A 72,089-nucleotide genomic window follows, 5' to 3' on the forward strand; every position below is an offset into this window, starting at 1 on the left:
AAAATCAATGGCCAAAATTTGCCACGGCGCGCTGTGTGCTCCGCAGAAATTGTCCCTCTTTCTGTTCTTCAAAAGTTGGGAGGTATGATTTAAGACAAAAAAAATCCAGGCTGTAATCAAGCAGTTTTATATACTATTACTTTTGGCAAATTAAATTATACACATTTGCATTATCTAGCCAACTAGCAGCATGGATATTATACACTAGTAGTCAATGGGTCGTCACCTAATCCATAAGGACCCAGTGAGTAAAATACCAATCCCAAGTGATTCAGTGAAATGTAGCCTTGTTTCTAACCAGGTAGTCTTGTGGTAATGAATCCCATGTATCTACTGTGATATTTCATCCAATCCATGTTATTTAGTAAAGATTCCACTGCTAGCAACTCAATCAGCAGAACCTTGTCTTTCTGGTCCACCAGAGCTACACCGCAGTTATAAGCGACTAACAGCAAGCTACATTCAATTAACCTACAGTAGGACAAGTTGATAGTGATGTGCCTCCTTACTCCTAGATTGTCCAGGAAAGTAAGATATGAGCAGCTGTTAGATGCCATTTCTTTCATCCTCTTTCAAGGACAGAATGTGGTTTCAACATCTTCCGCCTCCTATTTAGACTGATGTTTGCCTACGTCTTGATTCATTTCATTTACTCTTTTTTAATATATTTTTTTGATCAGATTGTTTCTTGTAATGCATTCTCAAGGTATATGAAAACATTACTTTTTAATCAAGGATACACATTTAACTGAAAAAATGCAACATTGCCTTTTCTCGGAATCATATGGAATTCTTATTTGGGAGAGAAAATCATTAACCTGTATCTGACTCATTACCGCCTGGATTTATTTGGTGCTAGTTATAGCTTCTGCAGTCTGCCATCTTCATAAAATACATTAAAATATTACAACCCAGATGGAAATTTTGTTCATGCCAGCATCAGCTACTTTCCTTCCTGGGCTGATAAAGTCATCTAATGTATATTTCTAGTCTTAATCTTCTTGACCAGAATTTTATTGTGAACTTGAAAAAGATTATTGTATCTTTGTGACTTACACAAAAGCTTAGAAGGTGTAAGTCTTAGTGTAGCATTAATTCATTTATAAGTTATCTAGTCTTATTGTAATTCTCTCATTTTACAGACAAGTTGAGGTATTGTCATCTCAGCATCTGTTATATTTTATGTAAGTAGTTTATTACTTTTCTCCAAGCAAAACTAAGTACAAATATGAATTGTAGATGTATCTCCCTCTGTCGTTTATGTGCCTTATATAATATATTGATAGTGTTGCACTGATTGGACATCACGCTACGCTCTTTTATGAGACCAATGGTAAATTAATACAACAGTAAATGAATTTAATACAAAGAGTAAAATGTTCATTAGGCACCCTAGCAATGCTTAAAATGGTCGCACATGATTCTACGCATAACTGTTTAGCAGCCCTGGTGGTGCACGGTTAGAAAATGTCCATATCGCACATATATTCATCCAATTAAGTATATAGAAAAAGCGGCGCTCACCATCTGTAAAATGATTTTATTTTATTGTAATCAATTAAAACTAATGATTATCAGGCAAATGGGAGCTTGTCGGATGCATGAAGGTGACGACATTTTTGCTTACCAATACGTTTCTGAGGACATTAATACAATAATAATATAATAGTAAATTATTTTATTAACTCTTGTACTGATAATGTAGGCAGCTGAGCAGGCTATTACTGTAAGTGGCTGGATATTATTTCCAGAACACAGAGCAGAGTCAAAGATACCATTAGGAACAAATCATACTTTTGACAGCCATAATATATGTGAGATATTGGATCTCTATTACAGATGCAATAGCTGAATCCAGCACTGCTCTACTGAACTAGGATTCTGTGGTTAGATTTAGTACTAATGCAGGGGTTGCAACTATAATGACACCCTAAAATATTTGGACCAATCAATAATCAAATAACCAAAAGTATCTGGCTGAATACGAGAGATGCACCTAAATATTACTAGATAAACCAAAAGTAAAAGAAAAATGGTGCTACAAAATATCTCACAAATATATCAACTTTATTAAATATAAAATAAACAGAGTAGCTCAATGGAGGGCTAACAGCAAACTTCCTAAGGCTTTAAACAGCATATAGTTAGTATGCCCACATATATTTACAAGCAAAAGGGTAACATTGTTTTGAACTTTTGACTTTGGGGCTCCATATCTCACCATCCACTCCTGCTTCGAACGTGAGACTTCAATCATTTTATAAACAATCATCTTGGTTATTTCATACACAAATTTGTCTTACAACTATTTAGCATATGATAAGTTATGCAGATTCTTGTCATGTTACTGCATTGTTACTGTTTGCTCCTAAAATTCTAAATTTTAATTTTTATTATTTTGTACATCCACCTTTGGCTTTCAACACTGCCTGAATCCTTCTGGGCATGCTCTCCATCAGATTCAAGCATGTCTAGACTGAAATCTGATCCGAGGTCTCTTCAACACGTTCCCAAAGTTGATGCATACTGGTCGACAAACTTGGGTCAGTATACAGCTTTTTCTTAAACTCTACCCACAAGTGTTCGAATGGGTTGAGGTCTGGGAACTGTGGAGGCCAAACCAGCACCTCTACTTCATTGTCATTGAACCAATTCTTCGCAAATCTCGACATATGCTTCAGGTCATTGTCATGCTGGAAAACGATGTTGTCTTTTTCATACCCATAGTACTAGAGTGTACAAAGTAATTCATCTTGTAGGATACTCACATATAGCTCAGCATTGAGACCACCATTGATCCTGGTCAAGTATCCAACGCCTTTGGCTGTGAAACAACCCCATACCATCAGGCTTCCTCCACCAAACTTGACAGTTCCTTCAATTTCTCCATCCGTTAGCCCTTTTTTCCCTTGTTTCTTACAGACCCATTTGCACCCATCAGAGCCTCGTCTATTGACTTTCATCTCATTGCTCCAAATCACCCATTTCCAATCTTCTACTGTCCACTTTTCTTACTTTTTTTGCAAACAGAGCCGACGCTTCTTATGACAACATTGAAGTCGAGGCTTCTTCACCTTTTTTTGGACCACCATTCCAGGCTTGTGTAGCATGCCTCGCATGGTTCTTGCATGGACATCTGCGATCTCACTATCACAAAGTATACATGCTACCAACACTGCCATGTTTGTCACGCCAGAAATGACAGACCTTGTGATGAGAGGACTTGTTCGATATTTTGCCTGGACATCCTTCTCTTGGCTTTTGAATGGATAGACAAACTTCATTTCATATTCATCCAAATGTCATTGCACTCACATGATGCAGTTTTTCAATTTTCTTCACTGAGAGACAGCTATCAATGAGCTGGATGATGCTGTTTCTATATTTTTGAGAAATCTTCTTCATGGCTGCTCCTCGATTTGAACCAGTGACCTTTCACTTGGGAATCAACCTGATAACACACTGAGCTATTATAGAATGTGAGAACAGGTTGTAATTTGTGGTATACAGGAAGAAAAAGATTTTTCCACCATCAGGAGCAGAATAGTAACAATGCAGTCACATGACAAGAATCTGCATAACTAATCATATGCTAAATAGCTGCAAGTCAAATTTATGTATGAGATAGCCAAGATGATTGTTTATAAAATGATGGCAGTCTCACGTTAGAAGCAGTAGTTGATAGTGAGATATGGAGCATGAAAGTCAAAAGTTCAAAACAGTGTTACCCTTTTGCTCGTCGGTATATATATTGCTGTACATTCCCTAGTGGATAATATATACAATAAAAGTAGAGTATAGGGTTCAAACTTACATAGTAATGATGTGAAGCCCTGTAGGTAAGTAGCCATGAGCTACAACGGATGTTTCACCCAGCTTCGTCAGGGGGGCGAACCTTGGGGGGTTTATTGTTAGCCCTCCTTTGAGCTACTCTGTTTTTTTGCTCAAAATCCATTATAATATTTTATATTTAATAAAGTTGATATATTTATGAGATATTTTGTAGCACCATTTTTCTTTTTCTTTAGGTTTATCACACCCTAAAATGGACCTATAATGCTGCCCCTGTAATGGGTCATAAGCTGTAGGCTTGCTACACTGTAAAATTATTTAGTGTACTTATAAGCTCTCTGATTAAAGTGGTGGAGATTTTATTAACTAGTTGTTGACCTTAATAGGAAAAAATATAGTTGAGCTATAGCTAGAGAGAGTTAGATGTTAGGAGACCATTAGAAATTGGTAAGTGAAAATTTTATTGTAAAGTTGTCATGGGGTTACTGAGACAGTTTGGAGCCATGAGAACTCAGAGTCGGAAGGCTCCTACTCCAGCTCCGAGAAGAAGCATTTCTCCATCATTTTAAATGTGTGTTTATTTCCCCCAGCAGAACAGGGGTTAAGCGGCCATGTTGGAATTCCCTGTGCTCACTGCTGAGCTCGGTTAGCCACTTCTTTTCCCTTTATAATCTAGGCTCTGATACAAATCCTTGTCAGAGCTAGCTTTTGCTGCATGGCTAACGGAGGGAGGGCGCCCCCAGCGTTAGGGACAGTGTAGGAGTCCCTGGTCCCTGGTCATCCGAAAGCTATGTTGTGACAAAAGTGTTCCAAAGGCTGAAACTGATAGAAAAATAACAAAATAAGCAGAAGCAGTACTTACCTGCTGAAACTCCTGCCCTTCCTGTGCCACCTATCTGTTGCTTCCTGCCAGTCTTTGTTGACAGCGCAGGTTACACCATCTACAGCACATGACCTTTGTAGCCAGTAGCTGAGCTTAGTAGTTTAATGCCTCACTACAAGTCCTCATTCAGACTTCCGTTTTTCCTGTACATGTTCTAACCACATACTCACATGTCCGTATTTTTTTGCGGACTGTGTGTCTGCAAAAAAAATCAATGAATCAATTATGTTTTTGATCTGCATCATGGACCAATATTACCCATTCAAATGAAAATGCCGGACAGTGCACGGATGCCATCACATGTTCAGTCAATGTGGCCGTGATCGACATTGTAAAGTATAGGAGAAGCTTTGTATTTTATTTTTTCATACAAGAGAAGCACTGATGAAATACTGATGGTAAAAATTGAAACATTGACCAAATACTGATAAACATTGGACAAAAAACTCTGATGGACTGTGTTATAGCAACGTGCAGGTATCAGCCTCGTGCCACAGATCAATGCAGTCGATGGAGGGAATAAGGTCACACATCAGTTTTCTGTATAACAAGATTCCCCTTTTATTAGAAGATTTTAATGCATATTTCAACAGTATTTTATTGGTCATAGAAAAGAGATAAGATACAAAAATTTGAGCATCTTCTTGGTTATATTAACATTTTACTAATGATTGATTATAATTAGAGATGAGCGAACCTTTCAAGGTTCAATTTGAATACATTTTACCAGAGTAGAAATAATATAATGGGGATTGACACACCTTCCACTACAGGAAACACACCAGATGGAGACCCAACCAGGAGTCTCCACATTTCAAAAAATTAGGGCCAGACACCACCAAAGTGGCATCAATTTCACCAGAGTATAAAAAGTATAATGGGGACAGACACCCCTTCCACTACAGGAAACACACCAGATGGAAACCCAACTTGGAGTCTCCACATTTAAAAAAAATTATTGGTAACATCAGCAGCAGTAGCAACAGCAGGCACAGAAGCCACGACAAAGATGTCACAGACTACAATAACGCGAGGTCAATGCAGCACACTAAAAACTACACCATCGCCTAGTCTGCGCAGTCTGCGATTGGGGTGCAAAAGTCCTTGGAGATCCATGACTTGTTCATCTTGATGAAAGTTAGGCGGTCTACACTTACAGGGGACAGTCGGATGTGCTTATCCATCAGGACACCACCAGCATCGCTGAAGACACGTTCTGAGAGAACGCTGGCTGCCGGGCATGATAAAACCTCCATGGCGTGACAGGCGAGCTCAAGCCACTCTTCCATTTTTGAAGACTAAAATATAAAAGGGTCCAAACCCTCCCTGATGGCATTGATATTAAGCTAGAGATACTCCTGCACCATCCTCTCCAGTCGTTCACTACGTGTCAGACTTATGCACAGGCTGGTCTATAAAAATGTGTGAAACAACTCACAGAAATTGCTTCTGCCACTTACACTGCAGCTGCTGCTAATGTTTTTGCATTGACGAATTGACGTTACCGGGGTTGGAAGTCTACAACTGTGTGTCTCATTGCTGTCTTGGGGAAAACCACTCTTAAGGTTGTCTACAAGCGTATACTTTGATATTCCAGCATCTGGGTGTCCCTTTCCAGGGTGGGAAGCAACTGACAAAATTTACTCTTGTACCGTGGATCTAACAGAGTGGCAACCCAGTAGTCAGCACTATTTTGAATCCTAACAATACAGGGATCATGTTGCAGATAGTGCAGCAAGAAGGCACTCATGTGTTGGGCTCTTCCTTGAGGTCCAAGTCCATGGTGTGTTGGTGGCGGGGTAACACTGAAGCTTGCTTCCTTTGTCCCCTCCCGCCAACCACGGAAAACAGAGAGGGATCATTATCCTCTTCATCTACTGACTTTTGCGTGCCCATCACCTCTTCTTCCTCTTCCTCATCCATTTGTTCCTCGGCTCCTGCACCTTCACTAACAGTTTGTCTTGTACCACGAGCCCACCTCAAATGCTGTAATCCACCCTCCCTTGGCACCCGCCTGTGTGACGACAGTCTGGAACTTAGAGATATTGTTATCCCTTCCGCATCCTGCTCTGCTTCCTCCACTTCCTCTGGGACCAGCACCTCCTCACGCTCACTATTCAAAGTGTGCTCCAGCACGTAGATGACCGAGTGATGCTGATGATGGCATTGGATTCGTCAGTGCTAACCTTCTTAGTAGCCATTTCAAAACTGTGCAGAAGGGTGCAAAGGTCCTTAATCTGTGCCCACTCCGCAAACGTGATTTGCAACACGTCCGTACTGTGTTGACCCAGGCTACGCAAAATGAGATACTGCATTAGGGCTCTTCGCTGCTGCCACCACAAGGTTGAGGATGTGAGCCATGCAAGGCACGTGTGTGAGGTTGCCCTGGTGTAAGGTTTCCACCAGGTTCGCACAGTTATCGCACACGGCCTTCCCTGGCTCCAGGTTCAGTGGAGACAGCCATTGCTCAAACTCAGCCTGGATAGCTGTCCACATCAATTGAGCTGTATGACGGCGATCTCCAAGGCATATTAATTTTAACACTGCCTGATTGCGGTGAGCCCTGGCTGCGCAGTACAGAGATGGGGGGATTCTCTCTGCACTGTTGGAACGTGTGTCTCATTAAGGCACAGGTTGCGGGTGCAGTTGGAGGCGCTAGAGGAGGCAGAAGCAGTGAAGGAAGTGTTACAAGCAGAGGTTTGTCCTGCAGGCCTTGGAGATTCCAAGACTTGTGGAGCTGACCCTTTCCTGCCAGCCCCCACAGCCACCAGAGTCACCCAGTGCCCAGTCAGGGAGATGTAACACCTTTGGCCATGCTTGCTCATTTAGGTGTCAGTGTTGAAATGCACCCTGGCAAACATATATTTTTTCAAGGAACGGGTGATGTTGTTTGCAACATGCAGGTGTAGCACAGGCACAGCTTTCTTAGAGAAGTAATGGCAACTGGGCAACTGGTACTAGGGGACTGCGACGGCCATCAGCTTTCAGAAACCGTTTGTATCCACCAGGCAGAAAGGCAGCATTTCTGTGGCCAACAGATTGGAGATGGTGGAATTCAACCTTTTAGTTTGGCATATGTAGGATGAAACAATCTTTTACGTGACCATAATTGCGGGACCGAGATCTGGCTGCTGTGCTGAGAAAGGGTGGAGTAGGGTGAACACGCCAAACTGCTGGACTGTGAGTGAGGTGCAGGCAGAGATGTTATGGAGGATTGAGATAGATGTGGTGTGCTCAGTGAAACAAAAATATCAGACATGTCCACTTCCGTAACAGCTGATGGGCTCACTCACCCCGACAGGAGCGGGTAAACAAGTGAAGGTTCTGCACCCGGAGACCTGTGTGAGAACACTTGGCAAGGTGACGGAGAAGGAATAAGCAGCAGATGCGATTGATGGGGTGGCCAGTGGTTGGCAAGGCCCGCTAGTCCACATTTTAGTGCAGTGAAATTCACGGAGTAATACATGTTGATCGCGCATGTACCGGTTCATGAATGTAGTAGCCTCTACTGAGTCTTTTTTGCAAAGTTGGCAGATAATGTGAGTTGAGTTAACTTTTGGGGTCTCAAAAAAGCCCAGGCTAGGCAAACCTTGCTGCCCCTGCGAACTGCAGACCTGTTACCACGGCTGGCCACAGCCACAGTTGTGGCTTTGGATGCAGTGCTTGTCATGGTTGCACCACTCAGTATCTCTGTGGGAGGCCGCAACGTAACCTACTCGTATTCCTCCTCCTCCTCTACTGAGCTACTCAGCTGCATGCCTCTGGGTTCACACCAAGTGGGATCTACAACCTCCTTGTCATCCTCTCTGTTCTCCCACTCCTCGTCCTGAGAGTCACCCTCCTCCTCTTCCTGCCCTGAGAGCACAGTACAGTCCGCGTGTGCCTCAGGTATCTGAGTCTCATCAAGATCAACTCCCCCATGTGGGTTAACGTCTAATGACGAGGGTCAGGATTCTGCCTGGACCCTACTTCGCCCCGCCTGGATCCTACAGAAAAAAAATGTGGGCATTGGTACAAATGCTTTCCTACTCTTGAGTCTGTGAATCTTTGGAGCAGACCTCTGATGCTCATGACATAATGTGTAAACAGCTCTGCAGACTCGCCTATCTGTGGTTCTCTATAGTCAGTTGGGTAGTTGGAGAGTTGTGACGTGGGGAAACAAGGGTAATTGGGATGCCACCTCTGAGGACTGAACTGTTTGTGATGTTGAGGTGGAGGAATAGGAGGAGAGGCCACTTGATGCAGCGCATGCCATCCACTGGAGCACATGCTCTTTCTGGCCCTCATCTACAAGGTGTACCACTGTTTGGCTGACAAAGACAGGGAGTGGAGTAGCCCATCCAGTAACAAAAGTTGTCAGTTGTCTTTGGATAGGACCTGATGGTGTTTTTTCTTTTCATTAGAGCTTTCACTAACATTACCACATACTCCACTGTTGCTTTCTGACCCAATAGTCAGATATGTTGGATCTGATTGTTTCTGTTTAGCCCATTCTCTCAGTGCTTAACAGTACATCTTCCCAGACTGTACAAATTGATCACTCATGTTCCATGATTGATCCTTTGTCACATCTGTATGAGTCTTAATTACTTGTCCTAGTACGTCACCTGCCTTTGCAGTCACCAAACTCTCTAGGTCTGTCCAAGTGCACTTACACAGTGGGTACGGAAAGTATTCAGACCCCTTTAAAATTTTCACTCTTTGTTTCATTGCAGCCATTTGGTAAATTCTAAAAAGTTCATTTTTTTCTCATTAATGTACACCTTGTTCATCTTGACTGGAAAAAAACAGAAATATAGACATTTTTGCAAATTTATTGAAAAAGAAAAACTGAAATATCACATGGTCATAAGCATTCAGACCCTTTGCTCAGTATTGAGTAGAAGCACCCTTTTGAGCTAGTACAGCCATAAGTCTTCTTGGGAATGAAGCAACAAGGTTTTCACACCTGAATTTGGGTATCCTCTGCCATTCTTCCTTGCAGATAATCTCTAGGTCTGTCAGGATGGATGGTGAACGTTGGTGGACAGCCATTTTCAGGTCTCTCCAGAGATGCTCAATTGGGTTTAGGTCTTGGCTCTGGCTGGGCCAGTCAAGAATGGTCACAGAGTTCTTCTGAAGCCACTCCTTTCTTATTTTAGCTGTGTGCTTAGGGTCATTGTCTTGTTGGAAGGTGAACCTTCGGCCAAGTCTGAGGTCCAGAGCACTCTGAAAGAGGTTTTCATCCAGGATATCTCTGTACTTGGCCGCATTCATGTTTCCTTCAATTGCAACCAGTCGTCCTGTCCCTGCAGCTGAAAAACACCCCATAGCATGATGCTGCCACCACTATGTTTCACTGTTGGGATTGTATTGGGCAGTTGATGAGCAGTGCCTGGTTTTCTCCACACATACTGCATAGAATTATCACCAAAAAGTTCTATCTTTGTCTCATCAGACCAGAGAATCTTATTTCTCATAGTCTGTGAGTCCTTCATGTGTTTTTGAGCAAACTATATGCAGGCTTTCATATGTCTTACACTGAGGAGAGGCTTCTGTCTGGCCACTCTGCCATAAAGGCCTGACTGGTGGAGGGCTGCAGTGATAGTTGACTTTGTGGAACTTTCTCCCATCTTCCTACTGTATCTCTGGAGCTCAGCCACAGTGATCTTGGGGTTCTTCTTTACCTCTCTCACCAAGGCTCTTCTCCCACGATTGCTCAGTTTGGCTGGACGGCCAGATCTAGGAAGACTTCTGGTGGTCCCAAACTTCTTCCATTTAAGGATTAAGGAGGCCACTATGCTCTTAGGAACCTTGAGTAATGCAGAAATTCTTTTGTAACCTTGGCCAGATCTGTGCCTTGCCATAATTCTGTCTCTGAGCTCCTTGGGCAGTTCCTTTGAGCCCATGATTCTCATTTGGTCTGACATGGACTGTGAGCTGTGAGGTCTTATATAGACAGGTGTGTGCTTTTCCAAATCAAAGCCTATCAGTTTAATTAAACACAGCTGGATTCCAATGAAGCAGTAGAACCATCTCAAGGAGGATCACAAAGAAATGGACAGCATGTGACTTAAATATGAGTGTCTGAGCAAAGGGTCTGAATACTTATGACCATGTGATATTTCAGTTTTTCTTTTTTAATAAATTTGCAAAAATTTCTACATTTCTGTTTTTTTTTCAGTCAAGATGGGGTGCAGTGTGCACATTAATGAGAAAAAAATGAACTTTTTAGAATTTACCGAATGGCTGCAATGAAACAAAGAGTGAAAAATTTAAAGAGGTCTGAATACTTTCCGTCCCCATTGTACATCCATTATATTCTCTGTATTTGTCTGTAAAATGTGAAAGGTCGGTTATTAGGGTCAGGCAACTGTTTCAGCATAACTAACTGGTCAGAGGTGCTCCAGGGATAATACTCCTGTGTCTGTCTTACTCTAGTCACCCTTCTTGGTCCTGATGTGGGTTGTAGTCTGGTTGTGGAGGTGACAGGATGTTGGGTGGAGGTGACATGGTGTTCCGCACCTTCCTCTCTCTCAGGGTTACTGTCAGCTTTCTCCCCAAAAGTCAAAGCCCTCACTTCTGTGTCAGCGTTTTTTGTCACTACATGTGATTTTTTCTGAACAAGATTCAGTGTAACTCACTTAGGTAGGGTGGTAGCACATTTCACATAAGTATCTCTCCAGTCTGGGTTTCGCTGACTACAATGTTTACAAGTCCATCTGTCTTGTCTGGGTCTCTGGTCACACAATGGTGGAGCTGTAGCAGTTATAGTCTTAGATTTTTGTCCATCAAAACATTCAGAATACACCTTACACCCCACTGCAGTCTTTTTACAGCCATACTGATGTGTTTCCTCAGCTACCTGACACCATTTATTCCTGTCCCTGAAACTGTGCCTCTATTGTACATCAAAACATCCATACTCTTCACTGTTTCCTTTCCATGTCTGTCTTTTTCTGTCTGTACAGCTGTTTCGGATCCCATTGGGGGCCCTGACTGCACCCAGATCAAGTTGCCCATGGCTTCAACGTATTCTACACACAGCTTACCTTTCTGCAAATGCCCTCTCTCAGTACGCCTGGACCTTGTCTACAGGCCACACTCTAGCAAGTCAGATTGAGCTGGCAAGGTGTAGTAGGAAGGTTCTCGTAGCTCTCTCACCCGGTAGACGTACAGGGTATAACGGGAAGGCTCGGATAGCTCTCTCATCGTTAGACCAGCTGACTGTAATAAGAAGGCCCAGATGTGATAGGCCTCTCACCTACCAGACCAGCTCCATGGACAGTGGGAAGGCTCAATCGGCCTCTCACCCACAAAAAGCTGCTGATTAAAGTAGGAAGGCCCAGCCTCTCACCTACTAGATCAGCCGTGCAGCTGGCTACCCAACCTCTGCTGATCCTTAACCAGCTGTACAGCAGCCACACAGCACACAACTGGAAGCAGGTACAATGACACACTGATGGCCAAATCATCACTTTCAAATCTTCCTAAAATAGGCACAGTATTTACTTTCAGCATCCAACTCCAACTTACAATCTTTCTTTCAGCGGGCGGTACAGTACTGTCTCTTTAAAAACACACATTTCTCGCAGAAACTAACAGGCCAGCAGCTGCACGTCTGGTGCAGATTCGCCCCCGCTCTCTCATACACAGGAGCTGAGTAGCCCCTCCTGTCAGTACACAGCACACACGGAGATAAGAATAATATTTGAGGAAGGCAGCAATTATGACAGTTTCTTAACAAGCTTATTACTTTTGTTAAAAAGGAATAATTAATATACAGTCTTCAAAACCTTCATTCTCATAGTTAAGGTAATAAAACCAAGTTTGTTCACTATAGGGACAGATCAATTACTTCCTAGGATAAATTGAATAGATTGATCATACATAATATACAGGAACCATTCCAAATGTCATACCATTTATGAGATAGGCTTATTATTTGTTCAACATAACACAGAAAACTCCAAGAATTCCACATGAAACTCCTGTAGGACTCAGCCTGACATATTATACCCAGTGTCAGGGACGACACCGAGGAGATCACACGATATCCCACCCCTGCCACCAATTTGTCAGAAACGGACAGGGACGACACCGGGGAGATCACACAATATCCCACCGCTGTCATCACTCTGTTAGGATTGAGCAGGGATTCGCGCGCAGATGATCCCGATTACTCACTATGTAGAAAGCGTATGGCATACACACCTCCGGATTCCAACGCATGGAATATGTGTATACGCCCCCGTATGGTTACTGCCAGCTTCACGATATCCCAATTATTATTAGTCTCTGCCACCACCGACCCAATTTGAAATATAATACAGGCCGGGTCGGATGTCTGCGTTCTGGTAGCGTATATGGCTTTGGGGAAGGGAACAATTACAGAGCAAAAGAAACAGAACTATTGCATTTTATATTTAATCAAAAAGGGAGGCAGTGTTTATGAAAAATATACAAAAGGTTTAACAAAAGGAGACATTTACAGTACGGAATATACAGTTACACAAATAAAATAAGCAGGGATTAAAGAACGCTTACTATAAAGATCGCAGAGATGATCCAGTATAGCTGGAGGGGGGGGCGCTCCAATTTGATTTGAACGTTATCGAACGTGATCCTTTGCATATAGAATATATACTCCCCAGCAATGAACACTGACCCCCCCTTCCTGCTGTGTCTTTTATGCCGAAGGGAGAGGCCTGACCCCACCCCACTGTAATGACCTCACGTGGGCTCGGCTCCAGCCTTTATATTTTTATTAGAATCTCTAACTTCTGGGATAACTTATCACTGGTTGATCAAAGAAGCCCGAAAGTGGTACCATATTTTCTATTATGAATTTACCTTTATCCAGAGGCCGCACATGACCTGGCTGTGGTCCATTATTCTGGTACTTTTGTGCCTCAGCTCACCTGTGGGGCTTACAGCTACGGGAAAATAAGCATATTGTTCCTTAGCTGCCCTGCCACTAAAAATATGGGCCCCATTATTATCTGAAGTATAGCACTCCAGATATTTTATATTTCATGTCGGCGCCGGCCCGGCTGCAGATTTCTGTTGAATTCTTTTGAAGCTTGGTATTAATCTTCCTCAGCTAGATGTAACTTGTCGCAGGTCTGTGTCACTGGAAACTACACTCGCATGTTAAATGGGTTTGGTAGCACCCTTTGTGCTAGCATTTGTCTACAAGCTATTTCTCCTGTGTGTGTTAATTTGCATAGACAAGTGTCAGCTCTTCTCTTTTGACAAATACTATAGGACAGGGGGGGTAAAGAGGGGTCTGGGAGGGAGAAATTCTTAATATTTTTTTAATATTTTTATGTCACACAGAATCACAGAATAACATCACAGAATCACAAAAATGACAAATAACGATTCTTTCATGTTTGCTCATTCAGGGATCTACTTCACGGCAATTTTTTTTTCTTTCACATAGAGTCCCTTATCTCAATCCCTCCACCTGTTTTAACTCAAAGTGAGTTGAATATCTCCTGTCACATACAGGGGATCATGACTAACGGAACCACTTATCTCAATCAGGGACTTATTCGTTTGTCCCTTATACTCAGTTACTCATCACTCATGTCATTCAGAGGTTCTCATAACATGTATACAAAAATTCACGCAAACTTTAAATCTCACAGCCTGCCTACTGAACCTAGCAATAAGTACACACTTATAAGGACTGTAGTGCTCACTGATGCTCCGGCAACACTCGAAGCCACTTACATAAACATAAACACAGCCTATACAGCCTTAAACAATGTACTACCAATCCAAGATAACAACTGTAATAGAATCACACAGTGACTGCCCCAACTCTGCAGCTCTCTGCACTACACAACCGGCTCAACAAGTTAGCAGACAGATAAATAATAATACAGGTGATACTTATAATCTTATCACTCTATTATTCAACTCTCATACATCTTATAATACTTATTACTCTATCTTTCATACATGAAAACTCACTGGTGATGTCGGTTCTTGGACCATGGTTTTTGCAGCCTTTATCCAGAGATATTGCAAGAGTTCCAAGAGATTGAATGCACAAAGACAAAGCTGGAATTTGAAGTTTCAATCTCTCCGGAGAGTCCCACATATGGCTTCCGAATAGGCTGGCTACCTCGGCCTCACGTTAGGGTGCCAAAAACTGTTGCAGCTGTTTTGATTCTGACCCAATAGTCAGATTTGCCGGATCACCAGTGAGGCCAAATTACGAGATTAGGCCCTCCAATATTACAAGCGCTCAGAGAAAAGACTGCACATAGGTCGTGAGCAAATCAGTTTTGGTTTATTCACACAAAGAATAATCATTTTTATACCATTTACAAGCAGTGAAACTCAATGCAGCCTGCATAGTTCCCACCTTTGTCCAGGTCATGATGACTTTATTCATCCTGTTTCACAGCCACGCAGGATCCTATCTACATAAACTATCTGACTTACAAGCAATCGTCTAGCTAAATATCTCACACTCTCACTATCCAGCCTCTCTGCACTGTTACACTGTCAAAATGGCACCAAAACAACATGTCCACTCTTTATATGGAGAGGGAAATGTGACTTCGGCAGCCAATGACACAAGCCCTTGTGTCTGGATCTTGTGGATGGTTCCTGCTCCTTGATTGGCTTACTGGAATCTCCGCACATTAAGTTAAGAAAAAGAAAAAAAGAATAACAGTCTACTGCTCCTCTGACCTCTCCCCGCCCCCTCCCCTCATCAAACACGTCATCACCGTCCATCATACAGCACCACTATCCTAAACAAAGTCCTAAAAAATACACTAGTGGAAATGCGATTGTAGCACCCTGGGGGCTCGGTTGCTACAGAGGTATTGCATCTCATCCAGATGTGCGATATCTCACTCTCAGGTAAGGATGGAGTGTGGATCAGGACCCTGACACCTGCATGCATTACACCACATTTCCGGTGGCAGAACGACCGATATGCTCCAAATAGGGCACGACAGTCCCTGTCTCTGGCTGGAGTGGGGGGAGGGAACACCTAGGAAGGGGGAACCCTGTAGTGCAGGAGCAGGGAGGAAGCAGTTCCTGGGTGCACCTAGAGGGAGATATAAAAGGTGGACACCATCTTAGATCAGAGTTGAGTTCATGGAGAGAAGTCAGTCAGAGAGAAGATGTGACAGAGCAGGACTCTGTGGAGCTCTGCTCCGGATGCGAGTCTAGTCTGTGAGGCCCAGTCAGCACTGAAGAGAGAGAGAGAGAGTTGGGGAGAAGAAATGAAGAGGAGCGGAGGAGGCTCCAGGAACACAGAGGAAAGAAGGGGCCCCAGGGGTGTGGACCGGCTGGTAGCCACCATACGCCCGCATCTACCACCATACGCCCGCATCTACCTGAGTAGAGGGGTCAGGCCAAGGGGGAGACCGGTCCCCGAAACTAGTGGAGGCGGGGAACTACCCCCAGCTAGAAAGCGGAGGCTGTGACTTTTCATGTGGTGCAGCCCCTCACTATACCCGCTAGGAAGGCACCACATAGGGTCAGGGAAACTGGCGCTGAGGTTTACCCAGAGAAGGCCCGAGGCAGCCGGACAGAAGCGTGGTCACTGGTGGGGTATGACAGGCCAGAGGAAGGATACGCAAAGGGGGTCCTGCGAAGCGCTCCAAAATTATCTGGGAGTTGGCCGAGCCCCCTCACCTGGTGAACATGGTGCGACGTGGGAAGTTACAGCCGGCCGGAGTAACATGAATAACGAACTGTGAGTAAAGATCCTGGACTGCATTACAGGGACTCTGAGTTATTATTCCCGCGCACCATCACCCCCATCATCCACACTTGCTGCCCTGAGGCTATACTCCTCCCGTGGGGAGTTATACTACACTCTGCTGCACCCACAACACCAGCCTCAGCGGTCTGCCCTGCAGCGGCGGTTCACTCTGACCGCAATCCACGGGTGGCGTAGTTGGACATTTGAAAATAATGAAAACCACATCAATAGACTGCCACTGGTTTGACCACCCTGAGCCACGGGACCGGGTCATCGCCACGGTGACTACAACCCCCAGCATCCACAAAAAGGCCCGGTTCCGGGTTCCCCACACGGCCCAGGGGGCGCGTCACGATCATTTACCCCTCGGGTGTCCGATCATAATTCTGAATATGGAATGTTTGTTCCAAATTCGAAATTACAGAACGGTTTCCGAACATGTTCGCTCATCTCTAATTATAATTCAATCCTCTCCATAGTTGAATATTCATTTATAACTAACGTGTTATAGGCTTGCATTTCAAGCTTTGATTAACATAGTGTGGGCATACTGCCATATGGTGGGGTGTGTTTCAAACCTTGTCTATGTGAGCTGGATAATACATTCTTTCTCAGTGGAAAGCTTCAAGGCCACAAATAAAAACTTGTATAATGTTCCTTTAGAGATATTTTGAAGGACAAAGCGTATGGAGAAATGTATCTTTTTAAAAATTCAGCATAGAACTATTGTGTGTCCTGAACACCACACAGAAAAGAGATGTCAGTGCCATTATTATAAAATGGATGCCACCTTTACAACTGTTTTTTGCAAACATTAAAATCACTGACCTCTGAATGAGGACTAAGGAGCATGTATGCTGATGTCTGTAAGTGAAGATGAATGCCTCTCAAGAGAAGTCAAGGATACTGGTGCATGAGTCTGATGAACTAATACATGGCAACTGTTTGGTCGCAGGACTGTGCTGGATTGTGAGACAAGCTATTACAATACATTGCTGCCAGCTAAAAAGCTAACCAAGAGAGCAGGTAACAAATGTGTGATGTTCTGCATTTAGAGTTGCACAGCAGAGACTGTGCCAGAGCAAACATGGAGCTGCTAAAGTGATTACCAGAAAGCAGTGTAAAGTATGAATATCAACTGAAAATCTTGTTTATATAAATCTTTTTGATCTTGTAAGGCTGTGTGCCCACGATGTGGATTTAATGCGTTTCCGCGATGGCATTTCCACTGCGGAAACGCATTAAAATCACTTGTTAAGAGGTCTGGGATGTATCCCAATGATAATCCGCATGTGCTGTGCACATGCTGTGGAAATTTATCTTTGCAGAAAAATCCGCAGCACAACCATTGACTTGCATTGAACCACATAACATCTGCATGTATACATGCGGAAGTTATGCGGCTCAATGCGCGGATGGTACCTGGGTCTAGAGAAGAGGAGACTCTCGTCTAACCCGGGTACCATCGTACCTGCAAGTAAAAAGAGAATTATAAAGTAAAAAAAGAAAAATTATTCATACTCACCACTCCGGCGGCCCCCTGTCTCCTCCCTGCCGCATCCTCTCTCCTCGGCATCCTGCGGTGTACTGGCAGGACCTGCGGTGACGTCATTTAGTCAGCTGATGGTCACGTGACTATCACCTGACCGCTGATGTCAGCAGTAGCGTGACCATTAGCTGACTAAATGACATCACCGCAGGTCCTGCCAATACACCGCAGGTCCCGAGGAGAAAGGACGCGGCCGGGAGGAGATCGGGGGCAGCCGGAGAGGTGAATATAAGTTTTTTTATTTCTTTTTATTTTTTAATTCTTTTTTTTACTTTAGATGCAGCATTTGATAGTAGAAATTTCCTCTAAGTTGGTTACACAATATAAATCCATGCCAGTTGCATGGATTTATATTGTGTGACCAACTTGTCAAGCCCTTTTCCAAGTGATGCTCAAAATCACTTAGAAAAACGATTGAAAAAAACACATGAATAAACGCATGTAAAAACGTTGAAAAAAAGCATGTAAAATCCGCATGCGTTTTCCTGCCAAGGAGATGCAGAAATGCTCAGGAAATTTCTGCTTCAAATCTGCATTGTGGGCACATATCCTAAGACTCTGTAACCATGAAGTTGTTTACTCTTGTAGGACTCTGTAACCATCCAGTTAGTTGATACTTCATGAGTAAGGCTGTGTGCCCACGACGCGTACTTCATGCGTTTTTGGTGCGGAAATTTCTGCAGCGTAAACACATGATAAACGCATGGTAAGCCTTCTGCCATGGTCCCCTATGCAATTCCGCACTTTCAATGCCCATGCTGCGGATTTTTCCGCAGCGTTTATGCTGCGCTCAAAAATCTGCAGCATGTCCATTAATTTTGCGGAAGCGCTGCGTTTTTGCCGCCATTGACTTGCATTAGAACGCGCCAATTCCGCAAGACTGCATTTGTACTTGAGTTATTGGTGAGTTCTAATGTACGGATGGTACCCGAGTGTGGAGAAGATGAGACTCTCCTCCACACCCAGGTACCATAAAAAGCTGTAAAAACAAGAATAAAATAAAAAATAAAGATTATATTCACCTTCCGACGGCCCCCGGTCTCCTTCCCTCTGCTTGCGTGCAAGACTGAAGGACCTGAGGTGACGTCACAGTCATGTGACCGCAGGCCCTTCAGCGCAGTGTCTCGCGATATCCCGGCAGCCAGGAACGAGCCAGGAACGAACGCGGCAGCACACGCCGGGCCATCGGAGGGTAAGTATAGCTTTATTTTTTTATTTTTTACGGTCACACTATATAAATCCATGCCGATTGCATGGATTTATATAGTGTGACCTAGTTGTCAAGCACTTTCCAGGTGATGCTAAAATCGCCTGGAAAGCTCTTGTCAATCCGCATGTATTACGCAGGAAAAATGCATGTACAATCCGCATGCGTTTTTTCTGCCAGGGAGATGCAGAAATGATGCAGAAATTTTCTGCTTCATTTCTGCATCGTGGGCACATAGCCTAAAGCTGTTCCTGATCTGTCTCCTATGTAGACATGCATTGTTTTCATGGTCCTTGAAAAGGAAACCACTTTTTCAACAAAAGCCACTGCATTCAAAATATATTTAAAGGGGATAAACGATCATACAACCAGTTCACCCCCTCACATTCCACTTCATAAGTGCTTCCACATTATATGTTGTTTTCTTTTTCTTTTAAACATGATGACACGTTAATCACCAAAAACTTTGCTTTTATTCTTGTATTACATTTTTCGCTTTACATTGTTAACGTAGTGTGTGAAATTGATTTTTTTCTCTTGGAGAATATCATTGTAGTTGGAGTGCTATACTGTTCTTCTTCGTCTGTATATTACTGGTGACAAAAGAGGTCAACCAAAATGCAACCTGACACATTTACTCATTTAGAGAGAGAAAGTGCCACATGGACCCTTCGTTACTAGTTTTCTCCAAAAAATGACAGCACTCTAGTACAGAAGCAGTGATGACCACAGATAAAGTGACAGCAACTAAACCTAAAAAGAATGGAAAATCCGACTGCACACTCAGTTGGTAAAGCAATAGTGATGAAGCTTTATTTATAATGGTACAGTAGGTACATTCATTTGTGAAAATTTGTTTCTTGATCAATAAGGACAGTCATCATTCCCCTGGCATTCTACTCATCCTATGACAATTTTGATACAGATTCCATGAATCAAAACATCAATAAAGTATTGCCACAATCAAGAAACAAATTGAACCCTTATAAAAAAAAAAGCTTCATCACTACTACCTTACCGATTGAGTATACAGTGAACTTTTTGCTTCTGATTGACTGGGATTCTACTCCTGCCTCACTAGCACCTCCAAGATTAACCATGCGTGCACTCCGAATATATATTCTAAACTAAAAAGTGACAGTCACAGATCTCCAATAACAATGGCAGTTAATGCACTGATCTTGCGTCTTCTCCTTGACTCTTTTGCCACATCCAGGAATCCTGGAGGGTGTCTGCCATAAAGTACCGTATTTTTCGGACTATAAGATGCACCGAACCATAAGACGCACCTAGGTTGTAGAGGAGGAAAATAAAAAAAAAATTAAGCAAGAAATGTGTTCATGATGCACTTTTAAGGGGGAGGGGGTCTTCTGCTGACACTGGTATAGGGGTAATATCCTCCAATTCTGGCAATATCCCCTATCCTGGTATATATGCCCCCCCTTCCTTTTATACGTGGTCCCCATCCCCATCCTGGTATGCCTGGCATCCCTGGTATGCATGGAACCCCTCCATCCTGGTAAGCATGGCACCCCTCATCCCTATCCTGGCATGCATGGCACCCCTCATCCCTGTCCTGGTATGCATGGCACCCCTCATCCCTGTCCTGGTATGCATGGCACCCCTCATCCCTGTCCTGATATGCATGGCACCCCTCATCCCTCTCCTGGTATGCATGGCACCCCTAATCCCTATCCTGGTATGCATGGCACCCCTAATCCCCATCCTGGTATGCATGGCACAGCAATCCCCATCCTGGTATGCATGGCACAGCAATCCCCATCCTGGTATGCATGGCACCCCTCATCCCTATCCTGATATGCATGGCACCCCTATACCCTGTCCTGGTATGCATGGCCCCCTCATCCCTGTCCTGGTATGCATGGCACCCCTAATCCCCATCCTGGCATGCATGGCACCCCTAATCCCTATCCTGACATGCATGGCACCCCTAATCCCCATCCTGGTGTGCATGGCCCCCTAATCCCCATCCTGGTATGCATGGCACCCCTCATCCCCGTCCTGGTATGCATGGCACCCCTAATCCCAATCCTGGTATGCATGGTACCCCTAATCCCCATCCTGGTATGCATGGCACCCCTAATCCCTATCCTGGTATGCATGGCACCCCTAATCCCTCTCCTGGTATGCATGGCACCCCTAATCCTTATCCTGGTATGTATGGCCCCCTCATCTTTATCCTGTTATCTATGGCCCCCTCAGTGTTACCCTGGTATGTATGGTTCCCTCATCCTTACCCTGGTATGTATGGCCCCCTCATCCTTACCCTGGTATGTATGGCCCCCTCATCCTTATCCTAGTATGCATGGTCCCCCTAATCCCCATCAGGCTGCACATAAAAAAAAATAAACACTCCTACTCCCCTTTCTTCTCTCCTCCAGCGCTGCGTCCTGTCTGCCCACACTGATCTCTCCATGTGAGTCGCACATGACGTCACTGCCATGCGCGGCTCACATGGAGAGTTCAGCTGCCGGAAGTCACTGCTCCCCACGCTGGCACTGTGTGCGCGGGGAGCAATGACTTCACTCTCCTTCATAGCCGGCACACAGTGTAGCCGAGCTGCAGCTTCCGCTGCTGCCGGGCTATCACGTGTGCCCGCTTATTAAAGGGCATGAATATTCACTCCCTCCCCACGCTCATGGGCGTGGAGAGAGGTTGAATATTCATGCCCTTTAACTGCGGGCACAGGCGATTCCGGCAGCAGCAGGAGCCGCAGCGAGGCTACACTGTGTGCTGCTATTAAGGAGCATGAATATTCATTTTCTTTAGCAGCGGGGACAGTGTAGGCTGCAGCGGGCGGCTGCTGTCTCCTGTGCCCCGCTCCTCCACCGCTACCGCTCCCCCCACACCCCACATATATATATACACCCCCCAACATTCGGACTATAAGACGCACCCCCCATTTTTCTCCAAAATTTTGGAGGCAAAAAGTGCGTCTTATAGGCCGAAAAATATGGTAGTTCAAATGGGAAGAAGCCTGTGCAATCTTGGGGAACTTCCCTGATGGAGAACATCTGATAGGGAAGCAGACAGTCCCAATCTCGGCCATCCTTCTCCACTGCTTTCCTCAACATCACCTTCAAGGTTTTGTTAAACCTCTCCACGAGTCCGTCCGTCTGGGGATGGTACACTGAGGTTCTTAGCTGGGCAATTTGTAGTGTCTTGCACAATTCCCTCATGACCTTTGACATAAATGGAGTCCCTTGGTCTGTTAGAATCTCCTAAGGCAACCCTGTTCTGGAAAATATATGGACTAGCTCCCAGACTATACACCTGGCCACGGAGTTTCTTAGTGGTATTGCCTCCGAATACCGTGTAGCATAATCCAATACCACTAGGATATACTGATGCCCTCAGGGGACTTGACCAGGGGCCCAACTAGATCCATTGCTATGCCTTTAAATGGGACCGCGATGACAGGTAGCTGTACTAGGGGACTGCGGAAGTGGGCCACCGGGGAGGTTAGCTGGCATGTGGGGCAGGAAGAACAATATCTCATTATTTCTCTGTAACAACCTGGCCAGTAGAATCTCTGGAGAATCCGTTCCTGAGTCTTATCTGCACCCAGGTGACCACCCAACACATGGGAATGAGCCATGTCTAGTACCCTGTGTCTATAGGGCCCTGGCACTAGCGACTGCTCTATTACCTCACCCCTTGCCTTGGTTACTCTGTACAGCAAATCCCCATTCACAGCAAAATGAGGGAACCGACTGTCAGCCCCTGAGGCACTCCATTTAACACGGTAACATTTTCAAACGCCCCTTTTAAAGTTAAATCCCTGAGTTGGGCAGTTCCAAAGTTTCCCTCGGACACCTCCAGCTCAGGGATATTGGCCTCAGGGGAAGCTACCACATCCCCATCGCCCACAAACACACACATGGGAAACTCGTCAGTTACAGCCTGCGGCAAGGTTTCTTCAGGGGTGATCTGGCTCTCATCCGAGCAACCAGTTATGCCTGCATTCTCCACCAACTTGTGAGGAGTCAGCTCTGGGTAGACGCAGGTTCACATAGGAATGCAGTCCCCAGGTTCAAAAGCAAACTGGTGGTTTATTAAGTATCCATAAACCAGTCAGGAAAACAAAACATAACAGCCTCTTCCTGGCACAAAAAAGGTATAACTGAACAAAAACTCCAAAATAGCCAGTCCATACAGGAGAGTCGGAGCAGCACATGCAAGGCTTACTCACCTAGCACCACACACAACACATTGAGACAGGCGCTTCCGGGCCCATTAACCACCTCTCAGCACTATGTGTGGTGGAGCATGCTTTTCCAAGTCCTATATCACCAAGGCTTGGCACCTTGGGGACACATACCTCCCGTCCACGACCTGTCCGGCAGCAACCTTACACCCTTCACAACACACTGACGAGCTAAAGGGTAACAATGTTTTGAACTTCTGACTTTCAGGCTCCATATCTCACCATTCGCTACAGCTTCGAACGTGAGACTACCATAATTTTATATCATAAATCGGGCCCACAGGGTGGTTTTATTTGGCCGGCGACACCAGAACCACCACCCCTATGTGGGGCTCATTATTCTGTATGGAGGACTATGTGGGACCCATTATTCTGTATGGAGGACTATGTGGTGCCCATAATACTATACAGATGACTATGCAGCGCCCATTATTCTGTATGGAGGACTATGTGGCGCCATTATTCTGTATGGAGGACTATGTGGTGCCCATTATTCTGTATGGAGGACTATGTGGTGCCCATAATACTATATAGATGACTATGCAGCGCCCATTATTTTGTATGGAGGACTATATGGCGCCATTATTCTGTATGGAGGACTATGTGGTGCCCATTATTCTGTATGGAGGACTATGTGGTGCCCATTATTCTGTATGGAGGACTATGTGGTGCCCATAATACTGTCTGGAGGACTATGTGGGGCCCACAATACTATATAAATGACTATGTGGTGCCCATTATTCTGTATGGAGGACTATGTGGTGCCCATTATTCTGTATGGAGGACTATGTGGGGCCCATTATTCTGTATGGAGGACTATGTGGGGCTCATTATTCTGTATGGAGGACATTGTGTGGCCCATTATACTGTATACTGGTTGGCCCGTGACTTTTTCCAAGTTTTTAATTTTTGAACTCTTTGTGCTTGTGTTTGACATCCCTGCTTTATTGTATAATATAGGAAAAGGTCCAGCTTTATAGTGCAAACAGAAGTTGTGAACAATGCCTAAAGGTAGAATCCATCACCCATAGACTGTAATTACATTTGGTTAATCTATACATCATGAGCTCTTCATGACTTATCCATTAAATGGAAGCTAATATAGCCTTTGGGTGATGGATACCTGCTAGGCATCTGGCACGTATAGGCTTTAATGGCATTCATCTTACAGATACATATTGAAAGCTTTAACAAAAGCGCATGATATGTCTATTTAAAGAAAACCTGTCACCAGGTCAAAAGTGACCAGTTTGCCTGCTTATTTTTTCCCACTGAGTATTTCGGTTTTTTTTTGGGGGGGGTAGTTTGTTTGTTTTTTACATGCGCCATATGATTCCAGAGATTTGGGCCTTTTTATTTAGTGCTAATTCTTATGGTCTTTATAAGAGGGTATTACAGGATTCTGTGTCCTCAGGATACTCTGCATTATTATCTTATTATCTTGTGAGCAATGCCCTCTTAATCAAGAGCATAAAAAATAGCAACAAATGGAAAGGCCTATGTTTCTGAAACCAAATGGCAGATTTAACAGAAAAAAAACCCAGAATACTCAGGCAAGTAGGCGAATAAATAAAACCAAAAACTGGCCACTTTTGACCTTGTAATAGATCCTCTTTAGCGACTGCTTTGATAGAAGTCATACAGTGGCATCTATCACATAGAGGTTATAAAGCACTCCTAAAACCGCAATCGATGTAACTTGGCCAAATACCATAAATATACAGTATATATAGAAATAGAAGGAAGCCCCGGGCAGGCCAAGTAGAAAATATATATAACTTAATATAAATAATGATATATTTAAAAACATCTAAACAATGAGGAAACATACAGTGGGGCTAGAGGTGGGAACTATGTCAATAGTATTTAAACACTCGTAGCAGAGCAGGAATGTAATGCCATAGTTCTGAAACCGTATGGCAGGTTTAAAAAAAAGCAAAAAACAGAAAACATAATACTCAGGCAAGTAGGCGAATAAATAAAAAAAGATCAGACATTGATGACCAATCAAATTGATAGGTCATCAATGAAAAAGTAGTGAACAACCTCTTTGAATGACAACTGAATGATTGAATGTAGCCAGTCAGCAATCCTTTAGTAACCAATGCAAGCCCAGGTTAATGGGCTAATAGTGTGTACTTCGCTCTCATGTTCTAAATATTTACAAAAAATGTGATGTGAGCAAGCCAAGAAAGCCTTATTTCTTCTTTCTGCCAAGGGTAACTTAGCATTGCTGTTGGCCACATATTTTTGTCATCATTTTATCTTGTAAATTACAAAGTATTTATATGCTTGGATATTGTTATTATGTTGACACAGAAACAAGTGTCTAATTTACAAAACAAATACAACCATCAAACATCTGCCATAGTTGAATGCAATCACAAAAGATACAAAATGTACTAATATGCTTGAATTAACTATACTAAATGGCTACAACTAGTGGACACCTGACCAACACATGAAACATAAAGACAACACTATTGTGATGTGCTCTTAATAGAACACATTAGTGATGCGCGAGCGTGCTCACCACTGCTTTCTACTCGATCAAGCATCAGGGTGCTCATTACTCGATTGAGTATCGCAGGTGCTCGAGCGCCATGCTCAAGTCCTCGCCCTGCAAGTTTTATGCCTGTTAGACAGCTAATAAACATGCGGTGCAGTGATTGCCTGACATGCACAGTAAGGCCGGGGTCCAACTAGCATATGGCATCTGATGCGAGAGCATCAAATGCGATATGCTAATGCCATTCGGCTCACACAGAGAGGATCGCAGCACAGCTGCTGAGGGGACGGAGAAATCAGTTTCTCTATCTCCTCTGTTGCTGGCATCGGCGGGTATCGCACTGCACTCGGCATGCTGCGATTTTTTTCCTGCCCGATCGCAATCCGATAGGTGCTGGAAAAAAAACGCCACTGAGCACACCATCATAGGATTAAATTGGTCCGAATGCAATCCAATTTTTTATCTGATTGCATTCGTCCAATTCAATCGCAAGTGAGAACGAGCCCTAATGCCGTAGTCATTCTGGCTACTGGAATTACTGTGATTGATTGATTGTGATTGATCGCGTCATTGGTGTTATATAAGACCCAATGACGTGCTGCTCGGCACACTGTTCTCAGGAAGCAGTTCAGGGAGAGTTGTTATAGGAAGGAGAGCGTATTTTAGAGCAGGCATATAGGCAGTGTTTAATATTGCAGCACTTGCATACCGCTGCTGCTCCATTAAAAGAAAAGTCCTTTTCAGTGGTAAATATTTTCTTTTCTCTGGCAAAACCGCTGTTAGCTGCATTTAGTGGAGCGATATTTTTGGATTACAGGCATATAGGCAGTGTTTAATATTGCTATTGCAATACTTGTATACCGCTGGTGCACCATTAAAGGAAAAGTCTTTCAGGGCTGCATATTTTCCTTTCTCTAGTAAAATTGCTGCTACCTGCATTCAGTGGAGGGATAGATTTTGATTACAGACATATAGGCAGGGTTTAATATTGCTATTGTAGTACTTGTATACCGATGCTGCACCATTAAAAGAAAAGTCTTTTTCAGGGCTGCATATTTTCCTTTCTCTAGTAAAACCACTGTTACCTGCATTCAGTGGAGAGATAGTTTCGGATTACAGGCTTATAGGCAGGTGTAATATTGCTATTGCAGTGCTTCTATGCAGCTGCTCACTGTTACGGATCCGGGTGGTGGAACCTCTGTGCTGCGGTGCAAGGAGGGACCAGAGGGGCGTAACGAGGTATCAACTCGGACTGACCAAGGTCGTACGGCTGCTCTCAATCGACTCCATGACCAGGGGAGGACCGAGCAGAGGGACCAAGTGCTACTCTGGGCCAGACATTGTATGAGAGCAGGTGACTCCCACGGGTCAGAAGGCAGGGACTAAACGGTATAGCAGATGAGCACAGCAGGCAGGCTGACGGGTGATCTGGGTAGACAGACTGGCAGACACCATGGGTAACTGGCAGGAGCCTCCGGGTAGACGGACTGGCAGACATGGCAGGTAACAAGCAGGAGCCTCCAGGTAGGCTGGCTGGTAGGCACGGCAGGTATCAGGCAGGTGTTTCCAGGTAAGCAGGCGGGCAGAGCCCATAGACAGGCTGGCGGACTGGACTGTAGACAGACTGTCGGGCTGGAGAGTAGACAAGCTGGCGGTCAGAGCTGGTAGTCAGGCTGGCGGACTGGACTGGTAGTCAGGCTGGCGGACTGGACTGGTAGTCAGGCTGGCGGACTGGGCTGGTAGTCAGACTGGTGGACTGGACTGGTCGTCAGGCTGGCTGACTGGACTTGTAGTCAAGCTGGCGGACTGGGCTGGCAGGCAGGCTGGCGGACTGGGCTGGTAGGCAGGCTGGCGGACTGGACTGGTAGTCAGGCTGGCGGACTGGACTGGTAGTCAGGCTGGCGGACTGGACTGGTAGTCAGGCTGGCGGACTGGACTGGTAGTCAGACTAGCAGTGGGACCTGAGGGCTGAAGCAGAGTTTAGGACACAAAGCTACAACCTTGCACGGGCACCTCCATTTTGGAGGAGGTGCCATTTATATGAGAGGTCCTCCGGCCATTGGCCGGGGACTCCTCAGGACGGCGCGCGCGGCCCCTTTAATAGGGAGGGAGTGTGCGCGCCCTAAGCACAGTACCCGGGAAGCTGCGTGCGCCAGCAGCAGCAGGAGCGCCGGGGTACGCCGAACGGGAAGCGCGGCGGTAAAAGGGACGGCGTCTCTGCCTGTCAGGGGGCAGAGACGCCAATACTACACTCAATATTAAAAGAAAACTCCTATTTTCCTTTCTCTAGTAAAACCGCTGTTAACTGCATTTGACTCGCCCCCTGGGCCGTGGGGCACGTGGATCTGGACAATAGGGAAACGGTGGGAGTAGTAGTGGCAACCCGGTTCCGTTGCTCAGGGTGGTCAGGCCAGTGGTAGTCCGTTATGTGCTGATGTTTATGTCCGACTACGCCACCCGTGGATTTGCGGTCATTAGGTACCGCCGCTGCAAGGCAGACCGCTGGGGCTGATGATGTGTGCAGCTGGGATGGTGTGACTCCCCACGGGAAGAGTGCGGCCCCAGGGCAGTGTAGTGGATGTTGGGAGTGATGGTAGTGAGAGTCCCAGTGCTGATATTGCTGGAGGAGCAAGGAGCACGCAGACAACAGGTTGCAGTCCAGGGTCTTTACTAGAACAGGTAAATTGACCCACAAACAGTCCCAGCTAGGAGGGGACCTGGATGTCTGAGAGCAACGGGGAAATTGGCCCTGGTCAGGGTGAGGGTGTAGGCCTACTGTGCTTTCTGCGCTCCTTCTGGCTATCTCCTCGTTATAGGGTAACAGCCCACGTTTCCGAGCTTTCCGTGTATTCTCGCCTGTATGGCCTGCGACGTGGGTTCCTTTCTGCTCCCAGCCTTGTACGGCTTTACTGGTCCCTTCGGTTGTGGCAGGGCCTCCAGGCTTCTTAGGCCAAGGAATATACAGTCCCTTGCGGACTGGTTATCTGCTGGAGGATGTAGAATCCTCCCAGCCTCAGACACCAAAGTCTGGTAAAGTAAGTCTTTTATCTGCCAAGACAGGCTCACTTCGCCTCTTGTCTCTGGCTTGTGGCTCTCCTCCTGCCACACTTCCTCTTATGTGCAGTGCAACTGTCTGTCCCTGCTCTGCTCTGGGACAAGTCTCAGTGCTGAGACAGGCCATCAAGTTCTCCCTAACCCTGCCCCCAGCACCAGCTTTTATAGGGGCAGCCTGCTCCCCCTACTGGCCTGAGACAGGAGGTACTGCATGCTAATGTTCCCCTGACTAGAGAACCTCCCCTTTGCTCTCAGACACAGCTTTATTTACATTTTGTGGCATCCAGGCCAGGGTGACACACATTCAGGTAGAGGAGAGATAATTTTGGATTAGACGCTTATAGGCAGGGTTTTACAGTGGGGAAAAAAAAGTATTTAGTCAGCCACCAATTGTGCAAGTTCTCCCACTTAAAAAGATGAGAGAGGCCTGTAATTGACATCATAAGTAGACCTCAACTATGAGAGACAAAATAATAAAACAAATCCTGAAAATCACATTGTCTGATTTTAAAATATTTTTTTTTTCAAATTTTGGTGGAAAATAAGTATTTGGTCACCTACAAAAGTTAATCTCAATACTTTGTTATATATCCTTTGTTGGCAATGACAGAGGTCAAACGTTTTCTGTAATTCTTCACAAGGCTGGCACACACTGTTGCTGGTATGTTGGCCCATTCCTCCATGCAGATCTCTAGAGCAGTGATGTTTTGGGGCTGTCGCTGAGCAACACGGACTTTCAACTCCTTCCAAAGGTTTTCTATAGGGTTTAGATCTGGAGACTGGCTAGGCCACTCCAGGACCTTGAAATGCTTCTTACGAAGCCACTCCTTCATTGCCCTGGTGGTGTGCTTGGGATCATTGTCATGCTGAAAGACCCAGCCAAGTTTCATCTTCATTGCCCTTGCTGATGGAAGGATGTTTCCACTCAAAATCTCACAATACATGGCCCCATCATTCTTTCATGTACACGGATCAGTCATCCTGGTCCCTTGGCAGAGAAACAGCCTCAAAGCATGATGTTGCCACCCCCATGCTTCACATTAGGTATGGTGTTCCTTGGATGTAACTCAGCATTCTTTCTCCTCCAAACACGACGAGTTGTGTTTCTACTTTGGTTTCATCTGACCATATGACATTCTCCCAATGCTCTTCTGTATCATCCAAATGCTCTCCAGCAAACTTCAGATGGGCCCAGACATGTAATGGCTTAAGCAGGGGGACACGTCTGGCACTGCAGGATCTGAGTCCCTGGTGGCATACTGTGTTACTGATGGTAGCCTGTGTAACGTTGGTCCCAGCTCTCTGCAGATCATTCACTAGGTCCCAATGTGTGGTCCTGGGATTTTTGCTCACTGTTCTTGAGATCATTTTGACCTCACAGGATGAGATCTTCTGTGGAGCCCCAGATCGAGGGAGATTATCAGTGGTCTTATATGTCTTCCATTTTCTAATTATTGCTCTCACAGTTTATATCTTCATACCAAGCTGCTTGCCTACTGCAGATTCAGTCTTCCCAGCCTGGTGCAGGGCTACAATTATGTTTCTGGTGTCCTTCGACAGCTCTTTGGTCTTCACCATAGTGGAGTTTGGAGTGTGACTGTTTGAGGTTGCGGACAGGTGTCTTTTATACTGATAACAAGTTCAAACAGGTGCCAGTACTACAGGTAATGAGTGGAGGACAGAGGAGCCTCTTAAAGAAGAAGTTACAGATCTGTGAGAGCCAGAAATCTTGCTTGTTTGTAGGTGACCAAATACTTATTTTCCACCAAAATTTGAAAAAAAATTCTTTCCAAATCAGACAATGTGATTTTCGGGATTTGTTTTCTCATTTTGTCTCTCATAGTTGAGGTCAACCTATGATGTAAATTACAGGCCTCTTTTTCATCTTTTTAAGTGGGAGAATTTGCACAATTGGTAGCTGACTAAATACTTTTTTCCCCACTCTATATTGCTATTGCAGTATTAGTATACAGTAGGTATACTGCTACTGCAACCTAGAAACAAATATCACTTGCAGGGCTACATTTTCTTTTCCCTATTTATCATGGAGATTTTGCAGGCATATAAATATATACCTAATTTAAAATGCACAAGACGTGCGGTAAAAGACGGGGAAGTGGACATGCTGCTGATGGTGCACGCAGAGGCCAAGGACATGGGACAGGTGACACATTGCCTGCTGCAGGAACACAACAAATATGCTCATTCACGAGACTTAGCTTCCTGTCCAACTTTTCATGGGGTCATGGGACACCACCCTTGAAGCCAGAACAGTGCATGTCCCAGCACCACCCTGTCTTCCACACGGTCCAGTCTCACTAACCAAGAGTCTGGACCACATAATCCTCACCTTGATCCTCTTTCCTCCCACCATGGCGAGTCCCAGGAGACAAGTGATTCCATACTCAGACACTCCAAGGAGCTGTTTACATGTCCATTTATTGATTCTGGCCTCAAGAATACACATTTCAAGAGGGACATGAGGAGATCATGTGTAGTGATGCCCAAATATTTGAGCAGTCACAGCCAGAAGAAGACGATAGAGGGAAACGCCAATTAGTGTTTTAAGAGTTTGACTTGCCCGTTGGTATTCCGGTCAGCCACCGCACAAAACAACCGATGAGTGGACATAGATGTCTGACATCTGTGAGGTTCTACAAAACTTTGAGGAATCAATGAAGATGGTGAGCGGCAATGAAACCATAATCAGCGTAACCATCCCAATTCTGTATCTACTCAAACGCTCGCTGCTCACAATTAAAGAGGAAGCTTTGCATGTGGACCGGGTGAAAATGGAGGAAGAAAGTACTCAGTGTGATACTAACCAGCCTCATCTCATCTTCTCAGCGCGGATTGGGTTGATTTGGAATATGGTGAAGGAGTACCTAGCTAACTGCACCAGCATCCTCCGTAATTCCTCTGTGGCATACAACTATTGGGTATCCAAGCTGGACACATGGCATGAACTGTCCCTCTAAGCATTGGAGTTGCTGGCCTGTCCTGCCACTGGCATTTTGTCAGAGCGGGTTTTTAGTGCTGCCAAAGGCATAATAATTGATAAGCGCATCCGTCTGTCAGCTGAAAATGCTGACAGACTGACTCTTATCAAAATGAGTAAAGTCTAAATTGGCCCAGTTTTCTCAAGGCCACCAGATGACAACAGCGGAACATAAAGCCAGTTCAAATGTTCCTTTTTTTCTTGTGTATTCCCATGCACCCCTTCAAATGTAAAAAAAGGGTATATGGTTCAAGGTTTCTTCTTTTTCTTATCCCCCTCCTCCTCCACCATATCAACAGGGTTATAAGGTGGCCCTCAGTCAAAATCTTTATGGGGTCATCAGACGGCCTTCACTCAAAATCTTTAGAAGGTCATCAGGCGGTCCTCACTCAAAATCTTTATAGGGTCATTAAGTGGCCCTCACTCAAAATCTTTATAGGGTCTAGTGTTGAGCAAATTTGTTTGGCGAATGTTTGAAAGTTTCAAATTTGGCACGAATATGGCACATTCGGATTCATGATCGCAAATGCGAGCAAATATTCTTAAAATTGGAAAAGTTCGACGAATTTGCACAGAACCGCGAATACAGGGCAACAACGGCGTTTTTAACAGTTTTGTTAGCATAGTGCAAGTGTATGATGAGCGGTGACATGTGCCAGATCAGTGTGGGGGCTGTGGAGAGCTTAGAACAGGTCAGATCAGTGGTGCACTGTGGGTGGTAACTTTAACTGAGGAAAGTGCGGCCAGCCAATCATAGCGCAGGAAGTATCTACACTGTCCAGACATAAGGTCTTCTGCAATTGGCTGCAGAAATCACATGTCATCTCAATATTAAAAGCGGGCCATGTTCCCTCAGCGTCATTATATCCATGCCATTGCTGGAGACAGACACAGCTCAGTGTTCTCCTGTGTAATGAGAAATATTAGCTAGATAGATGGGTGCTTGTGTGGTAGTTAGATAGTGTAGATAATTCCTGGCCTGTGTACCTCTGCAACCACTGGTGCAGCACATTTTTGGTGTTCTTGTACTGAGATTCTGACAGAAAAAGAGGGCCCATGCCATACAATAATGCTGTGCACCGCTGGTATAGAGCTCCATGTCTCAGTATACTGTACCTTGAATCTTTTTTTGCACTTGCTAATGTGATCAAGCAAGAGCAGAGCACCTTTTCATTTAGTGGGGGTGAAATTGTGCTCTGCAAAGTCTTCAGAGCTTCTTATTGCAGAGCACAAAATCTGTTTTTTATTCTGTTGCTATTGTGATATTGAAAGCTGTGTGCACTAAAGTTTTTTTTAGTCTCAGATACTATTTTAGCGGAATTGAACTTCAGTTGGTTTCAGAGTAAAAAAAATATTTTTTTCTATTACTAGGCCCAGTCCAAAAAATATTTTTTCATGTGCCAAAAGTCATACAGTGCTATAAGCCAGCTACTATGTCAGTGGCGGTCAAATTCAGCTTGTACGCACAGTGTGGCACCCCTGAGGGTTCAGTCGCCACAGAGGTACTGCACCTCACCCAGGGGTGTGGCATCTCCTTCTCTCAGGTAAGGATGGCGTGCTGCCCGGGACCCCAACACCTGCACCCAACACTACACTACTCCAGACCGGCTGGAAGGGCATTATGCACTTCTTCTGCTGCCCTGTCCCTGGCTGGAGTGGGAGGAACCAAAATGAGGGGGAACCATGTAGTGGGTGTGGGTGGAGGACGCAGCCCAGGGGAGCACTTAAAGAAAATACATATATATAGGGAAGCCATCTTTTTAGAGAGTTGAACAGAGGGAGAGGGAGTGAGAGGACGTGAGGAGCAGAGGCTCTTCAGGAGCTCTGCTCGGGAGGCAGGCTTGGCCTGTCATGCCCAAGACTGAGAGAGGAGTGGAAGCAAGGGAGGAAGGCTCCAGGAACTGAAGGGATCCCAGGGGGTACGGTGAGTGCAGGACGGCACCCGTACGCCCGAATCTGCCAGGCGGTGGAGGGATCAGGCCACAAGAAGGGAACCGGTCCCTGGACTAGCCGAGTTACTTCAAGTCTCCGCTAGAAAACCGGAGGCTTCTGCACTTTCAGGGTGCAGTTGCCACAAACCGCACCTAAGCCGCCGAAAAGGGCACCAAGCAAGATCTGGGAACTTCAAGTTGCCCTGAGGGATCTCAAGGTACCTGATCGGGACTTTGTGTGGCGGGGCGCAGGGCAGGAGGGAGAGACGCAGGGCGGGAAGTCGGCTAAGAAAGGAACATACAGAGAGGGGTCCCACTAAGCGCTCTTGAGATACGTGAGGGAGTGCTGAACCCCTACCTGGTACACGCAGCGCGACGTGGGAGGCTGTCTCCTGTACAAGTAACTTGTGGAATAACTGTGAGTAAACTTGGACGACTGCACCCCACTGTCTCTGTCGGTTCTTGCCGCTGCATTACCTCTCCTGCACTACAACGCCCAGCATCACCATCTGCGCCTACACTGCCCTGGAGCTGAGCTCTGCCTGTGGGGAGCCGCACCAACCCAGCTGCCCTAACACCTGCTCAAGAGGTCTGCAGCAGCGCTGGTACTCATTACCAGGAACCACAGGTGGCGTCACGAGACAAAAACTGTTATCCATCTCCCCAAGCAACCAACCCCCTTTTTAAGAGTGACCCCAGGGTACGGGCCCGGGAGCCGACTGCCGTGACATCCCAAGGAGGTAAAGGCCCGGGTACCGAGTCCCCCATATCTCCCCCAGGGCGAGTCATACAGTCAAACCTATATATATTTTTGGTTGACAGGCAGAGTCCACCAAAGGTTTTTTACTGTGGCAAAGTTGATCCAGTCTACTAAAAGGCAGATCCTATTTTAGTGGCGTTAAACTTGTCCTGGTTTCACAGTAAAAAAAAAAAAAACTTCTCTAACTAGGCCCAGTCCAAAAAATATTTTTTCCTGTTCCAAAAGTCATAGAGTGCTATAAGCCAACTGTAGCACCGGCGTCTCTGCCCCGTTTTAGGCAGAGACTCCGTCCCTCTCACCTCCCCGCTCCTGGCGCGGCGTCCTCCAGTGCTTCTCTCCCCACTGCTTCCGGCACGCGCTCCTTCCCCGGCAGTGTGCTTAGGGCGCGCGCGCCCTCCCCCTCTCTTAAAGGGACCGCGCGCGCCGTCCTAAGGAGTTCCCGGCCAATTGCCGGAGGACCTCCCATATAAAAGGCACCTCCTCCAAAATGGAGGTGCCCGAGCAATGTTGTAGCATTGTTCACTACTCTGCTTCAGCCCTCAGGTCCCGTTGCCAGTTACCTGCCAGATACCTGCCAGATTCCTGCCAGTCTGCTGTCTAATTCCTGCCTGATATCCTGCTGCCTGCCTGCTAGCCTGAGGTCCGACGGTCTGCCTTCCAACTCCTGTCAGTCTGTCTATGGACCAGCTTGCCCGCTCACCTGGGAGCGCACATCTTCTACCTGCCTGCTTGCCTGAGGTCCGACGGTCTGCCTTCCAACTCCTGTCAGTCTGTCTAAGGACCAGCTTGCCCGCTCACCTGGGAGCGCTCATCTGCTGCCTGTCTGCTAGCCTACCAGGAGGCTCTGCCGTCACGTGCTGTGACCACCCGCCTGTCCAGAGACTCCTGCCCGCTCACCTGGGAGCGCTCATCTGCTACCTGTCTGTTGGTCTTCCTGGAGGCTCCGCCGTCACATGCTGTGACCACCCGTTTATCCAGAGACTCTCGCCTGCTCACCTGGGAGCTCACGTCTATCATCTGCCGCCACAGGTCGTACCAATCCCTTACCCAGAGACTGCCCCGGTCACTTGCCGTGACCTCCTGCCCGTTCATCCAGAGACTGCCCCGGTCACTTGCCGTGACCTCCTGCCCGTTCATCCAGAGACTGCCCCGGTCACTTGCCGTGACCTCCTGCCCGTTCATCCAGAGACTGCCCCGGTCACTTGCCGTGACCTCCTGCCCGTTCATCCAGAGACTGCCCCGGTCACTTGCTGTGACCTCCTGTCCGTTCATTCAGAGACTGTCCCGGTCACCTGCTGTGACTGCCTGCCCGTCTACCCTGGTCGCCACCCGCTCCCTTACAAGGACCGCCCCCTTGTATAGTAGCTCAGAGGTTCCGCCTCCCAGACCCGTTACAGTTTGCTCGGGCCATGGAACCCGGTGGCACCCAAGCTCCCTTGCTCTCGGACCTGTGTCATGAACTGTCCCGTCAGAGGTCCCAACAGGAGTCCATCCTGGGTCACCTGCGGAATGTCAATTCTCGCCTGGACACTCTGACTGCTCTGCCTGCAACCACCGCCAGTGCCATGACTCGCAATCCGGCAGCTCCACTGCCCACTAATAACATGGTATCCTACCCCGGACCCCGGCTTTCTGCACCTCCTCGTTTCGGAGGCGACTCCGCCCAGGCTCGGGGCTTCATAAATCAGTGCACCCTGCACTTTGAACTCCTGTCTCACCAGTTTAACTCCGACCGGGCCAAAATTGCCTTCATCATGTCCCATCTCACCGAGGAGGCCCTGGCCTGGCTAAATCCTCTATGGGAGAGAGGAGACCCTCTGGTGTCCGACTTGCCTGCCTTTCTCACGGCTTTCCGGAAAGTCTTCGACGAACCCGGACGGAAGACCTCATCCGCATCATCTCTGCTACGCCTCCGTCAGGGAAGTCTCACCGTGGGCCAATATGCCATACGGTTCCGTACCCTTGCCTCGGAGCTGGCCTGGGATAATGACGCTCTGGTTTCCGTCTTCTGGGAGGGTCTGTCCGGCCGTATTAAAGATGAACTTGCCGGTCGGGACATTCCTACCACTCTCGATGACCTAATAACTCTTGCCACCCGGATTGACCTGCGGTTCCAGGAGCGTGCCAAAGAGGTCACCCGTGAGAGGAGGTTTCCACGTCTAGCTCCTACATTTCAGAAACCCGTCACTCCCTCCGTCTCTCCTCAGGTACACTCTCCTGAGCCTATGCAGGTCGACCAGACCAAGATGGTCGGTTCTCGCCGAGAATCTCGCCGAGACGAGGGAAGCTGTTTCTATTGTGGCAGTATGAAGCACTTCATCCGTTCCTGCCCGGAAAAGCCGGGAAACGCCAGTGTCTAGGATCACTCGGAGAGGTCGTCCTAGACAAAAGTAAGCCCTCTCCGTCTCTGACCTTACCGGTCTCTATTGCTTGGGGAGAGAACCGTCTCTTTGAACTCGCCCATCTGGATTCTGGAGCTGCTGGAAATCTCATCTCCCAGTCTCTGGTAGAGAGATACCATATTCCCACCAAGTCCCTGGCTGAACCATTGTCAGTCGCCTCCGTGGATGGAAGACTTCTCTCGGAGACCATCCTGCTCGTCACTGAACCCATAACCCTGCAGGTGGGAATGCTGCACTCTGAGGAGATCTCATTCCATGTGCTGTCCGGACTTTCTCACTCCCTGTTGCTAGGTCTACCTTGGCTCCAGACACATGAATCCGTATTGAACTGGCGGTCCGGTGAAGTACTCCGATGGGGTCCTGACTGCCATAGGACCTGCCTGGTCCCGGTCCGTCCACTTCGCCCTCAGCCTACTCCAGCTAACTTACCTGGTCTCCCGGCTCCCTACTGGCCCTATGCGGACGTCTTCGGTAAGAAGGAAGCTGAGACGTTGCCACCCCATAGGCCATATGATTGCCCGATCGACCTGGTACCTGGCACCACTCCTCCCCGTGGGCGTATCTACCCGTTGTCTGCAGCCGAGACCCGAGCCATGTCTGAGTACATTGAAGAGAATCTGGCTAGGGGATTTATCCGAAAATCTACCTCCCCGGCTGGAGCCGGATTCTTCTTTGTCAAAAAGAAAGACGGCTCGCTACGTCCCTGTATTGACTACAGAGGACTCAATCTCATCACGGTAAAAAACAAATATCCCCTGCCACTCATCTCCGAATTGTTTGACCGTCTCAAGGGCGCCAGGATCTTCTCCAAGCTGGATCTACGAGGAGCGTATAATCTGGTCCGTATCCGTCAAGGGGACGAGTGGAAGACGGCATTCAATACCCGGGACGGTCACTACGAGTACCTTGTGATGCCCTTCGGTCTCTGTAATGCTCCCGCGGTCTTTCAGGAACTAGTCAACGACATCTTCCGTGACCTCCTGTACTCCTGCGTAGTGGTATACCTGGACGATATCTTGGTCTTCTCCCCGGATCTCCCCACACACCGGAGGGATGTTCGTCAGGTCCTGCTTAGGCTTCGGCAGAACCACCTTTATGCCAAATACGAGAAGTGCCTCTTCGATCAGACCTCCCTTCCGTTCTTGGGCTATGTCATCTCCCAAACAGGTCTGCAAATGGATCCCGAGAAGCTCTCTTCCGTTCTAAAATGGCCTCGTCCTGAAGGTTTGAAGGCGATACAGCGATTCCTGGGCTTCGCTAATTACTATCGTCTTTTCATCCCACACTTCTCATCTCGGACTGCTCCCATATCTGCACTTACCCGTAAGGGGGCTAACCCCAGGACATGGTCGCCTGAAGCCGAGGAGGCCTTCCTTTCCCTAAAGAAAGCCTTCGCCTCTGCTCCCGTCCTGCACCGTCCGGACTGTAATAAACAATTCTACTTGGAGGTTGATGCCTCCTCCTCCGGAGCCGGAGCGGTGCTCACCGAGAAGTCTTCTACCGGGAGAATGGTAACGTGCGGCTTCTTCTCCAAAATCTTCTCCTCGTCGGAGCGCAACTACTCCATAGGAGACCGTGAATTGCTAGCCATCAAATTGGCACTGGGAGAGTGGCGCTATCTGCTTGAAGGGGCTCTCTATCCGGTAATTATCTACACGGATCACAAAAACCTGGCATATCTCCAAAATGCCCAGAGACTCAATCCTCGCCAGGCCCGGTGGTCGTTGTTTTTTGCCCGCTTCGGCTTCATTCTTCATTTCCGTCCGGCGGACAAGAACGTCAAAGCTGATGCCTTGTCCCGGTCCTTCCTGTCCTCCGATCAAGAGGAGGAACCTACGCACATCATCGACTCCTCCAAGGTGATGAATGTGGCCCCCTTGGATCTGACTCGTCTTCCACCCGGTAAGACGTTCGTAGCTGTGCCAGATCGGGAGAGGGTTCTTCGCTGGGGACATTCTTCTAAACTAGCTGGCCATGCTGGCCAAAAGAAGACCTTCCAACTCATTACCCGGCATTACTGGTGGCCTAAACTGCGTAAGGACGTGGTAGACTTCGTCGCGGCCTGTTCATCCTGTGCCCGTAACAAAGTTCCCCGACATCTACCTGCCGGCCATCTCCTGCCCCTTCCCGTACCTGCTGCTCCTTGGCAACACATCGCTATGGACTTTATCACCGACCTTCCAGTTTCTGCCGGTTGTACTGTCATTTGGGTTGTCGCTGACCGTTTTTCTAAGATGGCCCACTTCATTCCCCTGCCTGGTCTTCCGTCTGCACCCGAGCTGGCTAAAGACTTTATCCGCCACATCTTCCGTCTCCATGGTCTGCCCCTCCACATCGTGTCGGATCGTGGGGTTCAGTTCACCTCTCGCTTCTGGAGAGCCACATGTAAGCTGCTGGACATTACCCTGGATTTCTCCTCCGCTTACCACCCTCAGTCCAATGGTCAAGTGGAGCGGATCAATCAGATCTTGACCAGCTACCTCCGGCACTTTGTTGATGCTCACCACTCGGACTGGGTGGATCTCCTACCATGGGCCGAGTTCTCTTATAACAACCATGAGAGCGAGTCCTCTTCCAAATCCCCGTTCTTTTTAGTCGGTGGCCAACATCCCCGGATTCCACTTCCTGTCTCCGTTTCTGTGGACAACCCTGCTGCGGAGTCTCTTGTCAGCGAATTTTCTACTATTTGGGAGAGCACCAGGTCCGCTCTTCTTCTCTCCTCTGAGCGGATGAAGAGATATGCTGATAAGAGACGTCTGGATCCGCCCCAATTCCGTCCGGGAGACAAGGTTTGGCTCTCATCCAAACATGTGCGGCTCAAAGTACATTCCTACAAGTTGGGTCCTCGATTCATCGGCCCCTTCGAAGTCCTCAGGCAAATTAACCCTATGGCCTACAAATTAAAACTCCCGGCCACCCTACGGATCCCCAACTCCTTCCACGTATCTCTCCTCAAACCCATTGTCTTTAACTTTTTTTCCAAAAATCCAGGTGCCCCTCCTGCTCCGGTTTCCGCTGATGACATCTTTGAGGTAGAGAGTATTCTGGCCTCCAAGAGGGTAAGAAGAAAAACCTTTTTTCTGGTAGATTGGAAGGGGTTTGGTCCTGAGGAGAGAACTTGGGAACCCAGGGAGAACATCAACGCCCCGCTTCTCCTTGAGAAATTTCTTTCTGGCCAAAAAAAGAGGGGGCCTAAAGGGGGGGGGTACTGTAGCACCGGCGTCTCTGCCCCGTTTTAGGCAGAGACGCCATCCCTCTCACCTCCCCGCTCCTGGCGCGGCGTCCTCCAGCGCTTCTCTCCCCGCTGCTTCCGGCACGCGCTCCTTCCCCAGCAGTGTGCTTAGGGCGCGCGCGCTCCCCCTCTCTTAAAGGGACCGCGCCCGCCGTCCTAAGGAGTCCCCGGCCAATTGCCAGAGGACCTCCCATATAAAAGGCACCTCCTCCAAAATGGAGGTGCCCGAGCAATGTTGTAGCACTGTTCACTACTCTGCTTCAGCCCTCAGGTCCCGTTGCCAGTTACCTGCCAGATACCTGCCAGATTCCTGCCAGTCTGCTGTCTAATTCCTGCCTGATATCCTGCTGCCTGCCTGCTAGCCTGAGGTCCGACGGTCTGCCTTCCAACTCCTGTCAGTCTGTCTAAGGACCAGCTTGCCCGCTCACCTGGGAGCGCACATCTTCTACCTGCCTGCTTGCCTGAGGTCCGACGGTCTGCCTTCCAACTCCTGTCAGTCTGTCTAAGGACCAGCTTGCCCGCTCACCTGGGAGCGCTCATCTGCTGCCTGTGTGCTAGCCTACCAGGAGGCTCTGCCGTCACGTGCTGTGACCACCCGCCTGTCCAGAGACTCCTGCCCGCTCACCTGGGAGCGCTCATCTGCTACCTGTCTGTTGGTCTTCCTGGAGGCTCCGCCGTCACATGCTGTGACCACCCGTTTATCCAGAGACTCTCGCCTGCTCACCTGGGAGCTCACGTCTATCATCTGCCGCCACAGGTCGTACCAATCCCTTACCCAGAGACTGCCCCGGTCACTTGCCGTGACCTCCTGCCCGTTCATCCAGAGACTGCCCCGGTCACTTGCCGTGACCTCCTGCCCGTTCATCCAGAGACTGCCCCGGTCACTTGCCGTGACCTCCTGCCCGTTCATCCAGAGACTGCCCCGGTCACTTGCCGTGACCTCCTGCCCGTTCATCCAGAGACTGCCCCGGTCACTTGCTGTGACCTCCTGTCCGTTCATTCAGAGACTGTCCCGGTCACCTGCTGTGACTGCCTGCCCGTCTACCCTGGTCGCCACCCGCTCCCTTACAAGGACCGCCCCCTTGTATAGTAGCTCAGAGGTTCCGCCTCCCAGACCCGTTACACCAGCTACTATGTCAGTGGCGGTCAAAGTCAGCTGGATGCAGAGTAAAGTGATACAGCTGGCTAGATATGAGTTTGAAATATTTTGGAGCATACATTCTATGTCATACTGGCCTCATCCACATTTAAAAAAAAAAATTTCTTCTGTTCCTAAAGTAATACAGCAGGGGACATCTTAGTTTGAAATTGTTTGGAGAGTAGGTTTCATCGGCCTCATGCACACTGACAAATTTCTTTTGTCTGTTAGTAATGTTATACAGCAGGCCAATTCTTACCTTGTCATTTAGTGTCGTTGAAATTCAGGTGTGTGCTGAGCTATTGCACAGGAAAAGAACGTATTTTTCTTTAGTTAATTGCGTGCTCCTACCACTGTATCCAACCAACATAAGTGGGAAAAAGAGAGGGCGTGGTGGAAGGGGGAATAGGCTTGGTGTTCAAGATGTACGTGGGGTACATCGTAATGTTAGTGAAAGCACTAGTGAACCAACACAAACAGGTCCTATCCAAAGACAACTGACAACTTATGTTAGTGGACGGCCTACTGCACTCCCTTCCTTTGGCAGCCGCACAGCGATATGCCTTGTTGATAAAGTCCAGAAAGAGCAGGTGCTCCAGTGGATGGCGAGCTCTACTTTCAGTGCCCTCTCCTCTTCTTCCTCCACCTCAACATCACACGCAGTACAGTCCACAGAGGTAGCACCCCAATTACCCATGCTTCCCCCCGCGTCACAGCTGGCCAAGGGCCCAACTGACTGTAGCAAACCACAGATGGGCGAGTCTGTAGAACTCTTCACCCATTCTACACCATGGGCATCATAAGTGTACTCCAAACAGTCACAGAGTCAAGGGGAGGAAAGCATCTGCACCAATGCCCAAAATTATTTTAGCTTGGATTCGGGGCAGGACGAAGTAAGGTCTGAGCAGGTTCCTGACCCTCGTCACCAGACGTTAACCACAGGGGAGGGAGGAGATCCCGATGAGACTCAGATACCCGAAGCTCATGCGGACTCTACTGTGCTGTCAGGACATCAAGAGGAGAGGGGTCATTCTGAGGGTGAAGAATGTGATAACACATTGGATGATGATGAAGTTAAAGATCCTACTTGGTGTGAACCCAGAGTCACGCAGCCAAGTAGCTCATCTGAGGAGGTGGAGGAGGAAGATGAGGAGGTTACATTTCACCCTACGGTGCAGACATGAAATGATGCAAGCTCGAGGAGCACTGCATCTTTAGCCACAACCATGGCTGTGGCCAGCAGTGGTCACGGGTCTGCAGCTCGCAGCAAGGGTTGCCTAGCATGGGCCTTTTTTGTCACTGCAAAGGATGAGCCAACTCACGTTATCTGCAAACTTTGCGATAAAAAACTCAGTAGAGGGAAAAACTGCAATAATTTGACTTCTACATGCATGAATATTCACATGCTCAAACAACATTCTTTACGCTGGGAATCTTACCGTGCTGAAATGCGGACCAGCGCATCTCAACAACCATCAGCAGCCCCATCAAACGCATCCGCTGCTTCTGCCTCCTCCTCTGTTACCATGCCAAGTATTGTCATGCAGGTCTCCCATTGCAGAAACTCCGGTTCTTTACCTGCTCCAGTCAGGCTGAGTGACAGTCCGTCAGCTGTAATGGAAGCGGACACGCCTGCTGTGTTAGTTTCACCGAGCACACCTCATGTTTCTCAATCCACTATAACATCTGCACCTCACTCACGCTCCACCAGTTTTTCCGGTTCACCATACTTCGCCCTCTCTCAGCGCCTTAGCCAGCCCTCAGTCCCGCAGTTGTGGTCATGTAAAAGATTGTTTCATCCTACACATGACAAAGCTAAGAGGTTGAATTCCACCATCTCCAATCTGTTGGCCACGGAAATGCTGCCTTTCCGCCTGGTAGATACAGATGATTTCCGAAAACTGACGGCCGTCGCAGTCCCCCAGTACCAGTTGCCCAGTCGTCATTACTTCTTTAAGAAAGCTGTGCCTGCGCTATACCAGCAACATCACCCATTCCTTGTCTAAATCTATGTGTGCCAGGGTGCATTTCATCACAGACACCTGGACGAGTAAGCATGGCCAAGGGCGTTACATCTCACTGACTGGGCACTGGGTGGCTCTGGGGGCAGGCGGGCAAGGGGCTGCTCCACAAATCTTGTAATCCCCAAGGCTTGCAGAAGAAACCTCTGTATTTCCCACTTCCTCCGCTGCTTCTGCGTCCTTCACTTCCTCTAGGTCCTCCACCTGCGCACTCAACCTCTCCCTTAACAAGACATGTGTTCAAAGGGTGTGGAACGAATACACACCACCTCCGTACTGCGCAGTCAGGGCTCACTGTAATCAGGGAGTCTTCAAATTAATATGCTTTGGAGATCGCAGTCATACAGATGAATAGTTGTGGGCAGCTCTCCAGGCTCAATTTGAGCAATGGCTGCCTCCACTGAACCTAGAGCCAGGGAAGGCCGTGTGCGATAACGGTGGGAACCTGTTAGTGGCCCTTGGCCGAGGCAAGCTCGCACACGTGCCTTGCATGGCTCACGTCCTCAACCTGGTGGTACACCGATTTCTCCGCCACTATCCTGGCCTGGTTGAGCTGCTTCACAAAGTACGGAAGCAGTGTGCTCACTTTCACCGCTCGTACCCCTCATGTCATCGACTTGCATCGATACAGAGGTCTTTGTCCGTGCCAGTTAACAGGTTGATCTGGGATGTGCCAACGAGGTGAAATTCCACTCTACACATGTTACAGCGACTGTGCCAGCAGCAACAAGCTCTGACGCAGTATGTCCTGATGTATAGTTTGGGGCAGTGCAGTACGGACTTGGGGCATATCACTTTTGCGGAGTGGGAACAGATTAAGGACCTCTGCACCCTTCTACGTGCTTTTGAAATGGCTACTAAACTGGTTATCGCTGACGATGCCATCATCAGCACCACTATTCCGGTCATATACATGCTGGAGCAAACTTTGAATAACCTGCAGCAGGAGGTGGTGGCCCCAGGAGAAGAGGAGGATGCGGAAGGGATACCAATGTCTCAAATTTCTAGACTGTCGTCACACAGGCGGATGCCAAGTGACGGTGGATTACAGCGATCGAGGGGGTCCGGTGATACCAGGCAAACTGTTAATGAAGGTGCAAGAGCCGAGGAACTAATGGAGGAGGAAGAAGTGATGGGCGAGCAGCTGTCAGAGGATGAAGAGAATAATCATCCCCTCTCGTTTGTACGTGGTTGGCAGGAGGGGACGGAGGAAACAAGCATCAGTATTACGCAGCCCACAATACAGCCTGGCTTTTGACCTCCTGGAAGATCCCGACATATGAGTGCCTTCTTGATGCACTATCTGCAACATGATCCCCGTATAGTTAGGATTCAAAATAATGCTAACTACTGGGTTGCCACTCTGTTAGATCCACGTTATAAGAGTCAATTGTGCCAGATGCTTCCCGCTTATGTTGGAGTATCGAAACAAGCTTTTAAACAACCTTAATAGAGGTTTTCCCCAAGATAACAGTGAGGCACACAGTGTGCATCGCAGCTGTAGTCTTTCAACCTCCAGCACGTCAGTTCATCAACGCCAAAACATTAGCAGCAGCGTAAGTGGCAGAAGCAATTTCTGGGAGTCCTTTCACAGATTTTTTGCACCAGCTTGTGCACTAGCACAACAGAGTACAAGTCTGACAAGTGGTGAACGACTGGAGAGGATGGTGCAGGAGTATCTAGAGTTCGATATCAATACCATCAAGGAGGGTTTGGAACCTTTTACATTTTGGTCTTCAAAAATGGATGAATGGCCTGAGCTTGCCTCTCACGCCATGGAGGTTTTATCATGCCCAGCAGCCAGCGTTCTCTCTGAACATGTTTTCAGCGCTGCTGGTAGTGTCTTGACGGATAAAAGCACCCAGCTGTCCCCTGAAAGTGTAGACCGCCTAACTTTCATCAAGATGAACAAGTCATGGATCTCCAAGGACTTTTGCACCCCAATTGCAGACTGTACAGAGTAGGCGATGTTGTCGTTTTGAGTGTGCTGCATTGATCTCTTAAAATTGCAGTCTGTGATATGGCTTCTGTGCCTGCTCTTGCTGCTGTGCAGGTTTTAAGCCCTAATTTTGGGAAATGTGGAGAATTCTGATTGTGTCTCCATCCATTGGGTTGGCTGTAGTGGGACAAGTTTGGGTCTGCGTTAAACTACTTGTAGTCTGATGACATTGATGCCAGTTCGATAGTGTTAGTCTCTCATTTAGGGCAATGTGAACACTCCTGGTTAGGTCTCCATCTCCTGGGTTGGCTGTACTGGAAGAGGTGTGGGCTTATTTACATTATTTGTACAGTAGTAAAATTGATGCCACTTTGCTGGCATCTGCCACTAATTTTTTAAAATGTGGGGAATCTTGATTGGGTCTCCATCTATTGTGTTGGCTGTAGTGGAACTGGTTTAGGCCTCCTTTGCAATACTTATACTCTAGTGAAATTGATGCCACTTCGGTGGTGTTAGGCCCTCATTTAGAGCAATGTGAACACTCTTGGTTAGATCTCCATCTCCTGGGTTGGCTGTACTGGAAGAGGTGTGGGTCTTATTTGGCTGTACTGGAAGAGGTGTGGGTCTTATTTACACTATTTCTACTGTAGTTAAATTGATTAGACATTGCTAGTGTCTGCCAGTAATTTTTTGAAATGTGGAGAATCATGAATGGGTTTCCATCTATTGGGTTGGCTATAGAGGAACTGGTTTTGGCCTCCTTTGCAATACTTATACTCTAGTGAAATTGATGCCACTTCGGTGGTGTTTGTTAGACCCTCATTTAGGGCAATGTGAACATTCCTGGTTAACCGGTTCCCGACCGCCCACTGTAGATAAACGTCGGCGCTTGCTGGGCTCTGTGCAGCGCCGACGTTTAAAAACGGTGGGTGGTCTCGCAGTGCTCAGGACCCCCAGGGTCCTGCAAGCACTGCGATTCCGGTGCAGAGCGTTAGCTCTGACAGAGAACATCATCGGGACCTGATTAGATCAGGTCCCAGTGATGTTAACCCTTTGCTGTCTTCTATATGCTGCAATCTATAGTGATCGCGGCATAGAGGAGACAGCAGGAAGAGAGGGGGTCGTCTTACTTACCTCCGAAGACCTCCGTTTCGTTTGAGGACCTGGGGTTGCTATGGCAGCTGGAGGTCACATGACCGCCTCCAGCTCTGCCATATATGGTGTCCTTCCTGTCTGGCTTCAGCCTGTATGTAGCTGATACCAGACAGGAGACTCTGACTGAAACAGTCAGTGAAGATCTCATGTAATATAATATATGTCTATTACATTACATGAGATCAGTGATCAGAAAAATAAAAAATTAATGTCCCATACAGGGACTAAGTAAAAATGTAAAAAAAAGTAAAAAAAAAGTTTTTAAACTATTAAAAAAAAAAATCACAAAATAAATAAAAATAAATAAATAAAATATTAAACCAATAAATCCGTATATTATTACAAAACCAAAAAAAGTACACATATTTGGTATCGCCGCGTCCGAAACAACCCGAGCTATAAAACTGTCACACTAATTAACTCCTTCTGTGCACACCGTAATAAAAATAAATAAAAAACGGAGCAAAAAAATATGCTTTTTCATCATATCGCCAAACAAAAAGTGGAAAAAAATGCGATCAAAAAGCAGAATAGAAATAAAAATGGTACCACTGAAAACTTCATCTTGTTCCGCAAAAAAAAGCCACCATACAGCTCCATCAGCCGAAAAATAAAAAAGTTATAGCGCTCAGAATAAAGCAATGCAAAAAAAATATTTTTTTTTCTATAAAATTGTTTTATTGTGTAAAAGCGCCAAAACATAAAAAAATACAGTAAGTGTAGTATCGCTGTAAACGTACTGACCCGAAGAATAACGCTGCCTGATCACTTTTACCACACGCAGAACGGCATAAAAAAAACCTCAAAAAACAATTCCTGAAGTGTTTGTTTTTGTTAACTTTACCTCCCAAAAAATGGAATAGAAAGCGATCAAAAAATGTCACGTACCCAAAAATGGTTCCAATAAAAATGTCAACTCGTCCCACAAAAAACAAGCCGTCACATGACTCTGTCGGCCGAAATATGGAAAAATTATAGCTCTCAAAATATGATGATGCAAAAACTAGATTTTGCAAAAAAAGCGTATTTTAGTGTGTGACAGCTGTCAGTCATAAAAACCCGATATAAATCTGGTATCTCTGTAATCGCACCAACCCGAAGAATAAAGTAATCTAATCAGTTATATCACACTAGGAACGGCATAAAAAATAAATAAAACAAATATTATTCACCTGCTACTGATTTGTTTATTATGTCTCTCAAAGATCCCAGTAAGGCTCTGCTCACATTTATCCTGTGCTCTGCACTGAGCACTTACACCAGAGTTTCCGTGTAAATCTCTGAAATACGTGATTCAGCCAGAACCCATGATGGAAGATTCCCTGTAATGAGGCAGATATAGGTCACTGTGGACGCCGTCTAGCCTGGGATCCCACGGTGTCATTTGTTTTAGGCGTGCATAAAAGTGCGGTTGGCCACAGTTTTGTGCACTTCTGAAAAAAAGGACACCACTAAACAGAGGCCAGACGGAGTCCAGAGTAACTCTGCTGCCTCATTACAGTGAATGGATCCCGCAGGGGTTTCATCTGAATTACATCACTTGGAAATTTAGATGGAAACCCCGATGTAAGTGCTCAGCCTAGAGCGCCGGATAAATGTTACGTAAAATGTTCCCAATAAAGGCTTCAACTCAGTCCTCAAAAAAACCTAGTCCCCACTCAGGTCCATCATCTGTTAAAAATATAAGGGACTTCCAAGTTACTGGTAGCAGAAAGGCTCTGGAAAAGCAAAATGGTCCTTGCCCCCCAAAAGAAATTCAGAAAATTTTGTGCTCCCAAATCCAAATGCCTATTCTACAATAATTTGTTCTCCAATTGTCAAATAGCACTCCTTCCCCCTCAAATCTCACCGTATGGCTAAGTGGTACGATACAGCCACATATGGGGTATTGACACTTTTAGAAGAAATTGTGTGACACATTTCGGCACCATTTTTACCCATTGCCCTGTGTGAAAATGTAAAATCTGAGGGTAAAACATTTTTTTGTGGTAAAAATATAACTATGCTTTATTCACTGCCCAATGGTATAAATTTAAAAATTAAAAAATGCTCACTACTTCCCTAGATGAATTCCTTGAGAGGTGTAGTTTACAAAATGGGGTCACTTGTGGGGGTTTCTGCTGTTTTGGCATGTCAGCGACTCTTCAAATGTGACATGGTGTCTGCTGCCTATCCCAGCCAACATAGCGCTTCTTTCTCTTCCGAACCCTGCCGTACACCAAAGCAGTGGTTTTCCCCCACATATGGGGTATCGGCGTACTCAGGAGAAATTGTACAACAAATTTCATGGTGCAATTTATCCTGTTACCCTTATGATAATGCAAAATTAGGGAATGAAAAACATTTTTTATGGGAAAAATGTGAAAATTTTATTTTTACGGCTCAATATTATAAACTTCTGTGAAGCAGCTGGGGGTGCAAGGTGCTCACCACACATCTAGATAAGTTCCCTAAGGGGTATAGTTTCCAAAATGGTGGCACTTGTGGGGGGTTACCACTGTTTAGGCACATTAGGGGCTCCACAAATGTGACATGGCGTCCGCTAATTATTCAAACAAATTTTACATTCAAAAAGTCAAATGGCGCTCCTTCCCTTTCAAACCCTGCCATGTGCCCAAACAGTAATTTGCCTCCACATATGGGGTATCGGCGTGTTCAGGAGAAATTGCACAACAAATTTCATGGTGCAATTTATCCTGTTACCCTTATGATAATACAAAATTAGGGAATGAAAAACATTTTTTGAGGGAAAAATGTGAAAATTTTATTTTTACGGCTCAATATTATAAACTTCTGTGAAGCAGCTGGGGGTGCAAGGTGCTCACCACACATCTAGATAAGTTCCCTAAGGGGTCTAGTTTCCAAAATGGTGGCACTTGTGGGGGGTTTCCACTGTTTAGGCACATTAGGGGCTCCCCAAATGTGACATGGCGTCCGCTAATTATTCAAACAAATTTTACATTCAAAAAGTCAAATGGCGCTCCTTCCCTTTCAAACCCTGCCATGTGCCCAAACAGTAATTTGCCTCCACATATGGGGTATCAGCGTGTTCAGGAGAAATTGCATAACAAATTTCATGGTGCAATTTATCCTATTACCCTTATGATAAAGCAAAATTAAGGGATGAAAAACGGTTTTGTGGGAAAAATGTGAAAATTTTATTTTTACAGCTCAATATTATAAACTTCTGTGAAGCACCTTGGGGTTCAAGGTGCTCACCACACATCTAGATAAGTTCCCTAAGGGGTCTAGTTTCCAAAATGGTGTCACTTATGGGGGGTTTCCACTCTTTAGGCACATCAGGAGCTCTCCAAACGCAACATAGCGTCTGCTAATTATTCAGACAAATTTTACATTCAAAAAGTCTAATGGCGCTCCTTCCCTTCCGAACCCTGCCGTGCGCCCAAACAGTGGTTTTCCCTCACATATGCGGTATCATCACGCTCAAGAGAAATTGCAAAAAAAAATTTGGGGTCCATTTTTTCATGTTACCCCTGTGAAAATAAAAAAAAAATGGGTCTAAAGTAACATTTTTGTGAAAAAAAGTTATATGTTCATTTTTTTCTTCCACATTCCAAAAATTCCTGTGAAGCACCTGAAGGGTTAATAAAGTTATTGAATGTGGTTTTGAGCACCTTGAGGGGTGCAGTTTTTAGAATGGTGTCACTTTTGGGTATTTTCTGTCATAAAGACCCCTCAAAGTGACTTCAAATATGATGTGGTCCCTAAAAAAATGTTTTTGTAAATTGTGTTGGAAAATGAGAAATCGCTGGTCAACTTTTAACCCTTATAGCTCCCTAACAAAAAAAAATTTTGGTTCCAAAATTGTGCTGATGTACAGTAGACATGTGGGAAATGTTATTTATTAACTATTTTGTGTGACATATCTCTCTGATTTAAGGGCATGAAAATTCAAAGTTTGAAAATTACAAAATTTTCAAAATTTTCGCCAAATTTCCGATTTTTTCACAAATAAACACAAGTTATATCGAAGAAATTTTACCACTATCATGAAGTACAATATGTCACGAAAAAGTAATCTCAGAATCAGGGGAATACGTTGAAGCGTTCCAGAGTAATTACTTCATAAACTGGCAGTGGTCAGAATTGAAAAAATTGGCCCGGTCACGAAGGCAAAAACAGGCTCTGGCGCGAAGTGGTTAAGTCTCCATCTCTTGGGTTGTCTGTACTGGAAGAGATGTGGGTCTCATTTACACAATTTCTACTGTAGTGAAATTGATTACACTTTGCTGGCGTCTGCCGCTAATTTTTGGAAATGTGGGGAATCCTGAATGGGCCGCCATCCATTGGGTTGACTGTAGTGGAAGAGGTTTTGGTCTCCATGCATTTCTATAGTTATACTGTAGTGAAATTGAACATTTGGTGCAGATATTATTCTCCCCAAACGGGTACACAAACATGATAAACTCTAAATTGATTTTAGATAAACAACCATCAGCCGCCCCATCAAACACCTCTGCTGCTTCTTCCTCCTCCTTTGTTACCATGCCAAGTTGTGTCACGCAGGTGTCTGACAGAACCAGCTGTCTACCCGCTGCAGTTAGGCTGAGTGACAGCCCGTCAGCTGTAACTGAAGCGGACATGTCTGCTGTGTTTGCTTCTCTGAGCACACCACACGTTTCTCAAACCACCATAACATCTCCGACTGCACCTCACTCACGATTTATCGGTTTGTCCGTTTCACCGTACTCTGCCCTCTCTCAGCACTGCAGCCAGCCCTCAATCCTACTGTTGTGGTCACGTAAAAGATTGTTTCATCCTACACATGACAAAGCTAAGAGGTTGAACTCCACCATCTCCAATCTGTTGGCCGCGGAAATGGTGTTCTTAGGCCCTATTTCTTTAAATGGAAACAGTTCCGATTGAGTCTGCATCTCCTCGGTTGGCTGTAGTGGGACAGGTATGGGTCTGCGTTAAACTACTTGTAGTCTGATGACATTGATGCCACTTCGGTGGTGTTAGACTCTCATTTAGGGCAATGTGAACACCCCTGGTTAGGTCTCCATCTCCTGGGTTGGCTATACTGGAAGAGGTGTGGGTCTTATTTACACTATTTGTACAGTAGTGAAATTGATGCCACTTTGGTGGTGTCTGCCACTAATTTTTTTAAATGTGGGGAATCCTGATTGGGTCTCCATCTATTGGGTTGGCTGTAGTTGAACCTTCCTGTTCTGAAGTCTAAGTTGTGTAAGGTTGCATACCAGTCCTTGCTGCACTCCTGATACAGACTCTGCCTGCTGAACTCCTGATACAGACTCTGCCTGCTGCACTCCTGATACAGACTCTGCCTGCTGCACTCTGATACAGACTCTGCTTGCTGCACTCCTGATACAGACTCTGCCTGCTGCACTCTGACACAGACTCTGCCTGCTGCACTCCTGATACAGACTCTGCCTGCTGCACTCCTGATACAGACTCTGCCTGCTGCACTGTGATACAGACTCTGCCTGCTGCACTCCTGATACAAACTCTGCCTTCTGCACTCCTGATACAGACTCTGCCTGCTTCACTCCTGATACAGACTCTGCCTGATGCACTCTGATACAGACTCTGCCTGCTGCACTCCTGATACAGACTCTGCCTGCTGCACTCCTGATACAGACTCTGCCTTCTGCACTCTGATACAGACTCCGCCTGCTGCACTCCTGATACCGACTCTTCCTGCTTCCCTCCTGATACAGACTCTGCCTGCTGCACTGCACTTTGATACAGACTCTGCCTGCTGCATTCTGATACGGACTCTGCCTGCTGCACCATCTAGTCTGTCCTACTGGGTCCAGCTGCTGCGCGTCCGTTGGTCTGTCCTGGAGTGGCACCTGGCGTTCATTGGGAGCCAAGTCTAACCTCACCATCAGAGGCTCTAGTAAACAGTCTGGTGCTCGCTTAGTCACGCCCCTCCAGGCCCTCCGGGGTCCGTGGCACAGTGGTTCCACAAACCACGTCCATGACAGTGCGCCCTCGCAGGCAGGCTCCTCTCTCCTGTTGTACCAGTCGGTGACCCCTTTTGACATGTAAAGTGCAACTGAATAAATGTCGCTGTCACAGTAATAATAATTATAGTACTTGTTCTCTAGGTCACTTCCCTGGTGTCTACACCTAATTTGATGTGTTTTGGCAGCTTTTGGTCCCGTTTCTAGGTGTTGTATATGCATTTTTTTTGTCCCCCTATTGACTCCTATGGGATTCGGAAATATTCGACGAACATTAAGCGAATACATTTGGCGATTATCAATTTGTTCGGCAAACTTTTCCGAACCTAACATTAAAATGTTCGCTCATGTCTAATAGGGTCATCAGGCGGCCCTCACTCAAAACCTTTATAGGAATAAAAGAGACCAAAACACTGAAGGCCCATCTACACCTTTCTGTTTACAGGCTTATTTGATCTGGGATCAGCTGATCATATTGCAAGATTGGTTTCAATTTTGCTAAGGCGGCACTGATTGCTTAAATGGGATGAATGCAGTGGTGTTATCATTTTTTGCTTGAGAAGGGTTTGTTCTAAACCGTGATGCATACTGGCTTGAGACATCACATAGATCTATCTGCATATCACTCTGCCTTTTCTGCAGTACATATACTTCAATAGGTACATGTAATCTTAGTATATCTGCTGTCATAGAACATTTCGGGCAATATTTTTGTGCAATATTGGCCACCATAGACATTCTTTATTATTTAGCCAGTGTGGGTTTATGGATTTGGATTCTTATCTATTTATTCTTATGATCATCTTGAAAGGTTTCTAATGTAGATGGTTCCTGAATCAGTGATCTCTCCACTAGATTTTTTAATTGTGTTTTTAATGTTTTTGGTATGTTCACGATTTTGTATATGTGTCTATATATATTAAAATAAATTGTTGTATTGATATATCTCTTTCCATACATGATTTGAGTCATTTTCTCAGGTGATCACTGCTTTGGTGCATGTATTCTCTTCTCTTTTATTTGTATAGTTTGTTTAATGCATGCTGCATGTAGATCCCATTTACTGGATGTGCCCTCCGAATTTGCTTGTTGTCAAAATCTTTATAGGGTCATCAGGCGGCCTTCACTCAAAATCTTTAGCGGGTAATCAGGCGGCCTTCACTCAAAATCTTTATATGGTCATCGGGCAGCCCTCACTCAAAATCTTTATAGGGTCATCAGGCGGCCTTCACTCAAAATCTTTAGCGGGTAATCAGGCAGCCTTCACTCAAAATCTTTATAGGGTCATCAGGCAGCCCTCACTCAAAATCTTTATAGGGTCATCAGGCGGCCTTCACTCAAAATCTTTTTAGGGTCATCAGGCAGCCCTCACTCAAAATCTTTATAGGGTCATCAGGCGGCCTTCACTCAAAATCTTTAGCGGGTCATCAGGTGGACCTCACTCAAAATCTTTATGGGGTCATCAGGTGGCCCTCACTCAAAATTTTTAGAGGGTCATCATGGAACCCTCACTCTTAATTTTTCCAGGGTGTGTGATGCCATCCTTCATCATTTTTACAGGATGTGTATGAGGCCTATCTCTACATTTCTCTTATATATATATATATATATATATATGTATTACAGACCCTCCTTCTAATTTTTGGCAGCCCTTGCACTTGATGCACTTAGGCTTTATGAGTCTAGGAGTCCTACTACCTTACAGTTTTAACAGAATGTGTATGAGGCCCTCCTTTATGCTAAATACAGGCTGTATCAGAGTCCCTCGTCCTTCTAATTTTTGGCAGTTCTTGCATCGTCCACATAGGCTTTGTGAGTTTCAAAGTCCCTCCTTTATAAATGAAACAGCATGTGTCTGACCATGTCACACATCACGTCCCCAGATAAGGTAGTAAAATATTAAAATTACTACCAGTGGGTGTAGTTTCATTTCCCCCTCTGTCATCTACTGTAGTCATAGGCGACAGGGAAATATGGTGAGAGATGGCCCAGCTATTAAGGGGTGGAAGAGGCGATGTATTTTTTTTTTTCTCTCTTTTTAATTTTGCCTTATATACAAGTCATTTTACAGGAAATAATGTTTCCTAACATTATTTCCTGTAAAATCCATTTTATCTTTAGTTTTGTATGTTTTATTGTCTGTCCGTAAAAGTGGAGTAATACTCTGACAACATTATTCCCAGCAGCAACCTAGGAGTCAGAGATGCATCAAGTCGTCTTCTCCATGCTGTTCCCATTCCATTTGAGCGGTGTTCTTATCCATTTCAGTGATTTTCTTGTCCACCCAGCTGGAAAAATGGTCAAGTTTCCCCTTGACTTCCATTACACCGAGCCCGTCCGAGCATCCAACCTGCTCGATTCGAGCACTCGAGCATTTTAGTGCTCGCTCATAACTAGAACACATCCAATTAATAATTAAATAATGAAAAATATTGTGACATCATTGCGATAGAGCCCTGCTTAGGAGAAAAAAAAACAAGAATACTCTGACATTATCAAAATGCAAAATAGCCCAAGAAGAAAAGGAAGTGCTATAATGAAATAAACTCAATCAGGGGAGGACATATCATCGGTGCAACCTGTGCAGTCGCACAGGAGCCTAAGAAGTAAGGTAGCTATTTCTACCTTCAAATCAGCAAGCAGCTTCTGCCACGAACACAAACAGGATCCATTATACTATTCTTACACAGGGGCCCTCTTTCATCTGTGTCAACCACTGATCTCAATAGAACACAGCCAATAAATAAGGAAAAACATTACTGCAACATCATTAAAATGAAGCACAATTTAGCAATAAAGACAAAAAGTATTGTTATATACTCAGAATTAACCATATTGTCCCACAAACCAAAATACATTTTAATCAATATATCTTGGAATAATAATATTTACCAATTGGATTGTGTTAAATAAAATGTTCCTGTGCTGAGAAAATCTTATAAATGTGCCACTGCTATGTGCCGTATAATGTCTGTGTCTGACCGTACAGGAACATGGTCTGATCATACCACATCTCCTGGGTAGTGGGAGACGCAAAAAGACTATACAGACATTACAGCAGGGTATTACTTCTGCTTCTTTCTGTGAGGTAAAACATTCCACTGCCTGTTTTTAAACATGTTTAGCTCATAGAAAGAATCAGCTGTGATCCCATACTGTAATCTCTGTTTACTCTTTTGTTTCCTCCTCTGGCCATCTTTAACCCCTTAACAACATCTGATGTACTAATACGCGTCTGTGCCCTGGGACTTAAGAGCCAGACCCGTATTAGTACGTCATCGCGATCGTGTGCGCACACAGGCTGTGCGGGCGCGATCGCCGCCGGGTGTCAGCTGATTGTCACAGCTGACACCCGGTACTATGTGCAGGGAGCGGTCCTGCACCGCTCCCAGCACATTAACCCCTGCGATGCTGCGATCGAAGTCGATCACAGCCGATCGCAGCATTGCGGGGGCAAGGGGAGGTGATCGCAGATACTCACCTCCTCGTCCGGCTTCCAGCGCTGTCTGCAAAGGCTTCCCGGGTGTTGCCATGATGACCCGATGTCGTCATGACAACATCCGGGTCACCAGACAGCAGGAAGATTGTTTGGACATGCGCAGTGCATCTCCAAACAATCTTCTCCCTGTCCAGCGCTGACAGCCGGCATGGCACAGGGATGGTGCTGCATTCCTGTGCCATGCAGGCGATCAGAGAAAAAAAAGTGAAAGTCCCATAGTGGGACAAAGTAGTAAAGTATAAAAACTGTCAGTAAGTGAAAAAAAAAAAAAAAAAAAAATTGCAAAAATATAAAAAAAAATAAAAATAAAATAATCCACCAAAAATAAAAATATAATGTACCCATCAATAAATATTATTATAAAAAAAGCAAAAAAAACAATAAAAGTACACATATTTGGTATCGCCGCGTCCGGAACAACCTGACCTATAAAACTGTCCCACTAGTTAACCCCTTCAGTGAACACGGTAAAAAAAAAAAACCGAAGCAAAAAACAATGCTTTATCACCATACCGCCAAATAAAAATTGGAATAACACGCGATCAAAAAGACAAATATAAATAAAAATGGTACCGCTGAAAATGTCATCTCGTCCCGCAAAAAACAAGCTGACATAAAGCTCCATAAGCCGAAAAATAAAAAGTTATAGCTCTCAGAATAAAGCTATGCTAAAAAATATTTTTTTCTATAAAATTGCTTTTATTATGTAAAAGTGCAAAACATAGAAAAACGATATAAATGTGGTACCGCTGTAAACGTACTGACCCGAAGAATAAAGCTGCCTTATCACTTTTACCACACGCGGAACAGAATAAAAAATAAAAAAAACAATTCCTGAATTGTTGGTTTTTGTTTATTCTGCCTCCCAAAAATCGGAATAGAAAGCGATCAAAAAATGTCACGTGCCTGAAAATGGCACCAATAACAACGTCAACTCATCCCGCAAAAAACGAGCCATCACATGACTGTCTGCCAAAATCTGGAAAAATTATAGCTCTCAAAATATGGCGATGCAAAAACTAGATTTTACAAAAAATGCGTCTTTTTGTGTGTGACAGCTGTCAGTCATAAAAACCCCATATGATTCTGGTATTGCTGTAATCACACCGACCCGAAGAATAAAGTCGTCTAATCACTTATACCGCACGAGGAACGGCATCAAAAATAAACTCTTGGGTTAGGATTGGGCTAGGGTAGGGCTGGGTTTGGGGTTAGGGTTGTGCTAGGGTTAGGGTTGTGCTAGGGTTAGGGTTGTGCTACGGTTAGGGCTGGGGTTGGGGTTAGGGTTGTGATGGGGTTGGGATTTTTTTCAAAAGTAAGAAAAAAGATGACTATATGGCGACTAGTGTTGAGCGCAAGTGCTCGCTACTAGAGTTTGCATCGGGTGCTCTGGTATGCATTGAGTATCGTGGGTATTTGAGTGACATGCTCGAGTCTCTGCCCCATATGCTTCGCGGCCAAAAAAACTTTACGGGGATTGCCTGCCATGCACGAGCGATCCCCGCATGGTTTTTTTTGGGTGTCTAATAACCATGAAACATGCGGAGCAGGGACTCGAGCATGTCACTCGAGCACACGCTGTACATGGTGCATACCTGAGTACCCGATGCAAACTCAAGTAGCGAGCACTTGCGCTCAAGACTAATGACAACTTATTCAATATGATGACCTAATGTAAACAAATTCTGTGTCGTACCTCTGGGGTCAAAATGTTCACTATACACCTTAATAAAATCCTTGAGGGGTATAGTTTCCAAAATGGGGTCACTTGTGGGGGAGCTCCACTGTTTAGGCACATCACGGGCTCTCCAAACGCGACATGGTGTTCGCTAACAAATTGAATGGAAAATCGGCTCAAATTGTTAGCGGACACCATGTTGCGTTTGGAGAGCTACTGCGTGCACAAACATTGGAGCTCCCCCACAAGTGACCCCATTTTGGAAACTAGACCCCCCAAGGCACCTATCTAGATGCATAGTGAGCACTTGGAACCCCCAGGTGTTTCACAAATTGATTCATAAATATGAAAAAGTGTTTTTTTTTCATTTTTTCATTTTTACGAATCAATTTGTGAAGCACCTGGGGGTTCCAAGTGCTCACTATGCATCTAGATAGGTTCCTTGGGGTGTCTAGTTTCCAAAATGGGGTCACTTGTGGGGGAGCTCCAAAGTTTGGGCACACAGGGGCTCTCCAAACGCGACATGGTGTCCGCTAGCAAATTGAATGGAAAATCGGCTCAAATTGTTTGCGGACGCCATGTTGCGTTTGGAGAGCTACTGCGTGCACAAACATTGGAGCTCCCCCACAAGTGACCCCATTTTGGAAACTAGACCCCCCAAGGCACCTATCTAGATGCATAGTGAGCACTTGGAACCCCCAGGTGCTTCACAAATTGATTCGTAAAAATGAAAAAGTGAAAAAAAAAACACTTTTTCATATTTATGAATCAATTTGTGAAACACCTGGGGGTTCCAAGTGCTCACTATGCATCTAGATACGTGCCTTGGGGGGTCTAGTTTCCAAAATGGGGTCACTTGTGGGGGAGCTCCAATGTTTGGGCACACAGGGACTCTCCAAATGCAACATGGTATCCGCTAACAAATTGTCGGCTCAAATGGTTAGCGGACATCATGTTGCGTTTGGAGAGCCCTTGTGTGCCCAAACATTGGAGCTCCCCCACAAGTGACCCCATTTTGGAAACTAGACACCCCAAGGCACCTATCTAGATGCATAGTGAGCACTTGGAACCCCCAGGTGCTTCACAAATTGATTCGTAAAAATGAAAAAGTGAAAAAAAAAACACTTTTTCATATTTTTGCATCAATTTGTGAAACACCTGGGGGTTCCAAGTGCTCACTATGCATCTAGATAGGTGCCTTGGGGGGGTCTAGTTTCCAAAATGGGGTCACTTGTGGGGGAGCTCCAATGTTTGGGCACACAGGGACTCTCCAAATGCAACATGGTATCCGCTAACAAATTGTCGGCTCAAATTGTTAGCGGACATCATGTTGCGTTTGGAGAGCCCCTGTGTGCCCAAACATTGGAGCTCCCCACAAGTGACCCCATTTTGGAAACTAGACCCCCCAAGGCACCTATCTAGATGCATAGTGAGCACTTGGAACCCCCAGGTGTTTCACAAATTGATTCATAAAAATGAAAAAGTGAAAAAAAAAACACTTTTTCATAATTGCGAATCAATTTGTGAAGCACCTGGGGGTTCCAAGTGCTCACTATGCATCTAGATAAGTGCCTTGGGGTGTCTAGTTTCCAAAATGGGGTCACTTGTGGGGGAGCTCTAAAGTTTGGGCACACAGGGGCTCTCCAAACGCAACTTGGTGTCCGCTAACAATTTGAGCCGATTTTCCATTCAATTTGTTAGCGATTACCATGCTGCATTTGGAGAGTCCCTGTGTGCCCAAACATTGGAGCTCTCCCACAAGTGACCCCATTTTGGAAACTAGACCCCCCAAGGCACCTATCTAGATGCATAGTGAGCATTTGGAACCCCCAGGTTTTAACTTCTGTGTCTTGTTCACAGGTGGTCGAGTTTCAGCCCTCCTTACCTTGGCTATGTATCTGAGCATTGAACACCTTGTATTTCGAAGCACTCCAGGGAGGTTGAAGTTCTGTAACATGACACCATGGAAGATAATGGGTTCCTGGTTATTTCATATTTGCTTCTTCTCAAATCTTTGGCTGTTAATGTGTTGACTATTTGCAACAACATTTTTGATAGTTCTGTGATCATGTCCCAATATCTTAGCAATTTCCAGAGTGCTGCATACTTTCTGTAAGACTTGTAACAATGTCAGAATCAGTTAAATATCATTTTTGGCTTACTTTGCTTGAGTAAAACAAGCTGCTTAATAATCCTGCACACCTTTATAAAGGGTGTTATATCCTTAGGCTGAAGCCTTACTAATTACATGAATACACATCACCTGAGGTGCTTCATCCAATAAGCATTCATGTTTTACAACTTAGAGTTGGAAAATATGCATAAAAATGATGATATGGTCAAAATATTCACTTACTCAATTGTACACACAGTGTAACCATAAGTACCCTGTAGAGATCCAAGCCAATATGTTGCTTTGCATTTACTATAAATATATGGATATGTTATATTTATCTTTATTATAAACTATTTATCATAAACTAAGAAGTTGGTGTATTCATATATGGACTGAAGATGGATATTTTAGTGTTAACCATATGTATATTTACAGAATGTAATCATTTCCTTTGCCTGACCTGTACAATAGAATGTGGAGGAAAAAGTTTGTTTCCTTCATTATTATCAGTTTGTAGTTATATAATTCCTTTTCATAATATTTTGCAATTAAGTGACAACTAAGTAATAACTCACATAAAATAATTTAAACAGAACACAGCAAGGTAATAAAGAAGTGCACTACTGTGATACCACCAAAAGAAAAGAGTCAATACACAAAGATATACACTATTTAGATATAATCACACTTTTAATTAATATTAAGCTAGAGAATAAACAAAAACTAAATTAAGACATCATCACAATGAAGCTCAACCCAGCCTGAGGCAGACGGTATTGTGACATCACCACAGTAAGTCAATCAATAAATGCAAATTGTTTTGTTTACAATTGCACATTTTTAAGAAAAAAAAGTGGAGTGACATCATCTCAATAGAACACTGCCTAGGAATAAATCGTACAATACTGTGACATCATCACAATAGACCACGGCTTAGGAATAAAGTCAATAATATTTAGTCATCAGCTCAAAAGAACATTGCCTAGGAATAAAGTCAACAGTATTGTGTCATCATCTCAATAGAACGTGGCCTAACAATACATCAAACAATATTGTGTCATCATCTCAATAGAACGTGGCCTAAGAATACATCAAACAATATTGTGTCATCATCTCAATAGAACACTGTCTAAGAATAAAGTCAACAATATTGTGTCATCATCTCAACAGAACACTGCCTAAGAATAAAGTCAACATTATTGTGTCACCATCTCAACAGAACACTGCCTAAGAATAAAGTCAACAATTTTGTGTAATCATCTCAATAGAACATGGCCTAAGAGTAAACTAAACAACATTGAGTCATCATCTCAACAGAACACTGCCTAAGAATTAAGTCAACAATATTGTGTCATCATCTCATTAGAACATGGCCTAAGAATACATCACACAATATTTTGTCATCGTCTCAATAAAACACTGCCTAGGAATAAAGTCAACAATATTGAGTCATCATCTCAAAAGAACATTGTCTAGGAATAAAGTCAGCACTATTGTGTCATCATCTCAATAGAACGTGGCCTAAGAATATATCAAACAATATTGTGTCATCACTAGAGATGAGCGTTGTTCTACTCGAACTGTTCGCCAATCTCAAATTCGAGCTGTTTTGGGCGGTGTTCGAGCCGGTCGGCGAACACGAACAATTTGAGAAAAATTCGGCTGTTCGAGGTTATGTTCGATAACTGTTCGTGCACCAAAATCATAACTGGATTTTTTCTCAGTAATGATGAAAATTAATGTTAATACGCAGTTTGAGTGTACAGCGGGGCGGGGGGAGGGGCAGGGGATGGATCTCTGCAGGAACAATGAAGATCTCCATTTTTTTTTCTCTTTCCCGCATTTGCAGTGGGGAGGTGCAATCTGTCAGCCTATCAGCAGCGCACACACGGAGCGAAGTGCTTTTTTTCACACAAGCAAGGGCATGTGTGATTGGCAGTGTATGTCACATGTCCTTGCCCTATAAGACCAAGCCATTTTCCCCGTCGCCACCATTTTCTCACTGCTGCAGCTGCGTGTTAGACGGCACCGCTGTTGCTGTGTGCGCTATACCTTGTTAATTTCAAGCCAATTTTCGCACAAATATACAGATAGCTTGGGAGTAGGGAATAGTTGTGATTGCAGTCCTTTTAAGGACTAGGTTACAGCATTTCCTACGACTTTTATCAGGCAGGTCTGTGCTCTTAAATAGATAGATTGTGGGAGTAAAGACTAATTGTAATTGGAGTCCTTTTCAGGACTAGGTTACATCAGTTCCTATCAGTTTTTGCCAGGCAGGTCTGTGCCAGTGCTGTGCAAGTTTTTTTCACAGCATTTGGCTGAATCTAGCAAAGCTAATCCTTTTTGGCCTATTGCAGAGTGTGTTAGTCAGTGGAGTAGCCTATCTGTGTTGCAAGATATACCACCTGTGTATAGAATACCAATTTTTTTACTGCACCTAGTGAAGTAAAATCTTTTGGGCATAGCATCATTCTATTAGTCCATCTATACTGACCTCCATCAGGTTGCAAACTGAATATAATTTTTTTCTGCATCTAGCTCTGAAAAAATATTTGGGCTTCTAGCAGTGTGTGGGACTTGGTCTATTAGTCCATCTATACTGACCTCCATCAGGTTGCAAATTAAAAATAATTTTTTTCTTCATTTAGCTCTGAAAAAATATTTGGGCTTCTAGCAGTGTGTGGGACTTGTTCTATTAGTCCTTCTATACTGACCTCCAGCAGGTTGCAAATTGAATATAATTTTTTTCTGCATCTAGCTCTGAAAAAATATTTGGGCTTCTAGCGGTGTGTGGGACTTGGTCTATTAGTCCATCTATACTGACCTCCATCAGGTTGCAAATTAAAAATAATTTTTTTCTTCATTTAGCTCTGAAAAAATATTTGGGCTTCTAGCAGTGTGTGGGACTTGTTCTATTAGTCCTTCTATACTGACCTCCAGCAGGTTGCAAATTGAATATAATTTTTTTCTGCATCTAGCTCTGAAAAAATACTTGGGCTTCTAGCAGTGTGTGGGACTTGGTCTATTAGTCCATCTATACTGACCTCCATCAGGTTGCAAATTGAATAAAAAAATTTTCTGCATCTAGCTCTGAAAAAATATTTGGGCTTCTAGCGGTGTGTGGGACTTGGTCTATTAGTCCATCTATACTGACCTCCATCAGGTTGCAAATTAAAAATATTTTTTTTCTGCATCTAACCCAGCCAATAGTTTTGGCCTAATACCACAGTTTGGCCACTCAGCTCTGCTCGGTTACCATCCATTGTTTTTTTGTGCAAACAACTCCAGAGTTGTGAATTAGTTAACCACCAAAATGAGTGGAAAAAGGCCTGCTGCTGGTGGAAAGGGGAATAGGCGTGTTGGGAAGGGGAAAAAAGGTTGTGTCCGTGGGGTAGGTGCAGAAGAAAGACCATCTTCCAGCCAAACTAAAATGTCTACTTCTTTTAGCGGACAATGTGATAAGATCCCTTTCTTACGGCCACGCCAATCGCTACAAATTCCAGATGAGGCACAAAAACAGCAGGTGCTTCAACGGATATCAAGTGCTCCTTTAAGTGGGCTCTCCTCCACATCAACTTCAACATCACAAATACTCCAGTCCTCAAAGGTGTCACCCAAATCGCACTTGCTTCCTCACAGCTCCCAAATCTCCAGCTGCCCGTCTGAGTATGAGGTAGAACAGATGGTTGAGTCTGCAGAGCTGTTTACTCATACTATAGCCTGGGAATCAGAGGTCGACTCCAGCGCTTCTGTGAATCCAGACGAGGAAATGATCTGCACTGATGCCCAGAATCTTTATGAGTCGGATCCAGGACCAGACGCAGAAGGTTCTGACCATAATGTAGACCCTCATTCCCAAACTGTAACTCCTGTTGGTGGAGACAATGAGGAAGACGATGATAAGACTCAAATACCTGATTGGAGCGACAACTTTAGTTTTTTGTCAGGGCAGGAACAGGTTGGCTCTGAGGACGACGGGTGTGATAACGCACAGGGTGATGATGATGAGGTCGGAGATCCCACTTACTGTCAACCCACAGTCAGCCAAGAGATGAGGTCAGCAGAGGAGGTGGAGGAAGATGCTAGTGACGACGAGGTCAGGTTGCGCCTTCCTGGACAGAGACGTAGTACTGGAAGCACGTCAACAACTGCATCCTCAAACACAACTCTGCCTCTCACCACAAGTCGTGGTGGCTCTTCAGGTCGCATGGGTGCTAAGCCTTGCATAGCCTGGGCATTTTTTCAGATCGATAAAGATGACCCAACTCGTGTTATCTGTAACATTTGTCAGCAAAAGCTAAGTAGAGGCCAAAAAATACATAGTTTGAGTACTTCATGCATGAACCGGCACATGGACATGAAGCATAAGTTGCAGTGGGAAGCTCAGTGTGCTACAATGCGGTCTAGCCGGCCGGGCCAACCACCGTCTGCCATATCTTGTGCATCCGCGGCCTCTTCATCCTCTGTGACTGGGGGGACAGCAGTCACACCTGTTTTGGGGCGCAGACCTGCCACCTCTTTACCCGCAACAGCCAGCGTGATTGGCAGGTCATCATTTTCTTTGGAGGTGGTAACACCAGCTGGTCTTGAGCGCTGTCCGACATCGATAGCACCACCTTTGGATCAAGGCAACCTAACATGTCCGCCTGCATCTTCCTCACAGACCGGCAGTTTGCCGGGGACACCCTTATCAACCCCGTCTAAGCACAATAGCCAGCCCTCGGTCCTTCAGATGTGGACAAGTAAAAGACCATTTCCTCCTAGCCATGAGAAAGCTAAGAGGTTGAATTTCACCATCTGCAAGCTCTTGGCTACAGAAATGCTGCCTTTCCGCCTGGTGGACACAGAGGATTTTCGAGACCTTATGTCCGTCGCAGTGCCCCAGTACCAGATGCCCAGTCGGCACTACTTCTCAAAGAAAGGTGTGCCTGCGCTCCACCAGCATGTCGCACACAACATCACCGCTTCTTTGAGAAACTCTGTGTGTGACAGGGTGCATTTCACCACAGACACTTGGACGAGTAGGCATGGACAGGGGCGTTACATGTCGCTGACTGGGCACTGGGTAACTATGGTGACAGCAGGACAAGGGGCTGCTGTCCAAGTCTTGCCGTCCCCACGAGTTGTGCGTCAATCCTCTTTATGTCATTTTTCCTCCACTGCTTCTGCCTCCTCAACCTCCTCTCGGTCTTCCACCTGCACCCAAAGCCTGTCTGGTCATGCCACAAGCTTTCTAACTGCGCAGAAGGGATCCTGCACACCTCCTTACTATGCTGGCAGTAGGGCTCAACGTCATCAGGCGGTTTTTACATTGAAATGTCTGGGAAATGTGAGTCACACAGCTGAGGAGTTGTGGTCAGCTCTGGAGAACCAATTTCATGAATGGTTGTCTCCACTGGACCTGAAACCAGGGAAGGCCGTGTGCGACAATGCTGCAAACCTGGGTGCGGCCCTTCGCCGGGGCAATGTCACACACGTGCCTTGTATGGCTCACGTGTTGAACCTGGTTGTCCAGCAATTTTTAGCCCACTATCCCAGACTAGATGGCCTTCTGCAGAGGGCACGGTCGCTGTGTGCTCACTTCCGCCGTTCACATCCCGCAGCTCAGCGACTTACATCTCTACAGAAGTCGTTGGGCCTGCCACTTCACCGGCTAAAATGCGATGTGCCTACCCGGTGGAATTCAACTCTGCACATGTTGCAGCGACTGTGGCAGCACCGACAAGCCCTGGTGCAATACGTTCTGACGTATAGCCTGGGCCAACGAGATTCAGAGGTGGGGCAAATCACGCTGGAGGAGTGGTCTCAGATCAGGGACCTATGCACCCTTCTGCACAGTTTTGAAATGGCGACGAAGATGTTTAGTGCTGACGATGCCATTATCAGCATGACTATTCCGGTGATTTACATGCTGGAGCACATGTTAAACAGAATTCGGAGTCAGGTGGTGGCACAAGAGGAGGTGGAGGAAGTAGAGGAGGAGGAGTTGTATGCGGAAGGGCTAACATCTGCAAGGTCCAGACGGTCGGCAGCACCAGGGCGGCAGGCATGTGAGGGTGGGGGAGATGATTTTACCAGGGCGCATGGTAGCAGCCAAACTAGTGAGGAAGGTGCAGGAGCCCAGGAAGAAGTGGAGGACGAACTGATGGAAGACTCATCAGATGAGGGAGACCTTGATCACATTTCTGTTGTGCGAGGTTGGGGGGAGAGGACAGAGGAAGGAAGCATGATTGTTACCTCGCCACCAACACAACAGGGACTTGGTGCTCCTGGATGCGCAACACACATGAGTGCCTTCTTGCTGCACTACCTGCAACATGACCCTCGAATTGTGAGAATTAGAAATAATCCTGACTACTGGGTTGCCACACTGTTAGATCCCCGGTACAAAAGTAAATTTGCAGAAATTATTCCTGCCATAGAAAGGGATGCACGCATGCAGGAGTATCAGCAGAGACTGTTGCAGAATCTTACATGTGCTTTTCCACAAAATACCAGTGGTGCACGTAGTGAATCTCACAGTTCCAACTTGCCAACCGTGGTCTGTATGGAATTGTTCAATAAAGGGCCCAAAATTAAGATAACATAGATGCGAGAGGTCTCTATGAATAGGAATTCCTAAGTATTTGATACCCTGTGAGGGCCAGGCAAAGGGAAAGTTGGACTGGATGGAATCCTATATGGATTTAGGGAGGGAGACATCGAGGGCCTCAGACTTCGCTGCATTGATTTTAAAATTTTACCATGTAACAAAGTGATCTATTTCAGCCATAACAGCAGGGATGGATATATGTGATTGAGTGATATATACTAGGACATCATCAGCAAATAGAGAGCACTTGTACTCGGTGCCTCCCACCTCAATCCACCTAATATTGGGGTTATGGCGAATTGATGAGAGCAGGTGCTCCGTCACTAGGATGTATAAGAGAGGGGACAGAGGACATCCCTGCCTTGTCCCATTGGTGATTGTGAAAGGTGATGAAAATGTTCTGACGCACCCCCTGGGCCTTGGGACACCCGGAGCCGGACCCTTTTTGGTGGATGCTGGTGGTTGTAGTCTTCGTGGCGGCGATCCGGTTCCGTGGCTCAGGGCGGTCAAACCAGTGGCGGAACTATTTATGTGGTTTTGATGTTTAAATGTCCGACTACGCCACCCGTGGATTGCGGTCAGAGTGAACCGCCGCTACAGGGCAGACCGCTAAGGCTGGTGTTGTGGGTGCAGCAGAGCGTAGCATAACTCCCCACGGGAGGAGTATAGCCTCAGGGCAGTGTATGCGGAGGATGGGGGTGATGGTGCAGGGCAGCAGCAGTAACGACACGGAGTCAGTGATGCAGTTCAGGGCCTTTACTCACAGTTCTTATTATCCAGACCACGTCTGCAGGTAACGGCTGCCCACGTCGTACTGTGCTCACCAGGTGAGGGGCTCAGACAACTCCCAGATAACTTTGGAGCGCTTCACAGGACCCCCTTTGTGTGTCCTTTGTCTGGCCTTTCTTACCAACACTTCTGTCCGGCTGCCTCGGGCCTCCTCTTGGTAAACTTGGCGCCAGTTTCCCTGACCCTATGTGGTGCCTTCCTAGCGGGTGGAGCAAGGGGCTGCGCCACATAAAATGTCAGAGCCTCCGGTTTCTAGCTGAGGGTCGTTTCCTGCCTCCACTAGTTCGGGGACCGGTCTCCCCCTTTGGCCTGACCCCTCCACGCAGGTGGATTCGGGCGTGCGGTGGCGACTCGCCCGTCCGCACCCCTGGGATCCCTTCATTCCTCGTTCCTGGAGCCTTCTCCGCTCCTCTTCCTTCCTTCTCCCTCTTGCAGGCCTGGGCCTCTGTTACTAGGCCCGCCTCCGGAGCAGAGCTCATGCAGAGCCCCTGCTCCCTGCCGCTTCTGCTCAGACTTCTCTGCACTGAACTAAGATGGTGCCCACCTTTTATACTCCCTTCTCAATGCACCCAGGAACTGCTTCCTCCCTGCTCCTGCACTGCAGGGTTCCCCTTCCTCAGTGTTCCCTCCCCCCACTCCAGCCAGGGACAGGGACTGTCGTGCCCATCTCAGGGGCATATTGGTCGCCCTGCCCCACGGCAATGTGGTGTAATGCATGCAGGTGTCGGGTCCTGATCCACACTCCATCCTTATCTGAGAGTGAGATATCACACCTCTGGGTGAGGTGCAATACGTCTGTAGCAACCGAGCCCTCGGTGCTACAGTTCCATTTATCTTCAGCCTAGGTGACGTATTGTGATACAGGGCCGTGATTTTGGCTATAAAAGGGTCCCCTAGACCCCTACCCCAAGCTTTTTAAGAGAATCATATATGGCGTGCCAGGAGACTCTATGGAATGCTTTCTCAGCATCCAACGAGAGTATCTACTTACAAATTTTTAACTGCATCTAGCCCAGGAAATACTTTGTGCCTAGTAGCAGTGTCTGCTAGTCAGCGGATTATCCCGGCTGTTAAGCAAGCTACACCACCTGTAGTTTGGACACTTAATTTTTTCAAAGGAAATGCTTCGGGACCACGGGATACTTAGTGAAGAGCATCAGGAGGCACCCCAAGGCATAGGGGCTGGGACTGGCACTAGGATGCCTTGCGGTGGACAGCCGAGCTCGATCCTTATAAAAGCTTTTTAACTGCAGCAGCTTTAGTGGACGCTACTGGAGCTGGAATTACGCGGCTGCTGGCATGAGACTTGCCCTCCAATAGATCCTTGTAAATGGATTTAAAGTGTATTCATTCAAATTAGAGGGACAATTTAAATTAAAAAGCTTAGAGCTGCCTCCACCACAGGGGGGCTCTCTCGACCCACCAGCGGACAGGCACCAGTATTGGGAGAGGGGGGCTGGCCGTCAGGGTTCACCGCGGCTCTGGCACAAACCCGGCGACACGGAGGTGGCACGGGCAGGAGCGGACTGGCCGTCTCGGCTTCTCACTTTTTGGATTTTAGAAGGGCATGACATGCCTATATCTGTGTCTCCCCCTCCTTTTACTCCTCCACCTCTTTTCTTTTCGCATGACTATATGTACTTGTCACTTTTCCATGTGTTAGTTGTGTCTTCTGAGCAGTTTGTCAGCTTTTGGACACCTTTGAAGGTGTTTTCTATGTGTTTCTATGTGTTTTTGTTTGCCTGCCATTGGTTTTAACGGTGTTCGAAGGTGTTCGACGAACAGTTCGACGAACAGTTCGGCGAACACACGGGTGTTCGACGAACCGAACCGAACTCGAACACTACGGGGGTGGCTCAACACTAGTCATCACCTCAACAGAACATGGCCTAAGAATACATCAAACAATATTGTGTCATCATCTCAACAGAACACTGCCTAAGTATAAAGTCAACAATATTGTGTCATCATCTCATTAGAACATGGCCTAAGAATAAATCAAGCAATATTGTGTCATCATCATCTCAATAGAACACTGCCTAGGAAAAAATCAAACAATACGGTGGCATCATCACAATGGAACATGGCCTAAGAGTAAAGACAAACACTACTGTAATATCATCACAATGGAATGCAGCCAAGGAATAAACACAAACTATAGTTAGGTCCATATATATTTGGACAGAGACAACATTTTTCTAATTTTGGTTCTAGATATTACCACAATGAATTTTAAACAAAACAATTCAGATGCAGTTGAATTTCAGACTTTCAGCTTTCATTTGTGGGTATCCACATTAAAATTGGATGAAGGGTTTAGGAGTTTCAGCTCCTTAACATGTGCCACCCTGTTTTTAAAGGGACCAAAAGTAATTGGACAGATTAAATAATTGTAAATAAAATGTTCATTTCTAGCACTTGGTTGAAAACCCTTTGTTGGCAATGACAGCCTGAAGTCTTGAACTCATGGACATCACCAGACGCTGTGTTTCCTCCTTTTTGATGCTCTGCCAGGCCTTCACTGCGGTGGTTTTCAGTTGCTGTTTGTTTGTGGGCCTTTCTGTCTGAAGTTTAGTCTTTAACAAGTGAAATGCATGCTCAATTGGGTTGAGATCAGGTGACTGACTTGGCCATTCAAGAATATTCCACTTCTTCGCTTTAATAAACTCCTGGGTTGCTTTGGCTTTATGTTTTGGGTCATTGTCCATCTGTAGTTTGAAACGACGACCAATCAGTTTGGCTGCATTTAGGTGGATCTGAGCACACAGTATGGCTCTGAATACATCAGAATTCATTCGGCTGCTTCTGTCCTGTGTCACATCATCAATAAACACTAGTCACCCAGTGCCACTGGCAGCCATGCATGCCCAAGCCATCACACTGCCTCCGCCGTGTTTTACAGATGATGTGGTATGCTTTGGATCATGAGCTGTACCACGCCTTTGCCATACTTTTCTCTTTCCATCATTCTGGTAGAGGTTGATCTTGGTTTCATCTGTCCAAAGAATGTTCTTCCAGAACTGTGCTGGCTTTTTTAGATGTTTTTTAGCAAAGTCCAGTCTAGCCTTTTTATTCTTGATGCTTATGAGTGGCTTGCACCGTGCACTGAACCCTCTCTATTTACTTTCATGCAGTCTTCTCTTTATGGTAGATTTGGATATTGATACGCCTACCTCGTGGAGAGTGTTGTTCACTTGGTTGGCTGTTGTGAAGGGGTTTCTCTTCACCATGGAGATTATTCTGCCATCATCCACCACTGTTGTCTTCCGTGGGCGCCCAGGTCTTTTTGCATTGATGAGTTCACCAGTGCTTTCTTTCTTTCTCAGGATGTACCAAACCACTCCTAATATTGTAGCAATTTCTCTGATGGTTTTTTTCTGTTTTTGCAGCTTAAGCATGGCTTGTTTCACCTGCATGGAGAGCTCTTTTGACCGCATGTTTACTTCACATCAAAACCTTCCAAATGCAAGCACCACACCTCAAATCAACTCCAGGCCTTTTATCTGCTTAATTGAGAATGACATAACGAAGGGATTGCCCACACCTGTCCATGAAATAGCCTTGGAGTCAATTGTCCAATTACTTTTGGTCCCTTTAAAAACAGGGTGGCAGATGTTAAGGAGCTGAAACTCCTAAACCCTTCATCCAATTTTAATGTGGATACCCTCAAATGAAAGCTGAAAGTCTGAACTTCAGCTGCATATGAATTGTTTTGTTTAAAATTCATTGTGGTAATGTCTAGAACCAAAATAAAAAAAATGTTGTCTCTGTCCAAATATATATGGACCTAACTGTATATTTGGACTTTATCACAATTAAGCAAAGTCTAGAAATCGAGTTACAAATTATATTATTATTATTATTATTATTATTATTTGTATAGTACCATTGATTTCATGGTGCTGTACATGTGAAAAGGGTTTACATAAAAAATACAAATATAAATTACAGAGAACAAACTAACAATGACAGACTGGAACAGAGGGGCGAGGGCCCTGCCCTTACGGGCTTACAGTTTACCAGATAATGAGGAAGAATACAGTAGGTTGGGGGGGGATTGCGGCAGCTCTGGTGGTGGCAGGGGGTTATTGCAGGCTGTAGTGAGGTGGCAGCAGAGTCAGTGCAGGCTGTAGGTGTAGGCTGGCCCCCGGCAGTAGTCGCGTGAGTGGGCCGCCCTTTTCACACCGGGGCCAGTTACAGAAAATTGAGAGTTGTGGGTGTGCATGTGCGACATTACTCCTGAATCTGCTACCTCCACCTTCCATTCTGTTATACTTGGTGCAGTACTGCTCCCTTTAACCCTTTCAGTCAGGAAGCCAGACCAGTTCTTACAATCAATGTCCTTTTATGCATGACCAAACTGGTGAACAGAGAGTAACAGGTTATGCATTCTTCATTGCCCTTCATACAATACACTGGCTCCTTTCCCAGAATTACAGTTAGCATTTTGTTTCCGGCAATAGGTTCAGCAAAGGAACGGGGAGAAGTTTGGAATGCTTGCATTTTCCTAGGTGTAGGGTCATCCGAGTCCAGGTGTGTCATTATGACCCTGATACCCCGTTTCCTTGCTTATATCAGTCCCAGGGGGCGCTTATTGCTCCCCACATCAGTACCCACAGAAGGGTGCTACCTTGTCCCAAGGTCCCCTTCTCGCTGGGCAGTATGATTCCCTGACTTGTAAGCCTTTCTCTTACAGGGGTCCCAACTTGCCTGTGATGTCCTGTCACCTCTGTAGCTAGTCCCACTTCAAGCTGAGCCTTGTAGTTCCACCACTTGTGCTGTCCCTTTCACCTCCTCTCCAACACTGACTACTCACTTCCTATATCCCTAAACACTCTCTGACTGGTCCCCCTAGGAATCTGCCTCCCTCCAGGGGTCGGCCTTGCCGTTAAGCCTGCAGAAACCGGACACAGACCACGGTCATATGAATAAATACTTTTTTTATAATAA

Source organism: Phyllobates terribilis, unplaced genomic scaffold, assembly GCF_046119375.1.
Source record: "Phyllobates terribilis strain yellow unplaced genomic scaffold, ASM4611937v1 Scaffold_9__5_contigs__length_417890890, whole genome shotgun sequence".
NCBI lineage: Eukaryota > Metazoa > Chordata > Amphibia > Anura > Dendrobatidae > Phyllobates > Phyllobates terribilis.